This window comes from Ambystoma mexicanum, chromosome 5p (genome assembly GCF_040938575.1).
Source record: "Ambystoma mexicanum isolate Mex_15411 chromosome 5p, UKY_AmexF1_1, whole genome shotgun sequence".
In the NCBI taxonomy this organism is placed as follows: Eukaryota; Metazoa; Chordata; class Amphibia; order Caudata; family Ambystomatidae; genus Ambystoma; species Ambystoma mexicanum.
Window position 1 is genome coordinate 1012496585 of NC_090930.1, and position 72089 is coordinate 1012568673.

Here is a 72089-nt window from a genome sequence, read left to right on the forward strand (position 1 = left end):
GTTTTCTGTAGCTTGCATTGTGACCAAAGGGCACATCAGGATCCGAATAAGCAAACACAGAGCTTCGCCTAGCACAGCGCCCACAAACCTTTGCACCTGGTGCACCATGTGGTTTTGCACCCCCTTACCTATTGTGCATGCCACTTTCAAGCAGTGCAGTATGCTTGTCCTGCAGCTGCCGGCATAGTCTCTTCCTAAAGCTTCCAGCATAGACATCTTAAGCGAAGATCAAAGCAGAGTGCTTATGCTAAAGTGGCAAGGGCTCTCCAATAGAGAAATTCTTTCCGTAACTACAACCCAGAGGGTCCCGGGGAAATATCTCTTGCCCATTCCTGTGTGCAAATTTGTGGTGCACAGCACTGGCGTAGTGGGTCCCCCGCACACTCCGTGGTGCGGGGCTCTCTGCCACCACATGTCCTGGGGCGTGGGGGGCCCTCAGATTTTATTTAAAAAAACAATTTTTTTTTTAAAACAAACAAAAAACAAATCTTTTCTTTTTGAAATCATTCTGCCTACATAAAGAAATTATTACTGTTACAGCGTAACAGAAATGATTTCTTTATGAATGCAGAGTGACTACAAAAATAAACTATTTCTTTTTGAAGTCCGAGGGTGCCCCCCACTCCCTCCCAGGTCCAACGTGGATCTTTTCTCTCCACCACCTCTCTCTCCTTATGTGGTGTTCCCCAGGGCTCTATCCTCTCAGCCTGGCTCTTCAAAGTCTACTTGGCCCCTTTGGCCCACCTGATCTCTACCTTCTCCTCTAACTTTCAGTGTTATGCGGATGACACTCAGCTCTTTTTCAGGCTCCCCTCAGCCTCCTCTTCTCTCTCGATCATTCCTGACTGTCCATGCGCGCATCAGGAATGGTGCGCCTCCAACGATCCCTGCCTTAATACCAGTAAGACAGAGATGCTTCTCACTGGGACCCTTCCTCCTGCTTTCCCTCTCTTACTCTAGCCGCCCTCGTTGGGCCCTCTTCCTTCGCCTTCCTGTGAGGCAAAAAACCTTGAGGTCATCTTTGACTCCACTCTCTCCTTCTCTCCTCACACCATGGACCTTGCCAAGAAGGCCCATTACCAGCTGCGCCTACTCAGATGTATTCTTCCTTTTCTCACCTTCCCCCAGAAGTTCACTGTTTATTGTTTGCTTGTTAGGCACTAATACTCCAGAGCCCTGGTTCTCTCTAGGCTGCACTACTGCAACAGCCTCTTTCTCAATCTGCCTTCCTTTACTCTGTGCCCTCCGCAACTAATCCAGAATAGGACTGCAAGACTTATCCTTGGCCTCCAGCCGAGGGATCGTATCTCTCCAGTCCTGAAATCTCTCCACTGGCTCCTGGTGGCTGAAAGGATAAAGTTCAAGACACTCTGCACCGTCCACAAGGCTTGCTGCTGCCTCCCTCTGGAATGTCCTCCCTGCGCCTCTCAAACTTTAGCCGGACCACCTGAAGTTCTGGAAGCAGCTCAAGCCCTTCCTTCTATCCTCTGCTTTCTCTCTCTCCCTCCCCTGCCAACCTACCTGTCTGCTGGGAAAAGCTTTGTGAGAGCGCAAGGGAGAAGCTGCATATCACCAGCCTAATTCAACATACTGGTGTCTCTTTACAATCTCAAAATTAATAATAATGTGTTTATGTGCGCAAGTGCGCTGATATTGCATTAAATGGTTCCTGTTTTGATCACTCATGATGAAAATTACAAACCATTACACCCCATGGCTTAGGGTGATCAAACAGGAACCATTTAATGCAATATCAGCGCACTTGCGCACATAAACACATTATTATTAATTTTGAGATTGTAAAGAGACACCAGTATGTTGAATTAGGCTGGTGATATGCAGCTTCTCCCTTGCGCTCTCACAAAACTTTTCCCATACAGTATTTTGCTGAAACGGGATGTACTTACATGTATATTTAGCTATATGGAAATCATTCCAAGATGGCCGCGGTTGTATGTATGAGTTACCACGGCATTTCGGTGGTCACATGACCGGCTATTTTGTAAGCAAAAGGGAGGAGCCTAGTATCAACGCCGGTTTGGCGTCTGGTTTCTATAAAAAGAGAGTGTTTGCACGAATTTGGGAATAGAAAAGCCTGAGGAAGCTTGGTAAGCAAGCAGAACGTGTGGCGGTTTCCACCCTAGTGGGTTGAGTGTCCTTACAACATGTTTTGTCAATGAGGGAGGCATGGGAATGATGCTAAACCCTTTTTAGCCATTTGGCAATGTTGGTTGCACAAGAACTTTTTGTATTGAAATAAATATATTTTTGGAATAAGCGGCTTGGTTTTGTGTGCAGGGTTAACTTTTACATGTTTGGGGTACTACAACCTACCTTGATACACGTGTATTGTGCATATATATATATATATATATATATATATATATATATATATATATACACATGACATTCTATATATATATATATATATATATATATATATATATATATATATATATATATATATATATATGTATAGAATGTCATGTGCATGAACGATTGAGTGCATGATGTATGGGTGGCTGCCTGGGTGTGCCTGTGTGAGGCTATGGGGAAAGAGTGCACACTTCAATGTATTGGTGGCTGGGCGTGCGTGTTTGAGTGTATGGTGAAAGGGTGCACACTTAAATATATGGCTGGCTGCCTTGGTCTGCCTGTATGGTGAAAGGGGTTGCACTTAAATGTATTGGTGGCTGCCTGGGTGTATCTGTATGGTGAAAGGGCACTTAAATGTATGTGTGTACGTGTGTGTATGGTGAATGGTGTGTGTGCACAAACAAAACCTAAATTGCACGGGGGCTAACTCTTCAAAGGTTGGGAGAGATGCTAACTTCACAGGTGGTGGGGGAGGGGAAAACTTATTTGTGTAGGGCCTCTAACTTCTTTACGCATTCTAATGAGACTATTCTAGGGCAGCTTCAATGTTACAAGCTGGAAACTCTCCCCTTTAAATCTGAAAGCACCCACGTATGGACTGTTGTGTGAGAATGAGCGGTCTGCTGTCCCCTCTCAACACTTCCAATTTTGCATGCAAATACCAAACCCACATCACAATTTTGCCTAATCAATTATGCAGTTGAATGAAGGTACTAATAGTGAAATACTCTATGTTAGTAATTGTTGGGCCTTTGTTAATGGCAGAACCCAGGCGCTGTTTAACATATGTGTCCTGTTCTGTCCACAGCCAGGTCAAGTCAACATAGCCCAAAATTTCAGGGAGGGGAGGATAAAGCCCAGTCAGCTCAATGGTGTTGTGCTAGTGGTTGTTTTTAATGCCTTGATTGCTTATTGGTCATCTTCATTACTCCTATCCATATTTTTCCTCATCCCAGTACTTGAGTATGGGTCACTTTGCCTCATACACAAGTACTGGGTGTATTTCTGAGCCGAGGAGCTGATTTTGGGGTTTGGGGCAGGGGGTGGGAGCGAGAGGGGATGTGTGGTGATGGGGTGGGACATGGGAGTGTGCAATCAATCATAATGGTCATGTATGTCCAGGCTAAGCAGGCATGTTATGTGGTATTAGTGGCTAGAGAGGCGTTTTGGTGCAGCCAGTCTTGTCATGTCTTAGTTTGGCTGCACTTTTCTTTAACTGAGCATCCCTGATAAAGCAGTCCTGCTAAGTGTAATTGCCTGGCAAGACTGGCATTTGAGTGCTGCCAGTCTAGCAGTTTCATATGATATGATATGATATGGCATTTATAAGGCACGAACTTACTGTGGCATTGTATATTTTTCTGGCATCTGTGTTAGAACAACCATGAGAAGCGTTATTGCTTCGACTGGCATTTTGGTGCCACCAGTCCAGGTATGTGTAAATGTGGCCTGGTATGCTTTAATTAAATATGTTATAGACTGGTCTACATTGTGCAGCCAGTTGGACATGTGTTCATTGTGGCATGGCATTTTTAACAGCAACACATTAAATAAATTAAAGCATTAATGTTCATGTGCACTGTTGGTGAGTTGCATGTATTGGATTTTTGGATTGATGTTACCCTACAAAACAATTGCAAACGCTTTGGCGTTTTATCCAATTTTTCTCAGAAATTGTGCTGTATATAATGCATCAAAACACATATACATCTTTCTCCTAGTGCGGTGTGCGGCTGTACCCCTGTAGCAGCGCGTTCATGCGTGTTGCGCAAGCGTGGTAATCGAAGGCGGCCCAGAGTGTGGTGAAACCCGTGATTTGTTGCCGAGCAGGGGGGGCCTCAGGATGACTCGCACGGGGGCCTCCAAATGTTGTGCTTCAGCTTTTGGGCATAGCCTTCCAGTTGACAGACACACACCTAGGTGCTGATCGCGATAGCCCAGACTATGATTATACCAAACATGAGCATGCGCAGTCATAACCCATCATTTGCACGGGTTCACCCATTGCAAATCAGGGAACGCACCCCATAAAGAATTATCAAGCTTAGTTCTGTGATTCTCAACACGGGGCGACCATTCATGCCAATGATCACTAACATGAGATCACCCCGTTTCACAGCAATACTACAAAAATGGCAGGGCGGGTTTCCGAGAGTTTAAGAATAGCAAGGTCGTTTGACGTCACAGCCTCCATGTGTTATCGAATATGTTGGCTCCTTCCTTGAGCACGAGCAAGGTTGAGTAAAGCATCTGGCCCGCCTCTCTTTTCTTTTAAGTTATATGGAAAAAAACAATGACACCAGACTAAAACCACATTCAGGATCTTGGAATGAATGCTACTTGATTGGCAAGGTGTTCGGCATAAACCCGCGCCATCGAGTGTCGCAGTGGATAATAGATGATGCGAAATATTTGGAAGACACCCTCCAGTCCATAAACGATTCCACCTGCACGGTGCAGCCCGCCAGTCTCAGGAGTACTGGCGAACTTCAGATGGCTGACAGGTTTTTAAATGATGTGCTCCTCTGGGCCACAATGCATAATTATACTGTACATCCAGGGAAGCGCGCGCGGGTCCTCTATGGCAAAACTGTGGTAAATGATACGACTTCCTCAAAAACTCATTAATATGTCATTAAGCAAGCAGACATTTACTAATTAAACAATTAGCCCTTTGTTCTTTGGCTCTCTTCTACCCTAGAGACATACCCATTTATTATGCGCATCCCGAAAACAATATTCCTTCCATTTTGCACTCCCAATTATGGCGAATCAGCACCTTTGCGTTTATGGAGATTCGTGATTCTGGACACTGTCAACAGAACAAACTATAGGAACAATATATGACCAAGTTGGCAACAAATTACAGTTTCGCAGTTTAGAGGATCCCTCGGATATCGATTTTCACATATTTGCTGAATTATTTTCAGATCTCAAACTCACATCATGGAACTAACGTTAAGCAACTTCTTGATTAGAGCCAACATGAACTGTGGCTTAAGCATTATTCGGGAAAGTGCATTTTACAGACCCGTTTCTACTAGAAATGCCACAATCATTTGTTTTCTTGTGTAGAGCTTACTTCTAAGTGCTGTACGGTCAGATTACCCAATAGCCAACTTGTTGATCTCTGAAGGTCTTAGTTGACCCTGCCAAGAGGGTAAAATGTGCAGGGTTCAGGCTGACCACATGTCAAGAGGCAAGTGCGTAACCCTTGAGCTATCATCACTTGAGTACCGTGATTGTCTTTCGAAATATAGGGTTTGTTTAAAAAAAAAACGTGTATTTTGAGGATACACAGAATATGTTAAAATTGATACATTTTGTGTCAGTAAAACTAAGTATTGTGGGTGGAAGAGTAGGATTTGCCGCAATTGTGATTAATCAAAATAGTAGCTAAAAAACTTAAATAAATGAAGTACTTTATTTTATTTGATGCTCTGATCATTTGATAGTTCTTACAAATTGAATCGCAACATCTGATACTAGAGTCTGTCATGGGGAGGCTAGGAACGTTCGAGTCAAATAACCAAATACTGACATCAAAGCGGCAAATTAAAATCCATTTGTCGATTGTCCTTTCGAAGGTAGAAAGAGTGAGCATCTCATGGATCCATTCCTCGATGTCAACGCTATTAGCTAATTTCCAAGCACTTAGAATTAGCTTCTTCGTCATCATGGAGCCTTTGGACACATGGGCGTAGGACATGCGAGTGACAGAGGGGACAATCCCCCCCCACAATTGTAAGTGGGGTGATGTATGTCATTTATCCCCCCCAGAATATGTTTGGTGTGTCATACAGGGATCTGTTTTTGAAGTGGGGGGGAGGAGCTGCTTACTATGTAAGCAGCCCTCTCCCCCCCCGACCCCCAAAGCATGGGGGCAATACCCTGGGGGCAGATGGGTGATCATCTGCCCCCAGGGAAGGGGGAAAACAAACAATATAATTTTTTTAAACATAGTTTTGGGTGGGTGCGGGTGGGGCTACTAGCCACCAGGGATTTTTGCAAGGGGGTGGCCCTCCCCTCCACCCTAAGTGGGTGGGGGCACCTTATGTAGCCCTCCCTAGGGGTAGATTTCTGCCCCTAGGAAGGGGTACATGAGATGCCCCCTATCCATTTGGGGTGAGGGGAGAGGCCACTGTAAATATTGGCCGAACCACCCCCCCCCCAAGATTGGGGCAGTACGTTTTGATCCCCCTCCCTGGGGGCAGATGGCCACACACATGTGCCCATTTGCCCCTAGAGAAGGGGAAAAGCTAAAAAATAAAAATTATTATAACTTGTTTAGGGTCGGTGTGGGCGGCCACCATGGATGTTATTAGTGGAAAGGGGGTGGCCCTCTCCCCCCACACCAAATGGATGGGGGGCATCTCATGTAGCCCTCCATGGGGGCAGATTGCTAGATTGGGGTTATAAGTGGGTTAGCCTTTTCCCTTTGCGCCCAGGTAGGTGCACCCACACATATGAGGTACAGTTTTCGTCGGGACGCCTGTGGGAACGCGAGAAGGTAGGACATCTGTTGTTGGCGGCATGTTTCGGTGGGTGGGCCGAGGGAAATGTCTCTGAAATTTGGTGGAAAAAAACACATTTTCAGACATTTCACTCTGGACACCCACCGAAAATCCCCGGCAAAGTCTGAAACGTTACGACCACCTACATTTGGGGAAAAAAGGGGCCAAATTTGGCCGAGATATTTTATGTAACAAAAAAGTTACAGGGGATTGAATGGTGACATACCGAAATCACCAAAAAAGGCCTTGGCAGAAATACCCATGGCAGTTAAGGGGTTAAGACGTAAAGCCCCAGAAGAGATATGATTTGTAAGGTAGCTCAGTGAGTTAATGCTCCAAATACATATTGTGCACAAGAATATGTAACACCTGTGTTCAGCACCTGCCTTAATCTTCCGGTGGGATAATATGCGGAGTGAATGCATTCAGCTTTCGATACAACACAGCATTTTCCAGGTCAATTGGTTCAGAAAAAGTGGTGGAAAACATTATTACTGTTTTTTTTTCTAACTGGCCGGATTTTCGTGCATTTTCTGGGTGGAGTTCGGGAGCCGAGTGCACACACCAGGACCCCCTGTATTTCCTGCTCCACCAGACAAATGCAGCCTTACTGCCAGCATGGATTCTCATGCTGGAAATAAGGAAAGGGATTCCTCTGGGATCTCCTTGGAAATTAAACCTGGTAAAAGCGGGCGGAGTCCAGAGAAGGCCATTGTCAATTTCGCCAGCAATCGCTAATTGTGTTAGGTATTTACACTCTTCCAGAGTGGAAAAGCAATGTGATTTCACCTACCTTTTACGCTAAAATCTTCAATTTTGTGGCAGAAAAGTAAAAACTTGCGCCAATGGAAATGGTCCACTCCATGTAGTTTACTTTGCGCCTTGATGCTTGTGGGTTTTGCGTGATGCTACACATGTAATACATAAATAAATATGTTTAACCTGACCCCAGATAAATGGCAATTCGTGATCAGAATGAGTGAGCATGGCATGTTGCTGGTAAGAGGGTGTCCTGTGGTTCTTGAGTGTGTTGGCAAATGCCCTTAATTGCCATCTCACATTAAACAGGTGCTTAAACCCATCAGTGTGGATTGCGCAGTAATAATTCGACAGAGGTATTTTAAATGGCCAATTTATCTCTTTGGGTGATATTGTCAAAGTGGGAGAATGTTGCCCAGAATGTGCCACTTTCTCTGCAGAGTGAATTGTGCCCACCCCGAGGAAGAAGTGTGAAAAACCCACAAGGGCACCATGCCCTACTCTTTCTGTGTGTGCCTTCCCCACAGGGCGACAGATGCCAACTCAGACATGGGTAAGTCTCAGGTGGCAAGCCTTGTACCCTAGTTGATGCAACAAAGAATTCCAGACTTTCGAGGCTGATAACATTAGTAGCATTGAGTTACATGCCACCTGACAGGTATGTGTGATAAAGTTGCAAAGCAGTGCTGTTAGTGGGCTAAAGCAGGAGGCAATGTCTGCCCACCCTCAAAGGGTACGTATGACCAAAAGTAATGAGCCCCTCCCCACATCATGGCTGTAAGGGTCAGGCTCCAAACCAGGGCAAGAATGCCCTCCAATCATCCATGCCCACTAGTAGGGTACCCCTCATGCTCCAGGAACCCTGTTGAGCAACCTCTGTGCTTTCCAGGTGATACTAACATTATTTAAAGCCAGAAGTCTAAAGGGTAATCGCTTAATTGCAGCTGGAAATGAGCTCCTGGCGTGATCAAAATGTCTTAACCAAGTATGACATCATCCCCTTCAATTATAAGCAATATGTGTGTTCTCGCGTTTCTTCGTCCACTGAATTACTGTTAGAAACAAAGGCAAGAGTTGTGTCTCTTGTGTAGGCATCAGGAAGGCAGTTGCCAGCCTCTGGCATAATATGCCCATGTTCTTCCAATATTGGCTAGCTGTTGCCCTCTTATGGCCAGGTAAAACCATTATGGCAGTGACTGGCAAATGCCTTTCGCCGGCAGACAGTAAAGCGGAAATAAGAGGCCAATTCAAGACACGGAACAAATAGCAGTTAAGACAGACTGCAGCTGCCGTTGCTGTGTTAGGGAGAATATGTTGAGTGTTCAAGCAAGGAGGCATGTATTAAGCAAGCAAGCAGTGAGACAAGGGAGAGGCAAAGAAAGGCCATAGGGGCTCTTTGAATAGTGTAACAGGGCAGAGGACCCATGCTCTGCCATCCTAGTAACATATGAGAGAATCAAATAGATCAGGCTTTGCAGCAAATGTTAAAGGAACAGAGTGCAGCTCTGCATTCAGAATAACAAAGGCAAAGAAAGGCTAGGCTCTAAAGCCAGCATGAGATGGAATAAGAGGGACCAGACACATCGTGAGAGGCTGACCCGGCCCTCACAGTAGTGCTAGAGGGGCAGCCCACATAGCGGGCTGCCCCTCTGGCCACCCCCCTTGGTCTACATATACCCCACTTACTAGGCATCCCCCGGGTCCGACACATCCGGCCGGGACCTAGGGAGTGCTTATAAGGGGGTGGGCTTGTAATCGCTCATCCTCCTTGTTTACTGTACCCCTCGTCCCCCAGAGGCCCCACACAATAAAAGTAGCAACTTGCAGTTGGTAGAAAAGGCTGCAACTCCTTTATTTGGCAGGAATCCACTAACAGGTGATCAACCTCTTAACGAGCTGGCGTCCTAGCTGTGGCCCACTGGAAGTAATTGTTATTTCCTCTCTCTTACCATGAGCTCATAGTCAGATGACAAATCCAGAAATGAAACATGTAAAGACATGTTCTTTGCAGCTGCATCCTTTAATTTTATTCTGTTTTCTTTTCTTCTTTTCTCTTGTTTTATACAGTGATGATATTTGTAATTTAATACGTACTGCTATTTTAATTTTAATGTTGTGAAAAGTCGAGTTCTTTGACTAAAACACAAGCAAAGTTCCCAAGGTATCCCCTGTCCCCCCAGATTTTATGTGTCTCCTACGCCCCTGTTTGGACATCCAGGCCCTGCTTGCTTTCGGTAAATCACGCAGCAATATATAGACACTTTGGGCGCTTGGGCGAATCTCTCGGTATAACCATGGGTACTCTACAACGCATAGTACAAAGGTTTGCCTGATTTAGTAGATTAATGTCAGCCGAGTTGGGATACTTGCCTTCTGTATTTAATTTTTACGATTGCAGGATTTTAGGATATTTTTTTGTTAATTACATTTTTGCTTGATGTAGTTCTTAGATTAATTACTTACACATTTCATATTGACTGTACATACATTCAATTATGTGATCACAATGTGTTATGTATCACCTTGTCTGTATCAAAGGTGTACTTAGGGTCTAAACTTTAATAAAACAATGCAAGGCTTATGGGTAAAATGCTGCATTTTGTACCCTTCCGTTGGTAGACTGCCTTGCCCTAGATTTCTTTATGTAATGGCATTTCTAAAATTCTGCTGCACATTTTCAAATTCAAAATTGTTTAATTTTTGTTGTGAGCACAGCATCTTTATAAATTGGATGATCTGATTTTTGGCTGGCCACAGTGGATACAATTCAGCCTGTTGTTTGTACCTGCCGGGACTGAACGTAATACAATGTTATCCTAGAATCTGATACATCCAGGCTCACCTGGCAGAGCTTGCTATTGATTCTTGAATCCAAAATTATGTAAGAAAATGTGCCATAACTTGGGAGCTATTAAACATTTCCTTTGGATGCCAGAGGTGACGACACATAATCCTATATGAGAAAAATAGGCCTTGCAGGAATCTTTAAGAAATGTCCTCCAGTTTGATATGTCATTTTCACGGTTCCATGTCATTTCATCGTGGGATTAACCATCGCTGGGTTTTTCTCTGTGGAAACTCCATCGGAAAAACTCATCAAATGTTTTATTTTTTTATTTTTGGGGGGTTCCCCCCCCGAACCTCATCCCCTTTAATGTTTTTCTATACCCGAATACCCACACCCCATATATATATATATATTTGTAGCCCCCAAAAATTCTATGAGTTTTTTTTATAGAATTTCGTGGAGAAAAGCCCAGCGAGGGTTAATCCCGCGATGAAAGGACGTCGTACCAGTTTCACATTGTCAACTGCTGTGATCATACAGGGAAATTTCACTCAGTAGAATTAGATGCCATTTCCACGCATGTTCAACTGCTTTCTTTCTTTGTCACTCCTGTGTACAGAACTCCCATTTGCTTGCTAATCTCACACAGTAACATACACAGACAAGAATACGTTTCCAAATTCCCCAAAGTATTTATTTTTGAAATCATAGGAAAAGTAGGCAGGCTCATATGGGCTTGGATAAAGAATAATTCTAAGACCCTCACTTTCTTGACAGCTGATGCAGTAAAAAAAAAACACAGAAAGTCTATTTCCGCTATCTGTGTGGACTAGCAATAGTGTGTGGGGGTTCACTGTGTGTGTGGGGCAGGGGCGTTGCTAGGGGGGGGCTAAGGGGGCTATAGCCCCTGATCTTTTGGTTGTAGCCCCGGATAGAATCTCAGGAGCTACAGCCAAAAGACTAGCTAGCCCCCAGTCCCAACAGTTCCGACATCAGTTTAGCCCCGGGTCTTTTACAGACCTAGCAACTCCCCTGGTGTGGGGGATACACCACTTCCAGAATTGCAGAACAGACAAGCACCACGATTCGGCTGTTAGTGACAGTGTCAAGATTGTGCAGTGACCTTGCTGAGATTCTGCACCACCCCAGATTTTGGGTGTCCCTCAGGGAAAATCATTGGTGAGGCCATGTTTGGATTAAAACATGGTTTCACGCAGAGGTGCAGTGTGTGTGACCATGATCTTTCTGCGAGTGGGCGAAATGGAAAGAAAGGCACTTACCTTTCTTTTCTCTCAAACATGCCACCCTACTGGAAAGCATACAAAAACAGCAGGTTTGTCCACAAGCAAGGCCACTCAAGGGAGCTCTGATTTGGGCAATCACTGACCCGCATCTGTGTGGTGCGGATCAGCCGGAGACCCGGAAGCAGTTACAATATTTCCCAGGGATTTTATACAGTGAGCAAAATGAGGCTCTTATAGTACCAAAGATGGGATACAGAATGAATCTTTTTTAAAGTGGTGAGCCAAATGTGTGTTATTAAACATGTTTTTTTTTTATTCTGCTGTGTATGCTGTTCTTCTTAAATATTAGAAGTACTTTATTGTATAACATAGTCTTCGCAGTGGTTCAATTCATATTAATTCTAAGGTCATATATAACAGTGTTGACGTAATAAGGAAAGTGGGTTACAGTATAAATATGCTCAGCTTAAAATTAACATTATATAATGTAAGGGGATCTTGTTTAAGGTGCAAACACCATTTAATTGTTTACGTTAATTACTTAACAAAGCCCTTGTAAATTGCCTGCAAAAATGCAAAACCACTATAGCTATACTATGTAGTTAGGCAGATGCTCACGATTTAAGAGCACCCAGATCTTTAAAACTTGGAATGATGCGTTTAAAAACATGTTAGGCCGACCCTGCTGGTAATCTCACTGCCTTCTGTGTTAAGGGGGCCTCACTTCGCTCGGGCCCTTAATGTGGGCCTCACTCTGTTACAGGCTGTGGCGGCCTGCTGCCTCAGTGTATATTGCCTGAGTAAAATAAAAAAACAAATACAAAAGAAGCATACACAGGGCAAATGAAAGACAAATGAGAGATGTTCTCCTCAGAATGGACACAGAAGTAGCACGTATTGGGGTTCCTTACTCTGCACCCTTTTGTCAGCCCTGTGACAGGAAGGAGCCCTAAGCTGTCACGTGGGGGCATAAGTAGCGGGTGCACACTTGGGTCAAATATCATTCAGAGTCACTTGCTCTTTTATGATCGGGGCAGTCCAGGGAACGCCTGCTACCCGGGCCTCCACAATCCTCTCATCCCCAGGCAATTTCCAGTTAGCTGCTTTGGCTTCAAGCTCTGTGCTTTTAGTTAGGTGCTGAGGTTTCATCCAGACCTCAGCCAAGCAGGTTCTTTTGTTCATTCTTAAAAGACAATCTTTAGCATTTCCATGCAGACTTATTTCAAGTAAAAATACATAAAACAAAAACCAGATTAGTTCACCACATTTATTTGCAAGTAAATTAAAATTCCCACAAAAAGTTGAATATTGCATCCTGCGCATATTGCACTAGCATAAATATATTAAAATTGAAACCTATTGATCGTAAGCCATTGATTTCAATGTGTGTCTGTTTGCTTATTATAGTATTTCATAAACCAGTACTTAAATGACGTGTATTCTCATGTAACCTATGGGTCTGCGGCTAAGAATTACATTTCAGTATTGCGTACTGAGGTGCCACTCACCTCCAAAGCTTGGGTATTAAAAGCCACCACTTCACGAAGTGTTTTTTGTTTTTTGTAACGTTTTTATTTGAAACAGCAAGTATACAAGGTATATACTAAATGCAACAAATGTTTTAAGATATAGAACGCATACATAGAGTGTGCATTACAGAATAGACATCTGGTGAATGTAAGCCAAGTATAAATATGCTGCTACAACCAATAAGGCAAGTGTAGCCAAGGGGACTCCAACCTCTAAAAATATCGACTACTTATTCATAAGTCTACGACACACTGAATAACCATTGCAGTCCAACCTACGTTAAATTAGTATATGTCATAGACTCCTTGAACTGCCTCCTCTTAGCCTGTTACACTTCTAGATAGTGCACTAAAGATCACTGTGTGGCACTCTGCCCCTTATCCTCTATCAAATCTAGATTGTGTGCTCAAAGATTACTGTGTTGTATTCTGCCTTTTAAGCCTGTGTCGCATCTAGATTGTGCGGTCAAAGATTACTGGGTTGTATTCTGCCTCTTAAGCCTGTGTCACATCTAGATTGTATGCTCAAAGATAACTGGGTTGTATTGTGCCGCTTAAGCCTGTGTTGAATCTAGATTGTGCGCTCAAAGATTACTGTGTTCTATTCTGCCTCTTAAGACTGTATTGCACCTTGATAGTTCGCTAAAAGATCACTGTATTGTATTCTGCCCCATAGCCTCTATCAAATCTAGATTGTGTGCTCAAAAATTACTCTGTTGTATTCTCCTTCTTAAATCTGTGTCGCATCTAGATTGTGTGCTCAGATTACTGTATTGTATTCTGCCCATTTGGCCTTTCTCAAACCTAGATTGTGTGCTCAAAGACTACTGTGTTGTCTATCCCACATCTTGATAGTTTACCCAAGAGATTAATGTGACTGGTTGCGCCAGGCTCACTGATTTAAGATTATTGTGCCTAAATTAGGGGAGAGGCACATAGTTACCACTGACTGGTAATCCTGACTGGTTGCACCTGGTTGCACCTGGTTGCACTGACTGGTAATCCTGACTGGTTGCACCTGGCCCACTGATTTAACATTGTTGTGCCTAACTTAGGGGAGAGGGACATAGTTACCACCGTGTCATAGTCTTCCTATTGCACCGTGGCCAGTACTGTGTTGTACTCTGCCAGTAGAAACTGCTCTTGCTAGCATCTCTTACATCTTGTTAGTCCAGATCGCTTAGAAAATGCTACCTTCTAGCATATCTTGCATTTAGTTAGTGTGCCCAAGAAATTACTGTGCTATATTCCGCCTGTCTAAAACACTTTTAATTGTTCAAACTAGCCTATCCCTCATTTGATCTTTAGATCCAGGGCCCACTTACTACCACTAGCTCTCCACTACCAGCTTCGTATCGCCAGATGAAGATTCCATCTCGCAAGATTCCTCCTCTCGCATCCGTCCCGCTCCTGTTTTCCCCCACTCCCGCCCTCCCCTCCTCACTCATGCCCCTCCACACCTGGCCCGCATTCTAGCACCCACCTTCTCAAACCCCCCCAATTCACCCCTTGAACTCAACCGGGCACTTCTCAACAACCTAATCCCACTCGCCCACTCTACTGCCACCACCCTGCTTCCAACTCCAAATTCAGAGGTGCACTCTGGTGCGCCAACCACCTCCCTCCACAGAAACCTAATCCCATCCACACAATCCCCCAGCCCCCAATCCTCCCTCTGACCGCTATTGAGAACTCCCTAATATCCTACGCCACGGCACCTCGTCCCCTTTCAAACTCCCAAGCCAGAGGAGCCCACGGGCGCTCCAAACAGCCCAAACCATCTTCTTCCTCCACTCCTCCCGTGCACCCCCTTCAAACATCCCTCCCTCACTTTCATTCACCCTCACCCACAAATCCCTCCCCTAACTGACCTCAGATATGCCCACCCTATCACCACCACCCCTCCTCCCCATCCCATTACCCTAACCCCCTCTTGACCCCTGCCAACAAACACCCCCCTTTATATCCCTTCCTGTCTCTAAAAACTGCACGGCTTGTCCTCGCAAGAACGGTAGCTTCATCTCCATTACCATCCAACCCCCCTACCCTCTCTCACACCCCCTCAGCACCAAAAACCTTAAAAAGCAGAAAGCGTGTCTGGCCCCCTCCACGAATGCTCCACGAATGCCTATTCCTCACCACTTCTTCCTCAACCCTACCTCCCAATCTCTCCCTCCCCATCCGCACCACAATCCCCCTCCCCTCACCCTGCTTCCACCCCCACTCTCTTGACTTCTCAGCCTCCACACCGGACCGCCCGATCCCTTCAAGACCCACTCCAATCTCTTTCCCCCTCAAACCCTCTGAACAACTGCCCACTCACCTGCCCCTCCCCAACTCTACCCACTCCCCCATGATATCCTCCTCTGCCTGCCTACTCTTTCCATCCTCCACCGATGTAGCCCCATCCACCGCCACACAGAATCCACTGACAGCCACCCGCATCTCTACCCCCCTTCTCTCCCAGTCTCGACCCTGAATGCCCTACCCGCACCCCTCCTCCAAATCCCCATGCACCTCCTGCTCTCAAATGCATCCTTTTCAATGCCCGCTCGGTAGCAAACAACAGATACAGATCTTCGACCTCCTCTCCTCTGACAAACCTGACCTAGTCTTTATCACTGAAACCTGACTCTCCGACGACTTTGCCCCTGTTGCACATGAAGCATCCCCCCCCCCCAGCTACTCGCTTATCCCACTCAACAGACCTTCCAGAGGAGGCGGCGTGGCAGTCCTCTTCAAATCCCACTTCTCTGTCTCACTGTTTGAATCACAGACATGAATTCCATCATGCAAATTCCTTCTAGTTAAACTCTCGCTACCTCAGACATTCTCTCACAGCTTCCTACTCATCTACAGACCTCATGGTTATGACAGACATTTCTCAAACAACCTCTGTGATTCTGTAGCCAACATTCAAGTAAATCACCCTCTCTGACTCTCCTAGGAGACTTCAATATCTGGCTGGACATTCCCACCAACCCCATGACCCATCCTCTCACTCGTCCAACTCACTTTAGAGGGCACACCCTAGATGCAAACTTCAGCTCCCACGACCTGATTCTTCTACCCCCTCCCTTTACCCCTCATCTGGTGCGATCACTTTGTCATCTCTTTCTCCATCTTCACCCCCGTCACTCCCCCTAAACCCCCTCTGGCGTTCCCCCGAGACCCCAAATGCTGGAACAAAGTAAAGTTCCTTCCTGACCTTGCCGAAGCACTACTTCTTAGATCCTCTACAATGCCCCCACCAGATAGATCCCTAACCATAGACTCCTTCGACTCTTGCTTCAATGAATCACTGATTCCTCTCACCCCCTCATGCCCCGCTTCCTCACGCAATGGACCAGTTCCCAAATGGTTCACACAACCGAATGGAGGAATGCCAAGAAACAAAATAAACTTCTGGAACGCAAATGGCGAACATCAAAACATATCTCAGGAGATGCGCTTTCACCTTAAACCATCGTCACTACAAAGCCAAAATCCGGATTGCCAATAAAGCCCATTATAACAACGAATTTTCAACTGTGGAAACAGCAGCAAAGAACTCCATAAAATAATTTCTGAATTCGGCAAGCCCACTTGCACCTCTAACCAATCTACCCCAACACAATCGCTCTGTGACTTACTATCGCTACACTTCTACACTACCGCTCTTGACAGGATGTACGCCCTTAACACCAAACTATCCCCCCAGTCCCACCCAATGACCAAGCAACCCTACAACGCCCGCCCTCCTCCGCCCCGATGCACGATGCACCCACCTTCAAATCGTTCAGAGATGAGTTTCTTAACCTACTATCTGCTAGAAAACCATCTGCCCTCCCTGCAGCTGTCCTAAAAGAAATATTCTCATCCACCTGCGCAGGAGAACATTCGAGAACCATACTGAATGATTCTCTCAGCTCTGGCATCTCCCCTGATGCCTTCAAAATTGCGTAGGTCAAGCCTCTTCTTAAAAAGCTATTCCTCAACCCCCTCAACTACAGACCCATCTCGAACACCAGATTCCTTGCAAAACTCATCGACTGAACAGTGTACTCCCAGCTAAATGCCTTTGTTAAAACCAACAACCTCCTCGACCCCGCACAATCAGGCTTCAGACCACGGCATGGAACTGAAACCATGCTGACTTCAATCTGGGATGATCTTAAGGTCACTGCGGAATCTGAAGGATGCACTGAACTAATCCTCCTCGACCTCTCTGCAGCCTTTGTCACGATTAACCACTCAATCCTCCTTGACCGTCTCCACTCCCTTGGGATCCACGGCACCGCTCTCAAGTGGATAGCCTCTTCCTCAGCAACAGGAAATAAATAACCCTCCTCTCCCCTTTTGTCTCAGCTGCTCGCTCGGTTATTACTGGAGTACCACAAGGCGCATGTCTATCTGCCCTCCTATTCAACCTCTATATGTCCACCCTTCCTGGAATCATCCGCCCACACAACATCTTGTGCAACAACTACGCTGACGATAACCAAATTATCCTTAAAATCCACAATTCAGACACCAACCCCCAGCCCAACCTTGATGCTTGTCTCCTAGATATCGATGACAATAAATCACCTCCATTTAAACTGCACAAAAACCAAAATCATGGTGTGTGGCAACTCTGCACTTCTACCTCATCCTCTCCATTGGCCCCCTTCCCTGAGCCAACCCCCCACCCCCTCTGACACAGTAAAAAACCTAGGCTGCACTATGGACTCCGGCTTAACCCTCTCCCAACAGATCAACAATGTATCTAAATGCTGCCACTACCATCTCAAACTTCTCAGATGTATGTTCCCCTACCTCTCCTTCCCGAACAGACTTTCCGCTGTTATGTCAATGGACTATGCCAACTCCCTATACCTAGGAATCCCAGCATACCACCTTAACAAACTCCAAAGAGCCCAAATCACTGCTGCAAAGCTGCTCCTCGCCCTGGGTCCAAGAGACCACACCTCTCCTGCTCTCCGAACCCTCCACTGGCTCCCAGTAGGGTGAAGAGCCACCTTCAAGACCCTTTGCATCCCTTACCATGAGGTGTACAAGACCGGCCCACTATACCTGCAACAAAAGCTAAAATCGTACCTCTCTCCACGCACCCTAAGATCAAGCACTGCCGTCCTTTTAATGATCCCCACCACTAACTGTCAGGATCGGAGGGTCCGCTTTCTCAGTCCCGGCCCGACTCTGTGGAACTCGCTTCCCCCACATATTCGACACACCCAAGACTATATGACATTCCGCAAAGTACTAAAAACGTGGCTGTTTCCATGACACCAACCTCATCCTTAAGAAGCGAATGGACTCCCAAGTAACTGAAAGACTAAATATTATGTGATCCAACCATGTCTTCAATGAACAGAAACATTGATTCAGCCATAGACAACCCTATCCCGAATAAAGAAAAATGTATCTCCTTGGATCAGCACTTGTCCCAAGTTGTGTCCCTCAGCCCATTCGGCCCCTGTAGTTGCTCTGTACCCCCCCCAGAATCCCTGTGCTATCACCCAGGACCCCCATGAGATCGCTGTGTACCCTCTGGTCCAGTACCACCACTATATGCCCCATCCACTCAAGCCCACAGTCTATCACTACATGCCCCCATACCTCGTGGTCCCTGTGCCTCACTGTCCTCCACGCCTTTAGCCCGTGTTATCACTGCACAACACACCCTGGCTCCAGTGATATTGCTATGTACCCTTGTGCTGGCGCCATGCACCTCTAGTCCCTGTGATGTCTCGATACACCTCCAGTCCTTTGTCTTGTACTATTCCTGTGTACCCTGCCCACTTACTACCCATATATTCATTGTAGCTATTGTTGTATTGTTGGGTATCTTGACCCACATTTGAATTATTATGCTACAACATTTGGTGCTGTGGGCTTAGAAAATCCAAGATGGCGGAAACGCCCACATTTGCGCCAGAATCCAGGAGAACCGTGCAGTTTTGCGCACACAAAAATGGTCCCCTGACCTGCCACCCACTAGTGCAAAGAAAGATGGTTCTGTTCAAAATCCGTTTTATTAATGTCAAAAATTGCTAAGATCATGGGCCCGGAACCACCAAACAAAAATCCAACTCTGGTTGAGTGTTTTACTTTACTCTACTGCAGATCCACATCAATGCCATGTCAAGCAAGGATCATATACTATCAAGTAAAATCCTTTCTTTTTGAAATGTATTAATTCAAGACAGCTGTCAAAAACAGGTGCAGTACCGGCATTGGACACTGACCGGCACTGGCGCTCTATAAATCCTGGCAGGAGAGCTGTCTTGCAGAACTGTGCAGTGAACAGAAGGGGGTCTTATATAATTAAAAGTTCAAAAGACTTGCTTTTCCTGAGAACCATTAACACCTCAGAGACACACACAACAGCCCAGGATATCACGTGGCCCTGTTGATTGAGAGGGAGGAGTTTCCCCTGCAGCCTTCAGGACACAACACAATAAACCCTTTCAATTGAATGGGGTATGCTGATTTTGGGTGTGGACTGTAAACAGTCTTCTGGAGAAAGGAGAGGCCTGTGATCTCTGACTCACCAAGCTTCTGGGGGCGGGCCAGACTGGATTGTGGATTCATATTGCAGCAAATATATGTTTAAGTTAAATGCTTCTGAAATATTGTATTAAGCTTACAAAAATGTACAATTTGGAGATCCTTAATCTGAGAAATGTACCCACAATTTGAGACCAGACTCAACTCTGTACCATGTTCTGAGGCAAAACCCCATGAATTATGGAGATTGCAGACACAGGGCTTATGCTAGAAAAATGAAAATTTACTGGAATATGTGTAGAGAGGCGGTGTACATCTGTGTAATTTTTGGTAAAAATCCAATATTGGTAAACCAACCAAAAAACGGAAAATGCTGGCATTTTTGAACCCTAGCACTTAGGAAGATCAGGGTTAGGCAAGAATATACCTTGAGCAATCTGCAATTTAGGTAATATTAACAAGTGGGGTATATTGCAAATGTGGGTTTTATGAAAAAGAAGATATGTTGCACGGACACAAAGGGGCGTTTCTTTAATAGATTGTAAAATGATGACTCACTCTGACACACTATCCCTTCTCAAATCAGGTCACAGAGAATCCTTGACCTATCAAATCATGAGAGGGTTGTGCATGCAGAATGAGCCGACCCACCCACTTTCAAAAGACATAAAAAGAGAAACTGAAAGCCAGACAGGGACATTCACTTCCCACTTCAAGCTGATTTCTTGCGGAGCACTTTGCCAGAAGACACCTCAGCAACGAGAAATAAATAACCCTCCTCTCCCCTTTTGTCTCAGCTGCTCGCTCGGTTATTACTGGAGTACCACAAGGCGCATGTCTATGTGCCCTCCTATTCAACCTCTATTTGTCCACCCTTCCTGGAATCATCCGCCCACACAACATCTCGTGCAACAACTACGCTGACGATAACCAAATTATCCTTAAAATCCACAATTCAGACACCAACCCCCAGCCCAACCTTGATGCTTGTCTCCTAGATATCGACCGATGGATGACAATAAATCACCTCCATTTAAACCGCACAAAAACCAATATCATGGTGTGTGGCAACTCTGCACTTCTACCTCATCCTCTCCCTTGGCCCCCTTCCCTGAGCCAGCCCCCCGCCCCCTCTGACACAGTAAAAAACCTAGGCTGCACTATGGACTCCGGCTTAACCCTCTCCCGACAGATCAACAATGTATCTAAATGCTGCCACTACCATCTCAAACTTCTCAGATGTATGTTCCCCTACCTCTCCTTCCCGAACAGACTTTCCGCTGTTATGTCAATGGACTATGCCAACTCCCTATACCTAGGAATCCCAGCATACCACCTTAACAAACTCCAAAGAGCCCAAATCACTGCTGCAAAGCTGCTCCTCACCCTGGGTCCAAGAGACCACACCTCTCCTGCTCTCCGAACCCTCCACTGGCTCCCAGTAGGGTGAAGAGCCACCTTCTAGACCCTGTGCATCCCTCACCATGTAGTGTACAAGACCGGCCCACTATACCCGCAACAAAAGCTAAAACCTTACCTCTCTCCGCGCACCCTAAGATCAAGCACTGCCGTCCTTTTAATGATCCCCACCACTAACTGTCAGGATCGGAGGGTCCGCTTTCTCAGTCCCGGCCCGACTCTATGGAACTCGCTTCCCCCACATATTCGACACACCCAAGACTATATGACATTCTGCAAAGTACTAAAAACGTGGCTGTTTCCATGACACCAACCTCATCCTTAAGAAGCGAATGGACTCCCAAGTAACTGAAAGACTAAATATTATGTGATCCAACCATGTCTTCAATGAACAGAAACATTGATTCAGCCATAGACAACCCTATCCCCGAATAAAGAAAAATGGATCTCCTTGGATCAGCACTTGTCCCAAGTTGTGTCCCTCAGCCCATTCGGCCCCTGTAGTTGCTCTGTACCCCCCCAGAATCCCTGTGCTATCACCCAGGACCCCCGTGAGATCGCTGTGTACCCTCTGGTCCAGTACCACCACTATATGCCCCATCCACTCAAGCCCACCGTCTATAATTACATGCCCCCATACCTCGTGGTCCCTGTGCCTCACTGTCCTCCACGCCTTCAGCCCGTGTTATCACTGCACAACACACCCTGGCTCCAGTGATATTGCTATGCACCCTTGTGCTGTCATAAGTGCTGGCGCCATGCACCTCTAGTCCCTGTGATGTCTCGATACACCTCCAGTCCTTTGTCTTGTACTATTCCTGTGTACCCTGCCCACTTACTACCCATATATTCATTGTAGCTATTGTTGTATTGTTGGGTATCTTAACCCACATTTGAATTATTATGCTACAACATTTGGTGCTGTGGGCTTAGAAAATCCAAGATGGCGGAAAAGCCCACATTTGTGCCAGAATCCAGGAGAACCGCGCAGTTTTGCGCACACAAAAATGGTCCCCTGACCTGCCACCCACCAGTGCAAAGAAAGATGGTTCTGTTCAAAATCCATTTTATTAATGTCAAAAATTGCTAAGATCATGGGCCCGGAACCACCAAACAAAAATCCAACTCTGGTTGAGTGTTTTACTTTACTCTACTGCAGATCCACATCAATGCCATGTCAAGCAAGGATCATATACTATCAAGTAAAATCCTTTCTTTTTGAAATGTATTAATTCAAGACAGCTGTCAAAAATAGGTGCAGTACCGGCATTGGACACTGACCGGCGCTGGCGCTCTATAAATCCTGGCAGGAGAGCTGTCTTGCAGAACTGTGCAGTGAACAGAAGGGGGTTTTATGTAATTAAAAGTTCAAAAGACTTGCTTTTCCTGAGAACCATTAACACCTCAGAGACACACACAACAGCCCAGGATATCACATGGCCCTGTTGATTGAGAGGGAGGAGTTTCCCCTGCAGCCTTCAGGACACAACACAATAAACCCTTTCAATTGAATGGGGTATGCTGATTTTGGGTGTGGACTGTAAACAGTCTTCTGGAGAAAGGAGAGGCCTATGATCTCTGACTCACCAAGCTTCTGGGGACGGGCCAGACTGGATTGTGGATTCATATTGCAGCAAATATATGTTCAAGTTAAATGCTTCTGAAATATTGTATTAAGCTTACAAAAATGTACAATTTGGAGATCCTTAATCTGAGAAATGTGCCCACAATTTGAGACCAGACTCAACTCTGTACCATGTTCTGAGGCAAAACCCCATGAATTATGGAGATTGCAGACACAGGGTTTATGCTAGAAAAATGAAAATTTACTGGAATATGTGTAGAGAGGCGGTGTACATCTGTGTAATTTTTGGTAAAAATCCAATATTGGTAAACCAACCAAAAAACGGAAAATGCTGGCATTTTTGAACCCTAGCTCTTTGGAAGATCAGGGTTAGGCAAGAATATACCTTGAGCAATCTGCAATTTAGGTAATATTAACAAGTGGGGTATATTGCAAATGTGGGTTTTATGAAAAAGAAGATATGTTGCACGGACACAAAGGGGCGTTTCTTTAATAGATTGTAAAATGATGACTCACTCTGACTCACTCTGACACACTATCCCTTCTCAAATCAGGTCACAGAGAATCCTTGACCTATCAAATCATGAGAGGGTTGGGCATGCAGAATGAGCCGACCCACCCACTTTCAAAAGACATAAAAAGAGAAACTGGAAGCCAGACAGGGACATTCACTTCCCACTTCAAGCTGATTTCTTGCGGAGCACTTTGCCAGAAGACACCAGATCCAGCACTTAGACTTCAAATCCAGACAGAGACCAGCACTTAGAACTCAGACTCCAGAACTTAAAGCAAAGGCCTAACCCACAAGCTGAGTTCTCTTCAGTAGGCCTCAAAATCCTTTGCAAACTATTCAACCACCGGGCTGCGCGGTTTGCTGCTTGCTAAGAATCCTGTGTATCCAGAACCGTCAGATCCAATTCAAGAGACCCCGATCACTGTCCAGTGCCGAGACCAGAACCAGAGATCCAGATCCACAGACCAGACCCAGACCAGATCGCTGTGAGCAAAACCGGTGCCTGACCGTCCCGTGGCGAGGGAAGTCCAGTCCAAAACTGATCAGACCCTGACGGCCTATTTCAAATTTATAGTGTGAGTACTCAGCTAGAACTGTGCCAGAACCAATCTCTTAGTTTAAAATAATCTGATTCAAAACATTTGAACCTGTCCAGAACTGCATCATAGGAATTGTGTGTTCATTCTGTCATTTCAAAGCTGTAAAAGTGTCATTTTGTCATTCTGAAGTTTACTTTCATTTCAAAAAACGATCTCCACAAAATCGTCCGTATCTCTTAGACCGCGCATGCTAGAAAGGAGATTTAACTTTCATTCTAAAGCTAAGATTCTAGGCTTTCCTAGAATCTTACTTTCTATTCATTATAGTTTTTCCGTAATCGCGCTCGACGCACTCGGAAAAAGTGCCGCGATTTGCCATTTGGTCCAATTAGCTCCTGTCAAAATAGCCGCTTTTGCTTGAACTGCTAAAATTTGTTTTCAACCTGCCAATCCCTCATTGAGCATTGCCAGTGTGACTTGAACTAATCTTAAATACCTATCACCTACCCTGAACCTCCTACAGGGAATTAAAATCATTTGTAGCATATTTTTCCCTTCTTTGCATACCACATTTAAAGTATTTTGCCTGTGTTTTAAAATCATCCCTGTTCTCTAAACTTGCTAGGGGGGAACTGAAATTCGTATTGTATTGTGATTGTATTCCTGAAAACCGTGTGCTTCACTTCCATCGCCTTATATTACATAGGGGGGGAGTGAATTGCCACCAGGGGAAAAGTGAACATATTATCTCTTGTGAAACCCTATCAGTTTATTTCTGTACTGCATTTTATTCATCATTGCATTTCCTGGAAACCCTAAAAGCATTCTCAGTTACCTTTTCCTTCCTATATCAACTCCTAAGTAATTAAATAAGTGTACAATTGTAATATTATCCATTGTTGATCACTGTCATATTCTTAAGTGTGATATCAAATATAAATGTATTATAAAAGTGTGATATATATATATATATATTGTTTAATTTTCCAATAAATCTTTTAAATTGCAAAACAAACCAACTTCTTGGCTCAGTGAGGTCAGGGGGATTCAAAGAGAGGGGCGTTATATAAGGGTTCATCATCCAGAGTATAACTTGTCATAAATATATATATAAATAAGGGCTTCCCTTGGGCATCCCAGACGAGGCACTGACTTAGTGGGATTGCTGAATTGAAGTCACTTAACAGTATACCCAACCCCTCTATGCCCATCTAGTCCCTCGGACAACTCATCTATGCCCTGTGATGTTGCTTTGTGCCCTGTGGGTCGCTCTATACCCCTATCCCTGCTCCCATGATGCATGTATCCCTCTCTATTGTGCTTCCCCCTAGTCCCTGTGATGTCACTGTATGCCCCACTGCGCACGTGTGTCGCTGTGTTCCCTACCACTTTCCACACGTCATTAAGTATCCCTCTATCACCTCTGTCCTATCAGTGTATCCCCAGCCCTCTGTCCCTGTGTGCCCCTCTGTGACCATTTGTTGCTGTGTACCCCTGCCCCCCTGTCCCTGTAATACCGCTATATATCCTTCTGCATAGCCCCCTCTAGTCACCATGATCCTGCTGTGTACCCACTGCGCCTGTGTGTCCCTGTGTACCCTACCCTCCTGTCCCTGTAATTCCCTATATATCCCTCTGTGTCCCCCCCTGTGTAATCGCTATGTACGTCTGCCCTCAGGCCCAGCCCGTATCCCGCTGGCCCCTGTGACTCTATGCCCAGCCTGCTAGTCCCTGCAATGTCCCTATAGTGCCCTACCACTCCAGCCCCGTACTATAGCTTCATACCCCCCGGTCCAGTGATGTCATTGTCTACCCATCCCCTCACCTCCCTTCGAAGTCACTGTGTAACCACTACCACTAAGTCCTCATGTTCCAATGCTGCCCAGACCATCCCTTTGCTGCACCTATCCGTCGGTACAATATGACACAACCATGTAAACAGTCCTTGCCTCCCTGTGGTGACGCAATAAACCCACCCTCCTGGTCCCCATGATATCTCTGTACACCCATGCCCTCTCGTATCCCACGTAGTGACTGCCTGCTCAGCACCTCCAGTCCCCTAAGTCTCTTATACCCAGCCCTCTGGTCCTGTAAGGTCTCTCTGTAACCCTGGGCCCTGCATGCTTACTGTTACTCCCTACCACAGCTCCCCTCGATGTGTACCCAGCCCTCCCTGTCCCCATGAACAGTCCCTAGCATGTCCTCACTGTCCGTACCTCACCACTTGCTTCAAAGAGAATTATGCATAGGCGCTTTATGCATGAACCATCATATCATATCACTACGCTTACTCTCTACTCCACCTACCAGAGCTTTGAGGTCATACCAATGATATATAGAGCGCTATATAAATGCCAAATAACATAACATAACATAACACTATTGTATTTTGGAATTTAGAAACATTTGAATAAGGGGGTAAGTATCACACAAACAGAAAGGCATACAAGATAGTACAATAAACAGGAGACAGGACATGTACAGGGGGGAATGCAGAATCATACATGAAATAGTTATGCTAAAATCATATTTATGGATATTGATGTTAGATAGAAAACTGCCATTTCAACTGATGTTTAAGTAGTGGGCCAGGAGAGGAAGCATTACAACCTTCCATCTTGTGGATAGTACAAATAGAATTCCACCATATTTTGTAATGGTTACAGTCTAAATGTTTCCAATTGGCATTGACAGTTTGTATCTCAATCAACATAGAAAATCAAACACATAACAGGTATTCTTAATGATAGTATCTTGTATAAATGAGCTACCAAAAATAAGAAATTCAAAACAATAATCTTGTTGAAAGTTAAAAAATACATTTGATAGTATTCCAGCTTCAACATCTGTCATTGAGTGTTATTTTACATTTGAAGAGTGATACTGGGGTGATAAATGCTCGATGATGAAAAAAGAAGAAAGTTTTAAGCAAGCTGGCTGAAGAGGTGACCTTGGAGATATATTTCCATTGTGGGGGCCAGCATAGTTGGTTACAGGTAGCATACAGTCTTGCTGCCAATGAATGTGGAGGCATTCCGCTATTTGAGGGGTGGTTGTGTCGACCAGGGTTTTGTAAAACATGGAGGCGGTAATGTCAGAGTTGAGCAGATGTAGTAGTCTTGGCACGTTTGGAACATTGGAATTATACATGAAAACCTCATTGTTTTTTAAAATTGCATAGCTAATGTTCAAATATTGCTGCAAAAACAGATAGGAATATGAAATTTAGTGGCAATTTCATTAAAAGTGATTGGAACACAACATAAAAAATGGATTAAAAATATAATACCCCTGGAGAGCCATAGATTTTGCATTAATTAAAGGATTAAACCAAATAAATGGAGAGGTGGACAAGGAGGGTTTTGAAATAGAAGGGAACACAGTTAATCTAAGGAAATAGGCAGATTGTCCGAATACAAGAGCATTTTGTGAATTTATTTTCTCCCTTGATGAGGGAAAAATCAGCAAGGGTTATGGGGGAAACCATAGCTCTTTCTACGAGTACCTAGTTAGATGCATTACTTGATTCTTCGTGGATAAACCATAGCTGCTTTGCCTGAGAAAAAAAGACATGTGGTATTTTTTTAAATCAGGGAATCCTACTCCATCATGTGCACAAGATTTTTTTCATTTGCAGAGAGATATTCTATGTCTTTTTTTTCAGCATAGCAATTTAGTTAGGCAGGAATCTATGGATTTAAAGAAGGAGGGGAAGAGGAGTTGGTAACATATCAAGTAGATAGAGAATAATGGGGGAAATCATCATTTTAATAGATTCCAGCCGACCCCACCAGGAAAGGTAAAGGGGAGACCAAGAGGTTGTTAGTTCAGTAATTCTTGTTAGTAGGGCCTCAAAATTCTGCTTTCGGATGTCTTTACTGGATGCATATAGATGGATACCCAAGTATTTAAAGCCTTTGGGACACCATTTCTTGTCTACGGTTTTGGTGTGATTTTTTGTACAATGCACATTGAGGGATAGAACCTCAGACTTGTCGATATTTAACTTATAACCAGACGCTAGTGAGAACTTTGAGATAATATCTAATAGGTGTTGAGCACTAGTCTCCGGATCCTTCAAGAACAAGAGTACATCATCTGCATATGCCGCAGTTTTGACACATAAATGTCCACATTGAATTCCTAGAATAGTATCATTCTGTCTTAGTGCTTCTAAGAAGGCTTCCAGTGCTAAAATGAAAAGAATTTGGGAAAGGGGCAGCCCTGATGTGTATCTCTAAACAAGGGGAATTAGGGGGACATGTGTCCATTGACAAAGAAAGCAATCTTAGAATTAGAGTAGAGAACTCTAATCAGGGAGAGAAACAGGGTGCCTAAGCCATGCCACTTAAGAGCTTCGAACATGTAGTACCATTCTATCCTATCAAAAGCTTTTTCTGCATCTAGAGTTACAGCTGTGTGGGGATCTTTGGAGTTCATATCTAGGACATCAAGAACAAGTCTTATATTGGAAGAGGATAGCCTGCCTTTAACATATCCAACCTGGGCATGTTTAAGTTAGCTGGGTAAGAAGGGAAGAAATCTATTAGCTAAATTCTTGGCAACAATTTTACAATCTGTGTTGATAAGAGAAATTGGACGATCATTTTGGGGATGTTCAGTATTTTTGTGAGGCTTTGGGAAAACAATTAACATGGCTTCCAGGAAGGATCCCTATGCTTTACTTTCCCTGATGAAATGGGTATAGAGGTCATTGAGTTTAGGTACTAATAGATTGCAAAAATTGGCAAAAAAGTCCTTAGGGATCCATCTGGGCCAGGGGCTTTGCTCTTTTTAAGGTCTGTATTGGCTTAGTGTATTTCAGTAGAAGATATAGGCACATTCAGTGACTGGAGATCCTCTTGGGGATATGTAGTGTGGGAGTGTGGGAAATGTGATGAAGAAAGTCTTGAATATGAGCGTTATTTGGAGGGGCCTCAGAGGTATAAAGATTAGAATAAAATTGAGAGATGAATTGTATGATTTTGTTGTCTGAAAATTTCCTGTTACCTCTGTGCTCTTCTATAACTACTACCTTAGCTTTTTCTTTTTTAAGTTTAAGATATGATGCAAGGGATTTACCAGTCTTATTAGAGAATTGATAGATCTTTGCTTTATATTTCAGCAGGTTGGTGCATGAGTACTGCGTGACAATTCTATTGTATTGCAATCGTAGCCTTAAAATATCCCTAATGATGGAAGGGGATTTGGTGAGTGCATATTGCGTTTCAAGGGGCTTGAGTTGCTTGAGTATGGTGTTAGATTCTTTCTTTAGTTTTTTATTTTTATTAGCGACAAAGGATATGATTTGGCTTCTAAGAACAGCTTTATAACAGTCCCAATTATAGATGTGTCCTGACTTTTATTCTACAAGAAAAATTGTTATGTTGCTGTGTAATGAAGGGTGTAAATGATTCATCGCTCAAAAGGGTAGCATTACATTTCCATTTATTGGAGTTGTGGGTGTTTTGTAGGGCTGCAAGTTGGATGTTTCCTGGGGAATGATCCAAAATTGTTATAGATTCTATTTGGGCAGCAAGAAGGAAATTGACCATAGATTTGGAAATTAATATATAGTCTAATCGTGAGAAAGATTTCTGAGGATTGGAGAAGAAAGTAAATACGGAATTGGTAGGATGAGTGATACGCCATGCATCACTAAGACCTAACCCTGATACGAAATTAGTAAATTGTGTATGGGAGGTGGTGTTTTTGAAGCATACACTGGATTTCCTATCAAGGAAAGGGTCCATAATCTGATTACAATCTCTGGAGACAATTACATTATGAGGGTTGCTTTGAATAATGCGGTTTCTAAGTTGTCACCAGAAAGAAGGGTCTGCAGATGTGGGGCCATCGATGTTCAAAACTGTATACTCAATGGATTCCACTAATATCCTGAGCAGTACCCATCTACCTATATCACCAGATTCCTTTACAATCACTTTGCATTTAATTGCCTTGTTAATGAGTGTGATAACACCATTCTTTTTTCCATTTGCTGCACTTGAAAAGACCTGACCAACCCAGTGACGACTACGTTTAGCTGCTTCTTCATTTGAGAGATGTGACTCTTGTATGCAAGCAATTGATGGCTTTGTTCTGCTGAGGTGTGATAGTACTTTTTATCTCTTGACAGGATTATGCAATCCTTTGACGTTCCAAAAGGTTATGTTAAGTGGCATAAATTAAGATAAGGTTAACATAAAATACAAAGAGCATATGAAGTGAATAACATTTGCTAACATAGTAAGTGTTGTAACAGCATATTTGAGAGAGCATTTGAGCAATACGCCCATAGGACAAATATATAGAGCTCTGCATAATGGACGGAAACATAAAAGGGGTGAAACGTAACGGAAAAGGGGAGCTGAACAGAGAAAACATGGATTTTTGCAACAACAAAACATGACCGAGAGTTATAGACAGGAATTTGGCTAACAGATAACAGCCACGCCAATCCATGTTGGATATACGATAAAATGGGGTGGAGAGCCAATTGAAACAAGGCGCGCCCATCCAAGCTCCGGTGGAAGATGATCAAAGAAGATTCAATGCGTTGACTGATTAGATGTTGTGATTCTTTTCAAGTAGGTGGTCTTGAAGTGTCCATATCGTCCCTTTGTGAGATTGAATATAGTGTCTTATATCCTTTGGGTACTGGAAAGTAGAGGTATGCCCATTCAGGGTGACTTTGAGAATAGCTGGATGAATAATGCCATATCTCATATTTAACTGTCTCAGGACAGGTCTAAAGGTGAGAAGTTATTTTCTTCTAGCCGCGGTAACATTGGAGACGTGTGAAATAAATATTTTCTTGCCTTCACAAGACAGCTGCTTCATTTGTTTCACTTTATCCATTATAAGAGTAATATAAGTGTAATCCAAAAGGGCTAGGATGAGAGTTCTAGATAAGCCTGTAGATTTTCGGACTGACTGGGTTGGTCCAACACATGGGCTCTTTGGATATTGAGATGCATTGACACAGGCAAGTCAAGGAGCTGAGGTAAGAAGGCATATAAGAATGAAATAGGATCATCATTTTCTATTCCTTCCGGAAGGCCAACAATGAGTACATTATTTCTCCTGTTTCTGTTCTAGAGATTCTCAGTCTGTATTTGTTGAGATTTAACAGTTGTTTCCAGTGTTACTACTCGATTAGTGATATCCTCAGCATCACTAACACGCCTTTCCACTTCATTCATCAGAGATTCAAATATAGATCACTTATTGACAAGCAGCTGCACTTTAGCATTAGTATCCTCCATAAGTGGTTTCAAAGCTCTTATCTCTGACAGAATAATTTGCATGACAGGGTATAAAATGTCTTCTTTTGGTTTGGGGGAGTCACTTTTCTGCCTTTTGAGGATAGTAGGTAAAGGCGAAGTTATTTATTTGGTCTGTCTCTTCTTGGATGACATAATGAACAAACTGGGCGTTTATACAGGCATGATATTATGGCTCTATTTAGTTAAAAGCTGCGAGAAGGTGTCCTTCAGCTGCAAGCACACCCGAATAATAGTACTGGAAATAAAGCAATTCTGCTAATTCTGCTTGAAATAGTGATTGGAATAATTTGGTGAGAAGTATGAAGCACTAATCTGATGGAAATGCTTTTTAAAAGCACATAAATTAAACTATGTAAAACATTATTTCTTTTAAAAAAAGCAGTCTGTGAGCAGGCACACCCTCTAACAGAAAATAGTTTGAACAATTAAATCCTTAAAGGGAAGATAAATGTATTCATATATTGTTATAAGTGAGCAAACATTAGCAACCAGGGTTTGTTTATAAAATTGGCCCGTATTGTGAGAGAATTCAGTTACGAGCGTGAAGCGCACCTCCCATGCAGCAGAATCCAGGCAGCTGTCAGGAGATGCCGACTGTCTAAGACAAAGGATCACTCAGCTGCCGGCACGGCCCACACACAGCTCCAGCCGAGTCAACGAGGCTAAACGTAGCCCTCAGGCAACGTACCATGGAACACCAGTAAGTCACAGAGTAAGTAGAGGAGAAGCCGCCAAAAGTTATTTAAGGGTCGTAAGGGTATATAATGACAAATTTAGGCCACCGGAGCAGAGCACCGAAGACTAGGCAGCCATTTGAGTTGTCACCAAGCCACGCCCCACTGGCAGTGTTTTAAAATATTTAGAAACAAACTGTCCAGAGCTTTCTTTTGTGGTGGTGTTATCTATACCTGGATACTTATTTAGATGTTTGTGTGACCTCTTGACTTCAAGTGTGACCAAGAGAACGTTTTTTTTTTTATTTTGAACTGTTTTTTATTGACAATCTTGCAATACAATGGTAAATTTCTAACATATCACCTAGAGCTTGCATGCATTTTTATCACTGTACACTGCATCAGTAGTCATTTGACGTTAATACTTTGGGGCTCATTTTCCTCATAGTGGTTCCTAAAAAAACATGCAGAAACAGTATGAGTAACACTTTTAATGAACAGGCATGGATTGAATCTGCCGGATACATCACCCCCATCCACTCCATCTGTGAGAAACATGGTTTTCCAAAAGCATCTGGTTTCTACGCTAGTGTTAAAGCATTGTATTCCTAGAGAATCCTCATCATTTTAGCCAATACTAAAAGCAAGCAGATTCCACAGGAATCCATAGTAAATTCTGTGTGCATAAATGGCAGGCCATATTTACACTGTTTGCACTTCAATGTGCAATAAGAAGATGTATGTTTGCATCTTTTTTGCACTTTGTAGTACAAATGAAAATGTAATGGAGGTGATCTAAGTGTAAACTTAACAGGTTACCTCTGTGCAATTCAACCATTTGAATAAAATGACCTTATGTGTCTCCCAATTTCCCATTTTATCCAGCTGATTCCCTAATTGGCATATCCAAGCATGTGACAACATTCACGCAAAAAATTGTCTGAAAGGTTCAAGCATTCCCTTCCCAATCCTTTATTTGTTTTTTATTTAAGGAACCTGATTCGTAATGCCAAGGGTTTCCACATGTTTCTACTAGGGATGTGAGCTTAATCTCAAGGTCACTGCTCTTAATCTTGATTTCTACCAGCAGTTGAAACATTCATTAAATAGCAGGTTCTTGCTCTCACTTAACGATAGTTGCTGAGTAGCTTATGCCAGGAGGCACATATCTCCAGAGTTCTGCAGCAAAGAGGGATACTGAATTTGAATGAGCATTATAAATCGCTCTTCACCATAATTCTTTTCAAATTTGAGCAAAATCAGTTCCACTGTGGGTTAAATTTAACTTGATCCTCAAAGTTTTTCCGACGAAATGGTGTTTTTCAAAGGCATATACCAAGATTGGCAAAGACGTGTACTCTTCCCAAATAGTCAGCCCTAAAATAATATTATCCTTATATGACTTGTTATCTTCATATCATCAATTTTGTCATGCTGATTTATAATGGACATATTTTAACTCTAATCTTTGATTGGTGCACTGTGAACAGCGCAAAATGCAGTTATTCCAAAATATTAAATGAAAGGAATTCCATGAATACCCACTTGTGTCAAAAATGAATTGTTTACTAGAGTTTTGTTTCAGTTCAAAACGAAAGAACAAATAGTAAACATTAACCACTGGTGCACATGCAAATATTTCACCTATACAGGTTTTGTCTAGGCTGAGTCATAAACATTGTAAGTAATTTGTTTTAGGTAATCAAGGTGACATATTGTCCATTTATATGTACTTTCATCCACAAAATGGTGTTTTTGAAATATCATTTAATTGTGTTGAATCAATTTCCTGCAAAAGTGTTGCATGCGACTCAATGTCTATCTGTCATGATGCCTACCCCCGGGCATCCAGACCAAGTCCAGCAACCCCGGAAGCAGGCATCATGTTACCCAGAGAAAGCCCAGCAACCCTTGTTAGGTGCTATATGGGTACAGTCCTGGCGTCTATGGCGCCAGGCTCATATGGGGAACAGTCCTGGCGCCGCAGGCGCCAGGCTCATATGTTAAGACTTACCTGATGCAGACCATGCTGCAAGAGATCCAAGCCCATGTGAGGCTTGGAAGGGACTACTTTACCTAGGGACTATTTTGTTACTCGGGTGTGGTTGTGGAGGAATACTTACCTGGGATTACTTTGGAGGCTATTTAAACCACGCCCGAAGGGCAGCACACGCTTCACGTTATTCTGCATCCTGCAGCGTAACGCTCACCGTGCCTGCAGTCAGCATCCAGCCTCGTGCCACGCCTGCCTCGAGTCCAGAGCGCCTAGAAAGAAGGGAAAGAAGAAGAAAGGTTAGAACAAGAACATTATTGGGTTTCTTACCTGATTCCGGATTCGTCGCACCTTTGAACGAGAAAAAGACTTTATTTTAAACACGGTGCTTTGCCAGCAGCAGCGCCGCGCCATATTCACGGTTCCTCGCAGCATCTCTACGATCCGGCGCGGTCTCCATCATTAAGTTGCCGCATTCCAGCACCTAAGGGGGACAAGAAAACAACAAGGTGAGCCGAGGGGAAACAAATAAGGACAATCTCTTGCCACCATATACTTACCTGATTTTACCACCGGAGGTATTATTCACCAGCACGCCAAATCTTCTTAGGCCACACCTGTAAGAAAAGAGATAGCAGCGAGTTAAACTTTGGCATCATTTAATGGACAGTGTGGGATAGCACAGACTCTTACCTGGACGCTTTCAGCTGCCACAGAATTATTTTCTTTTGGGTCTAAGCTGCAGGATAAACAAAGGAATTGGACAAGAGTGATTATTCAGATATTTTTGAACTCTTTAGAACTATATACTTACGGCCCTTCGCCAGGAGTTTTGGAGCCAAGATTTGTCTAGAACTCTTCCAATATCCTCAAGCCAGTGAAGTAACTGGCCATCAACGCGCCACTGCGTTCCTCGCAGGATGGAGAGCTCATCATTCAAAACTATAAGGTGAGCTTTGTGAACGAGAATATCAGAGGTGATAAATGGGGACACAGTGAGGGGCTATTACTCAACTCCACTGGTGGCTAATTCCCTTTCTCCGGCTTTAGGAGACTACTTCTGCTGGTCAAGCAGACGAAGCTAGGTGGGCCAGTCCAGTCATCTCTGCACTACGCATCACGTTGGTGGAGACCGTGGCTGTCCAGTTCCGCCCAACACCCCTGTGGGAACCAGGTGAGCGTAACAGAACACGAAGCCTCTCTACAAATCCTCACCCGGGTGTCATGGAGACCTCAGAAACTGACCAATTGGCCCTATTATTAGGGGAACTTAGGGCTGAAGTACATGCCGCTCGTCAAGAAACTAATACCCTCAGGAGAGAACTGATTGTTTCTAAGGAACGCACTGATGATCTTGCTAGACAATTATTGCAAAACCAAGCTGGGCAAACACCATTACCTGGACTCGGGGGGAATTCAACTCCTGTTTCACCGAGCAATCCTGTGCAAGTGGTTCTACCAGGGAGCATTCCTTTAGCCCCGCCGGAACGTTTTGCTGGGGACCCGAAAAAGTTTGCCGTGTTTATGAACCAATGCCGCTTGCACTTTTTATGCAGACCTGGAGCCTTTCCAAACGACCAAGCCAAAGTAGCCTTTGTATTATCATATCTCAGCGGCAGTGCAGCGGATTGGTCAATTCCACTAGTTAATCAGGATGACCCTATTCTTCGGGGTTTTCAGGGTTTTCAAATGAGCATGGAAAGACTATTTGCTCGGCACTCCCAAGGACAGGCCCTGGATAACGAACTTTTGTCCCTACGACAGGGTAACCAGGACCTTTTAACCTACATCGCAACCTTCAATAGGTTGGTGGTGGAAACTGGATGGCCCGAGGTAAAACGGATTACGTTATTTCATCGAGGTCTTCGAGGAGAACTCAAAGATGTTTTGGCTCAAGTTGTGAACCCACCTCAAGACTGTGCTGAATATATAGACTTAGTGGTCCAGTTAGATCAAAGTCTTCAGAACAGAAAGGCCGACCGAACCAAGTTCGAGAACCGGGTGTTGGTTAAACCCAACGCTACCCCCAAAGGAGCAGATGCCTCAGAACCCATGCAAATCGGAGGGGTTAAAGGACCCTTGACTCAGAAGGAAAGAGAAAGAAGACGGCAAATGCAATTGTGTCTATATTGTGGAACTTCAGGACATTTTCTACGGAATTGCCCTGTAAAACCACCCAAGAAAGTGGTAGGAGCTGCTGATAAAAGCCATATGGAGTCTGACTCGGGAAACGACCATGCCCGACAAGCGTAGAGGTCCGCTTGCCGAGCTTGAAGAAGGATACTCAGACCTCGCACTTTATCATACCAATGGTGCTTATAGATCCAAGGCAACCATCACTTATGCACGCAGTAAGGGCATACATTGATAGCGGGGCCATGGGAAACAATGTGGACCACGAATTGTCTTCTAGCATGAATCTACCTCTCTGCAGAATGACCACTTCAGATGTCATCACCACAGTCGATGGAACTGAAATTGCCTCTGGGCCTGTAACTCATTCCACCGCAGAAGAGATGACACTATTGGGTCAGGATGGGCATCGAGAGACTATTGTGTTTGATTTAATCAAAGCCCCGCAGTTCCAAACAATACACGGGATACCTTGGTTGGAAACACATAGGGCCTCATTACGACTCAGGCGGTAAGGGTTTTACGGCGGCGTTAACAGCGCCGACCCTTACCGCCTGAGTACGAGGTCCCTTAGCGCCATGGCGGACTTAACACCTGCTTTTAGCAGGTGTTAAAATCCATGGCGCTAAGGGACCATGGAGTTAATTACGCCACCGTAATTTACGGTGGCGTAATTAACGCCTTCCCCACTCCCATTATGCCCTATGGGGCAGAAATGGGAATGGGGAAGGGTAAATGGGGATTGGGGACTTACCGCCCCGCCAAGGTCGGAATGGGGCGGTAAGTCCGCCAACCACCATGGCGTAAACATAGTTTACGCCATGGTGGTAAAGTCACGGCCCAGGCGGTAACTTACCGCCTGGGTCGTAATGAGGCCCATAATCCTTATATTGATTGGCGAGAGAAGAGGATAACCTTCCCGGATTGTGCACATAGTTGTTACCCGAAAAAACCCTTGAACGAAGGCCTGGCCGCAGTCGCTACTCCAGTCATGCAGTTACCTCAGGAATATCAAGAATTCCAGGATGTTTTTCAAAAAGAACAGGCAAACACCTTACCACCTCACAGATCATACGATTGTCAAATCGATCTCATTCCCGGTGCACAACCTCCATGTAGTAGGATCTACACCCTTACTGAACCTGAAAACCTTCACCTACGACAATACTTGGACCAATACCTTGCCAATAGCTTCATTCGTCCATCCAAGTCCCCTGCATCTTCAGCTTTGTTCTTCGTGCCAACAAAAGGAAGGTGACCTCAGAACGTGCATAGACTACCGCGCATTGAATCAGATCACGGTTAAGAACCTATACCCATTGCCTCTGATACCCGAATTACTAGACCAAGTAAAGGAGGCTTGCATCTACACTAAATTAGATCTCTGAGGGGCATATCATCTGGTACGTGTGAAGAAAGGCAACGAATGGAAGACTGCTTTTCGCACTAAGTATGGGTTATTCGAATACCAGGTGATGCCCTTCGGGTTGTGCAATGCACCAGCAGCCTTCCAGTATTTTATGAACGATGTCCTTCGTGAACTCATTGACGTCTGTGTTGTCGTATACATAGACGATATTCTAGTGTACTCCTCTTCAGAATCAGACCATATGAAGCACGTTCGTGAAGTCCTAGAGAAACTACGCCAGCACAAGTTATATGCAAAATTGGAAAAATGCGTTTTTCATGCTACAGAAGTTGAATTCCTTGTATGTATCCTTACTCCAAAAGGAGTCCGAATGGACTCTCGAAAGGTGGACGCAATTCTCAAGTGGCCATCACCCAGTTCAGATAAAGGAGTACAACGCATGCTCGGATTTGCTAATTTCTACCGCAGATTCATTCCGGATTTCTCACATGTTGTACACCTTATCACAGCACTCTTGCGAAAAAACAAACGCTTCTTGTGGACTGAAGAAGCTGAAAACGCCTTCCAAGAGTTGAAAGCGAAATTCACGCCTGCACCTGTATTAAAGCACCCACGCCCTGAACTTCCATATATAGTTGAAACTGATGCATCCAGTTTAGCCATGGGAGCTGTCCTGTCCCAGAAGGATCCTAAAACTGGTCAACTTCACCCAGTAGCATTTTGGTACAGAAAGTTTTCGGCACCCGAGTTAAACTATGCGGTTACCGATAAAGAGTTATTAGCCATCAAATCCGCCTTCAAGGCTTGGCGGCACTATCTTCTCGGTGCCAGGCATACCATTACTGTAATCACTGATCACCGGAACTTGCAGTATTTAAAAACAGCAAAGGCCCAATCGTCACGCCAACTTCGATGGGCATTGTTCTTTTCCGAGTTCGATTTCGTGATCACTAATCGACCAGGCTGTAAAAATGGCAAGGCAGACGCCTTATCCCGAATAGGGATGGGAGAAGCATATGTGAACCCAGAACCGGTACTTATAATTTCAGAACAAAGAATTCTTGGCATAACTACTCTACAGACACTAGAGCATATTCAGGTAAAGATCCAACAACTCTTCGATCCAACAGCCCTACAGGACTGGGTAAAGAAAGGCCCAGACTACTCAGTCATCAATGATCTACCTTATTATCAAGGGCGACTATTTCTGCCACACAAGGAACTACAAGAACTAGAAATCTCCAATTATCATGACACCCTGATGGAAGGGCACCCAGGTATCGCAAAGACTGAAGCTAAAATTAAGAGACAATTTTGGTGGCCCACCTGGCGAAAAGACATAAAGTCATTTGTAATGTCTTGTGGTATTTGTGCCCAAAACAAAAGTCAGAAGAAAAAACCAGCTGAACTTTTACAACCTTTGGATATCCCGCCTACACCATGGCACACCTTATTGTTAGACTTTATTACAGACCTACCTCCATGTAATGGATTTAACACCATTCTTTTTTCCAAGATGGCCCACTTTATTCCTTTAAAGGGATTACCTTCTGCTTCAATCCTGGCCAAGGAGTTCCTTGAAAACATTGTTCGCATACACAGATTTCCTTCCATATTGGTCTCTGACCGAGGTAGTCAATTCATTTTTGGAAAAAATGTTGTCAATTGGCGCAAACCAACGTGAGGTTATCCACCAGTCACCACCCCCAGACCAATGGTCAGACGGAGAGGACCAACCAGACTCTTGAACAATACCTGCGTTGTATGTTACACCAGACTGAAGGTAATTGGAAGGACATTCTATGGATTGCCGAATACGCATACAATAGCTCTGTACATTCTGGAACTGGACAAAGCCCCTTTTATACCGTATACGGGCACTATCCTTGAACCTCAGAACTTGACTCACCTCAACACTTAGAAATGCCCGCAGTGAACCATCTGCACGCTACTATTACACAAGCCTTTAAGGAAGCGACTGAACATTTGAAGCAAGCGAAAGAAAAATACAAGAAAAATGCAGATCAGCATAGAAGTGATGCTCCACAATACCAGATTGGGGATCAAGTTTGGTTGGCCACAAAACACATACCTTTAAAGGGAACGTGGACCTTTAACCCTAGATATTTGGGACCTTACTGTATTAAGGCCATTATCAACCCGGTGGCCGTCAAATTGGAATTACCTGCTAGTATGCGGATTCACCCCGTCTTCCATGTGTCGCTTCTGAAGCCAGTACAACCTGGAACAAGACTAACCAAGCAACCTGACCCCATCCTTGTAGACGGGGAACCCAAATTTGAAATTAAAAGTATCCTGGACTCCAAATGGTTAAGTCAAAGCTTTTTTATTTAATCGACTGGAAAGGCTACGGACCACAAGAAAGGTCATGGGAACCTAGTGACCACGTTCATGCACCTCGGTTGGTGAGAAGATTCCACCGGAATTTCCCAGACAAATCAAGACCAAGGGGAAGAACGACTTTAGGAGGGGCCTTGGGGGGGAGTGCTGTCATGATGCCTACCCCCGGGCATCCAGACCAAGTCCAGCAACCCCGGAAGCAGGCATCATGTTACCCAGAGAAAGCCCAGCAACCCTTGTTAGGGGCTATATGGGTACAGTCCTGGTGTCTATGGCGCCAGGCTCATGCGGGGGAACCGTCCTGGTGCCATAGGCGCCATTCTCATATGTTAAAACATACCTGATGCAGACCATGCTGCAAGAGATCCAAGCCCATGTGAGGCTTGGAAGGGACTACTTTACCTAGGGACTATTTTGTTACTCGGGTGTGGTTGTGGAGGAATACTTACCTGGGACTACTTTGGGGGCTATTTAAACCACGCCCGAAGGGCAGCACACGCTTCACGTTATTCTGCATCCTGCAGCGTAACGCTCACCGTGCCTGCAGTCAGCATCCAGCCTCGTGCCACGCCTGCCTCGAGTCCAGAACGCCTAGAAAGAAGGGAAAGAAGAAGAAAGGTTAGAACAAGAACATTATTGGGTTTCTTACCTGATTCCGGATTCATCGCACCTTTGAACGAGAAAAAGACTTTATTTTAAACACGGCGCTTCGCCAGCAGCAGCGCCGCGCCATACTCACGGTTCCTCGCAGGATCTCTACGATCCGGCGCTGTCTCCATCATTAAGGTGCCGCATTCCAGCACCTAAGGGGGACAAGAAAACAACAAGGTGAGCCGAGGGGAAACAAATAAGGACAATCTCTTGCCACCATATACTTACCTGATTTTACCGCTGGAGGTATTATTCACCAGCACGCCAAATCTTCTTACGCCGCACCTGTAAGAAAAGAGACAGCAGCGAGTTAAACTTTGGCATCATTTAACGGACAGTGTGGGATAGCACAGACTCTTACCTGAACGCTTTCAGCTGCCACAGAACTATTTTCTTTTGGGTCTAAGCTCCAAGATAAACAAAGGAATTGGACAAGAGTGATTATTCAGACATTTGTGAACTCTTTAGAACTATATACTTACGGCACTTCGCCAGGAGTTTTGGAGCCAAGATTTGTCTAGAACACTTCCAATATCCTCAAGCCAGTGAAGTAACTGGCCATCAAGGCGCCCCTGCGTTCCTCGCAGGATGGAGAGCTCATCATTCAAAACTATAAGGTGAGCTTTGTGAATGGGAATATCAGAGGTGATAAATGGGGACGCAGTGACAGGCTATTACTCAACTCCACGGATGGCTAATTCCCTTTATCCACCTTTAGGAGACTACTTCTATGGGTCAAGCAGACGAAGCTAGGTGAGCCAGTCCAGTCGTCATCTCTGCACTACGCATCACGTTGGTGGAGACCGTGGCTGTCCAGTTCCGCCCGACACCCCTGTGGGAACCAGGTGAGCGTAACACTATACTTTCACTGGTATTGCGCTCAGAAGACGGCATTTCTTCTATTCAAAGACTTATTGAAATAGATTGGAGTGCCACCCATATGAGGAAAGGTCATAATGGAAAGCACACTTCATTAGCTACCCAGTTTCCGTTGAAGGTTTGGTTTTGAACTGATACAAAAGGCTATCTGTTCTTTTGTTTTGAACTGATAAAAAATTCTAGTAAAAATGTAATTTTGGACACAAGTGGATGTTCATGGAAAAAAAATTGCTTAAGCTGTGGTGCTGTGCTGTGCCATTCTTTCCGAAGACCATTTCTATGTTTATGATGTCACAAGCATCAAAAAAGAAAACTGATTTTAGGAGCTAGGGCGTGGTGCCAAAGTGCCCCACAAGGTAAGTGTCTCTTTTTTAATGAAAGACCCTTACCACCTGCATAGGAAACTACACGGGTGTTAACAGTGATATAATCCATGGCACTGGGCTTAGACTGCCGGTGATGGTACCACTCCCTGCATTTAGGGAGCCTTGTTAAATGTGGGCCTTTAATTTGGGTGGTGGTTAGCGGTAGGATTAGCCAATTGCTGTGGTGCTGAAGCTTAATGTGAAACTCATGTCCCTCCAGTTTAGATCGTTTAAAAAACGTTTTGGGTGATTCTGAAAATAACCTTTGTGGAGTTAAGGAGGGGATGGGAGGGGGATGGTGTGGTTGTCGGATAGATAGGTGGAAAGTAGGCCATTTTGGGGGAGCAAGTTTTATATTTTTTGTGTTTTTTGTTTTTTTTTCATTTACAGTCAGGTAAAACCAACCTTGAAAAAGGGAGTAAAAATCTCCCAAATAAACAAAATAAATACTGGCAATTTCACCCATAGTCGACCCAGGCATCCTCAATTTTCTCAAAAGTTGCTGCATTCAGTGCTATCAGCATGTAGCACTTCCGGCAGGTGAAAATGCCACCTACTGGAGACCTGTGTTTGTGTGGAGTGTCCAATGTTCGGGTGGCAGAGGAGACACTCTCATCATCGGCCCCAGATGAAGTAGATGGGAGATGTCTAGAGGATTACATAGTAGGTGATGATGATCCTGCTTCCTCTGTGTCCTGCGGCATTGCAGGTCTGGCGGTGGGTTGCATTGCATTGCAACAAAGGCAGATTACCTATTGCCAGAACCTGCTACTGAACAGTTCATCCACTTGCCACCAGTGTAAACAGATCAGGTGATTGACGAATGTTGTGTTGCCCATGCTTTGTGCAGGAACCATTGAGAATACTCCCCTTTGTACTTTGCCACAAAAAGTGCACTGTCCCTTCTCAACGCCTGACAGTGGAGTCTCTATAGGTACATTGAAGCACTTACTGCCAGCACAGGGAAAGTGTGAAGCACCTGCGTGGTCCCCATTGAACCAGGGCGGACTGGGTACCGGTATTGGAGGTAGTCATGGCACAAATAGCGCCATGATTACCTCCATACTCAGAATGAGGCCCAAAGCGTTCACTGTGTCCACCTGAATTTGTGTCCAAAGCAAAAAGAAAAGGTAAGGATTTCTATAGCATATATTTATTTATTACGATTTTTTTCAAGAGCTCACACAGCCCGTGGGCAACGAGACGCTGTTCCAGGAATATGTCTCTTAGTTGTGTATTTATAACACGCTTAATAGCCAGAGGTTTTTAAGTGCGAACCCAGAGATCGAACCTGTGTTGCTTCGTGTTGTCTTGTTTCCAAGGCAAGCATGTTGCCGCTGAGCTATCCACACATATAAGTGTGTGGAATCAGTGTGTCTATGAACCTATGAATGTTATATGTATTGTGAGGCAGGCATGGTATCACTAGTTAGACACAGACACAATGAATCAAGTTTCAACACATTTATTTAAGTTCTGAATGGGGTTGGAGACTACTTAGCTAGCCCTATCTCTATAATTGGAGTAGTCTCTACCTCAAAGTAGAATGAAGGAGTCAATGGGCCTCATTCCGAGTGCAGCGGTAAGGGGTTAACGGCACCGGTAAGGATGCCTGTGCCGTTAACCCCCTACTGCCGCATTCCGAGGTCCCTTAGCGGGTCCCACTAGGGCCAGCTGGTTTTAACAGGGACCAGGGCACTAACAACGGGCCCGCAATTATTAGCTCCTTCCCCATTCCCATTGAGCCCTATGGGGGCTCGAATGGTAATGGGGAATGGTTTTCGGAATGGGGACTTACCGGGTCCGCAAAGGTCGGAATGTCCTGGTAAGTCCCCATTCCAACACCACTGACCCAGACACGGATTTGGAGGCAGCCATGCTATTAGCACCATGGCTACCTCCAAACTCATAATGACCCCCAATGTCAGTTAGTCAAAATAAAGAAAAGTCTATGTGAGAAACCTATGCTTCCCCTAAAGCTTTTACATTAACTAAGTGTAAGGAAATGTATCAAAACAAAAAGAGTGTATCAAAAGAAAGTCAGAATGGCAATGGAGCTGGACGACATCTCCCTTCCTCCAAGTAAAATCACTGGGGTTTTTAAAAGTTCCTTTTGGGGGAATAGTTCACACAGTTTAAAGAGTTCACACAAGAATTTCAGACTTCCCTCGTCTGATTCAACTCAATTCAACATCTCACAGTTCTTTCAGGTTTCCCTCACCTGATTTACCATCAATTCAATAAAACACAGTTTCCTCAGGCTTCCCTTGCCTGCTTCACTTTCATCATAACATAACAAAGTTTTGGTACCACAAGGTTTCAAGGTGTCTCTTTTGCCATAGGCCTCTCAGGCTTTCCTCACCCAAGTCTGGACCTTCACTTTAGACAGCAATACAACAGTTTCCACAATAGGTCTCTCAGGCTTCCCTCACCCGAGTCTGTGCCTCAAATTATTTCCATTTGTATTCTAACTTTAGGCTTCCCTTCTCCAACCTTCTTGGTTGTCATTTCACATTTACATCGAAGACTTTCGAAACCGCATGGATTTACTCAGGCCTATGCATGACCACTTGCAATGCATCCTGGTTATCGTAGTTTCTGTTCATCATATTCACACGTGCCCTCTTAGCACGTTGCTTGCCTGCGTGCTTTCCTAGCACCTTGATTTTGTTAAATGTTCACTTTAATCCTCAACAAGCCCTTTTGGGATCACAGCTTATTCTGTGACAGCCTCCCGTTCCCACTTGCATTTCAAAAACAGTTCCCCAAAATTACTTTCAGCTCCCTTGGGCCGGGAGAGTCTTTTTACAGTTCACAGAGACTTTCGATAATGCATCTTTTCTTTTCCGCAGGACCACTCTGTAACTTTGTACTTCTGAACAACTGATTCTTTCTCACCACCTGTCTGTCATCAAATGTGTAACCTTGCGCGCAACATTTTTATCACTCACGTTTTCACAAACCGGGCTCTCCCGTCATTCAAGAATTCACCAGCTGTGATTGTTGCAACACACGTTTCACTGTTATCATGTCTGAGGTCAGGGTCTCTCCCTTTTCTCCCTCAGACTTTCCCGGATACTCTTGCTTCTTCGGGGAAACGAGCAACCATCAGACACATCAGAGAAAGGGTTGCGCCAGCTTCTTGGCTTTCCTTTGTGAACCTTTTCTGCTTCTTGGAGATGCAATTCCCTCACCTTAATCTCCCTTGCTTTCCCTTGCTCTCACTCACAATCTGTCAGCATCTCGCCTTTCTGTTCTCCTCAGCCAGTTGTAGTATCCCATAAAGGTAGAGGGAACGTGGGCTAAATAACCATTAGGAAATGGGGGATACCACGTCTCACCTTCAGGTGTCTCCTCCCCGCTCCCCGTGGACCCCCTATCCAGGTGATCCTCACTTGCTTGTCCACCCCCAAGGTTGGGATCCAATAGTGATGACCCTTCCCTGGCCACCTTTATAAGGTATCCCCGGGGACGAGTTGTGAAACACCCTCAGGTTTTTCACAATTTGTTTTTCCTTACATGAATATTCTGATGAAACATAATTTCAGAATCAAATGTCGAATCTCAGTGTTGCTCAAATTGTGTTTTTGAATCACAAAGTCAAGCAGCACATTGCATTTTCGTCTGTGTTTTTATTGACATTTGTCCTTGTTGCATGCACCATATTCATGACAGGGGGTGGAGGCAAACTAGGCGCAATGTTGCAATGTTATATGTATTGAGCGTAGTTAATTATGGATGGGATATGTTACGTTTTAGTGTTACCATTTGTCTAGAACTGATACATATTAGAGTTGCACGCATATTAAAAGATACAATGTTAAAACCGCAAATGTAACATGAACATGATTTACACGGGGTGCTCTGAAACACATGGAAACTGGGAGACGGAGAGTGTCTGAGTGCGCATGTGTAGGGGGGCCTGTCCTGCAATCCTGTAGTAAAGAAGGAATAACATTTATAAAACATATGCACAGGGAAATCTATGAAAGGATTTTTGATCACACAGAGAAATATATGAAAGAAGCTTAAAAGGGAGTTTATATAAATCTGCATGCAGTGGGGGTTTTGTGAGTTTATTCAGACTCTGCAGTTAGCAGCTGCACAATGAATTTCAGATAGCAGGGACATTCTGGTTTTCAGGGTCTGGGAGGTTGATGGACGAAAGTGTGAGTCATCTACTAAAAGGTCAATTTGTGAACAGGACGAAGGTTTTTGATTTAACAGTTCCTCATGAAACAGATGTAATCCTGCTCATTGCATTGAAGTCGCATAGAGGGGGGTTGACCATTTGCATAGATGGGGCCAGAGGCCAGGGGGTCCAGAGGTCAATGTTTTCACATGGTGAAACTAGAGGCTGTACGTGCTGGAGTAGTGGTTGCATAAATTGGTATGACTTAAGAGGACTTGCAATATAAGAAAGGTAGGGACAGAGGGATTGTCAACAGTCACCTCTTCTCTTAATGATTAGATCACATTTAAGAAAAATATAAAACGACTTTAATAGTGATGGTTTTAGAATTCTACATCGTCCATATATTAATACAATAAAAATTCATTTATAATTTCAATTTTAGACACTCTAAAATGCATGCATGATCAAGACATAAATAAAGACTAATTGAGACTCATCGATCTAAAAAAGATTAGGGGCATATGATGGTGTAGCCATTTGTTTTTAACCTTGATTGTAAATCCTATAGTTTTCGTAAGGTGTTAGATCTTACTAGATCTCTAGGTAAATTAATACAATCTAAGTAGACTCGTAGATTGCCAACTCAACATGTTTCAGTCCTCTGTAACGGGTGTTGGGACTTTCTTCAGGAGTAGTCTTTAACATCCAGATAGAGTAGTCAGACGAGTGATATAGAGTCTTCTTTAGGTGAAGAGTCTTTAATTCAAAAGCGAGGTAACTGTTGACAAAACCAAACAACCAGAATCAATATTATATAGTATTCTGGTAACACGGTTAGGGTGTTATGAAACGGAGTAAGATAGATAAATTACCTTTCCGTTTTCGTGTAGAGACTCCCTTAGATGGTAGAGAGGAATCCACGTTAGTTGGATCAATTCTCTTTTGGGCTATGGGTATTATTCCTTGAGTGCCTAAAAGGGATTAGATATGGGAGTCAGAAAAATCTGTTTTTCCTATCTAGGTCGGGATTTACAAAAACGTTTGCATGAATTAGATGTTAATTTAAGAATTAAGAAAAAGTCATTATTTAGTAGGTATGTATTGCCTAGCCTACCTACCTTCTCAAACGTAGGCAGGAAACTTCGTATGGATTTATATCGCTTGAGAGTAATCTCGTAGTTGGTAAAGGAGCTCATCTAGTTTTCACAGCTTTTTTTAAAAAATCTTTATATTTTTTATATCTGCTATTGTAGAAATATGAAAAAACATGCACTTTTGCAGAACATCTAAAGGTTCTCATAACAATGCACTCAATTGTCAGCACAAATAAAATACTAGTCGAACAATCGACTGGTAAATAACGCCGTCCCTGTGGAACGGTTCAACACCAAAAAACAAAAAAGAAGGACTAACAGAGAATTAGGCATATACACATTTATACACCTAAAATGGCAGCCGACTCGGGTTTACCTTCGACATCAATATACGTTCCGCGATCCACTAATAAGACCGCGTAGCAGATTTTTCTTTGCGTACTAGAAAAGGTATTCACGAGCTCCATCATCTTGAAACAAAGGTAAATAGTTTCTCCACATGAACAGGCTTCTGCATTACAATACTAAACACTACGGCAACATTAACGGCTCCTATCGATTTTTTAGGTGCCGTGCACAAGCTGTGAAAACTAGATGAGCTCCTTTACCAACTACGAGATTACTCTCAAGCGATATAAATCCATACGAAGTTTCCTGCCTACGTTTGAGAAGGTAGGTAGGCTAGGCAATACATACCTACTAAATAATGACTTTTTCTTAATTCTTAAATTAACATCTAATTCATGCAAACGTTTTTGTAAATCCCGACCTAGATAGGAAAAACAGATTTTTCTGACTCCCATATCTAATCCCTTTTAGGCACTCAAGGAATAATACCCATAGCCCAAAAGAGAATTGATCCAACTAACGTGGATTCCTCTCTACCATCTAAGGGAGTCTCTACACGAAAACGGAAAGGTAATTTATCTATCTTACTCCGTTTCATAACACCCTAACCGTGTTACCAGAATACTATATAATATTGATTCTGGTTGTTTGGTTTTGTCAACAGTTACCTCGCTTTTGAATTAAAGACTCTTCACCTGACTACTCTATCTGGATGTTAAAGACTACTCCTGAAGAAAGTCCCAACACCCATTACAGAGGACTGAAACATGTTGAGTTGGCAATCTACGAGTCTACTTAGATTGTATTAATTTACCTAGAGATCTAGTAAGATCTAACACCTTACGAAAACTATAGGATTTACAATCAAGGTTAAAAACAAATGGCTACACCATCATATGCCCCTAATCTTTTTTAGATCGATGAGTCTCAATTAGTCTTTATTTATGTCTTGATCATGCATGCATTTTAGAGTGTCTAAAATTGAAATTATAAATGAATTTTTATTGTATTAATATATGTACGATGTTGAATTCTAAAACCATCACTATTAAAGTCGTTTTATATTTTTCTTAAATGTGATCTAATCATTAAGAGAAGAGGTGACTGTTGACAATCCCTCTGTCCCTACCTTTCTTATATTGCAAGTCTTTCATTTTTCCCAAATTCAAGGTAGGACTCCACATACAGTGGATGTTTGGGATCTCCCTCCTGTTGTTCCTTCTTCTATAGTGGCTAATTTGTCACGGAGACTCACACAGTGTAGTGATCTGTTTTTCCTTTTCTTGAGCGGGATTTCAAAGCTAACCGGTCACATTTAACATACAGAATACACGTTTCTACTGCTTTGCTTAAAATGACAGAGGAAAGATTACTCGCCTACAGCGATGACTACGCCACGGCACTCATGAATGCCATTTCAATCATTAATAATAGTGATTTAGAAGAAAACAGCGACAAACTCAATGACTGGGATGAAATAATCCAACTACGGAAAAGATTGATTAGAACAGAATTACATGGTGCCATCATGTTAGAATATCTTAAGAACAAGGCCCTACCACAAGGGTTAACTGTACCTAATGAACCACGACTATTCCTAGACAACCCTAAATTCATACTACAATGGAGTTATATTGCGAACCGCTGCGGAAGAGACTGGCTTATACTCATAATAGACACAGCTAAAGAAACCACAAGTAAAATAGAGATCGATCTTAAAAAATTGGAACTAGATATTAAGAAACTGATCGCTCTAGACATACTAAAGAAAAGAATAGAAGAAATTGATAAAGAAATGAAAGAGTTCAAACAAATAAATACTCAAGAGAGGATACAAAGACTTAAAAAAGACCTTGCCAACTACTCACATGAGAAAGCATATCCGTATACTAAAGATGGATATAAAACACAGGCAACACCCACATATGGCCAGCCACGTCAAAACAGACGAGTAAGATTTAGAGCTACATCATACAGCTCGAGTAACTCCAGTAACGACCAAGATAACTCCAACCCAGGCCCTTCCAGAAATCCACCTAACAGAGGAAGAGGGAACCCCAATTACAGACAAAGAAGAGGGAACCTGAGTACTCAACCTTTTTTATACAAGGGCCCCAACAGGGGCAACTGGAACGGAGACCAGAGATACCTCCGAAGCGGCAACAACTTTTAGTTAACCTATCCACCTATGAACCAACTAATACTGAAAAACAACTCTTGGAAAAAGGTTTAGGATTTGTCTTTTCCAACAAACATGACCCATTCCAGTTCCGCATGGAATTTTTTAAATTCATGCGCAAGATTAGATTAAAAGAGTTTTTCGCTACAGAACCAGCCATACCAAAAGAACCCAACACTATGAATCATTCAGGCTTAAAGAATCCATCTACCTTCTGCCCACCTACTTACACCTATTCTCCAGAATCCATAATTTTTGAGAAGAAAGTGCTGGCAGAAGTTAAAAAGCTAGAACAGCAGAATATACCTATGTATCATAATCTAACGACACAAGAAAGATTAGCCATGGAATCGTTAGCAATGAATGATAAAATAATCATTAAAAGAGCCGATAAAGGCGGAGCCATCGTGATGCTAAACAAGATCGATTATATCGCAGAATGTCAAAAACAACTAACAAATGGAAACTATTACAAGAAACTAAGTACAGATCCTACTAAAGATTTACAACAAATGATCGAACTTAAAACCACCAAAGCCCTAGAAAGAAACTGGATCAGCAAACAGGAATGGGCATTTCTAAATAATCCAGAACCCATTGTACCAAAATTCTACTGTTTACCTAAAATACATAAGTCACTAACGAATCCACCAGGCAGACCAATAGTCTCTGGTATCAACTCCATCCTGGAACCCCTCTCTAAATTTGCGGATCACTATCTTAAAAGCTATGTAGTAAAAATGAAGTCTTATCTTAAAGACACTAAAGATGTGATAACTAATATGAAAATCTACCATACAATCCAGAGAATTCCTACTTGATAGGACTAGACATTGCCTCTTTATATACTAACATCCCACAACAAGCTACGCTTGAAACAATAAGCGAAATTTTACTTAACAGACTAGATAATGATCCCGTACCCAGCTCATTCATTTTATGGTGCATAGAACTTGCACTTACACAAAACTATTTCGAATTTCAAGAAACCTTTTTTCAACAGGTTGAGGGCACAGCAATGGGAGCCACTATGGCTCCAAGTCTAGCTAATCTTTTTGTTGAATTCTTTGAAAAACAATTCATCTATACGACGAACCCTTTTGAAAACAACATCCAATTCTGGGCAAGATACATAGATGATATACTTATGGTCTGGACAGGAACAGCAGAAAAAGCCGGAGAATTTCTTAATTGGCTTAACAACTGCAACCATCATCTGCAGTTCACCATCAATATTCAAAAATATTCGATTGATTTCCTAGACCTTACCATCTTTCACGAAGAAGGGCGTTTACTTGTTAAACCTTTCCATAAACCCACAGAGAAAAACTCTTTGTTACATTACGAAAGCCATCATGTTAAACACCTAAGAGACAATCTACCCTATTGTCAATTTCTACGTCTGAAAAGAAACAGCAGCCAAAGATCAGCATTTGAAAAAGAAGCTGAGAACCTAACAACCAAACTGAGACAAAGGGGATACCCGAAAAAATTAGTAAAGAAATCTGCAAAGAGAGCATTTAATAACAATCGTGATGCCCTGCTGGAAGATAAGTGTAAACAACCGATCCATGATCGCCTTGTATGTGTGAATACTTTTACCAACTTGAGTCTAAAAATTAACCAAATAGTAAAGAAACAATGGAAAATCTTTGAAAAGGGTGACTCACCCATACCAATACCAATGTTTGCATATAAAAAATCAGCCACTATAGGCAATAGAGTTAGCAGTAGTAAACTCAAGACGAATAGACCCCTAATGCCAAGCCTCACACAAATTTGGGGCCACAACCCAATAGTGGGCCACTATCCATGCGGTAAATGTATGATGTGTAAACAAACACAAAAAACCAAAGAAGTGGATATTGGACTACCAGAAATGTGGCAACAAAAAAAGTTTACAAACTGTAATTCGGAATATGTCCTATATATGATCACTTGCCCTTGCAACAAACACTATATAGGAAAAACAAATAGAAAAGCAAAGGTTAGAATGCAAGAACATAAAAGCTGCCTTAAAAACAAAACAATAAATGCCCCTCTAGTAAAACATTTTCTAGAAGCTAAACATGGATATGAAGATTTCAAATGGACCATACTGCTAATGATTAAAGGGAATGACCACCTCACTAAGAGCAGAATCCTTTTCAAAAAAGAACAAAAACTTATTTTCCTGACACAAAGTGACAAGAAAGGGCTAAATGAGTCCATTGAATGGCTAAAAATCTAAAAAAGTTTTTTTAAAAAATCTTTATATTTTTTATATCTGCTATTGTAGAAATATGAAAAAACATGCACTTTTGCAGAACATCTAAAGGTTCTCATAACAATGCACTCAATTGTCAGCACAAATAAAATACTAGTCGAACAATCGACTGGTAAATAACGCCGTCCCTGTGGAACGGTTCAACAGCAAAAAACAAAAAAGAAGGACTAACAGAGAATTAGGCATATACACATTTATACACCTAAAATGGCAGCCGACTCGGGTTTACCTTCGACATCAATATACGTTCCGCGATCCACTAATAAGACCGCGTAGCAGATTTTTCTTCGCGTACTAGAAAAGGTATTCACGAGCTCCATCATCTTGAAACAAAGGTAAATAGTTTCTCCACATGAACAGGCTTCTGCATTACAATACTAAACACTACGGCAACATTAACGGCTCCTATCGATTTTTTAGGTGCCGTGCACAAGCTGTGAAAACTAGATGAGCTCCTTTACCAACTACGAGATTACTCTCAAGCGATATAAATCCATACGAAGTTTCCTGCCTACGTTTGAGAAGGTAGGTAGGCTAGGCAATACATACCTACTAAATAATGACTTTTTCTTAATTCTTAAATTAACATCTAATTCATGCAAACGTTTTTGTAAATCCCGACCTAGATAGGAAAAACAGATTTTTCTGACTCCCATATCTAATCCCTTTTAGGCACTCAAGGAATAATACCCATAGCCCAAAAGAGAATTGATCCAACTAACGTGGATTCCTCTCTACCATCTAAGGGAGTCTCTACACGAAAACGGAAAGGTAATTTATCTATCTTACTCCGTTTCATAACACCCTAACCGTGTTACCAGAATACTATATAATATTGATTCTGGTTGTTTGGTTTTGTCAACAGTTACCTCGCTTTTGAATTAAAGACTCTTCACCTAAAGAAGACTCTATATCACTCGTCTGACTACTCTATCTGGATGTTAAAGACTACTCCTGAAGAAAGTCCCAACACCCGTTACAGAGGACTGAAACATGTTGAGTTGGCAATCTACGAGTCTACTTAGATTGTATTAATTTACCTAGAGATCTAGTAAGATCTAACACCTTACGAAAACTATAGGATTTACAATCAAGGTTAAAAACAAATGGCTACACCATCATATGCCCCTAATCTTTTTTAGATCGATGAGTCTCAATTAGTCTTTATTTATGTCTTGATCATGCATGCATTTTAGAGTGTCTAAAATTGAAATTATAAATGAATTTTTATTGTATTAATATATGTACGATGTTGAATTCTAAAACCATCACTATTAAAGTCGTTTTATATTTTTCTTAAATGTGATCTAATCATTAAGAGAAGAGGTGACTGTTGACAATCCCTCTGTCCCTACCTTTCTTATATTGCAAGTCTTTCATTTTTCCCAAATTCAAGGTAGGACTCCACATACAATGGATGTTTGGGATCTCCCTCCTGTTGTTCCTTCTTCTATAGTGGCTAATTTGTCACGGAGACTCACACAGTGTAGTGATCTGTTTTTCCTTTTCTTGAGCGGGATTTCAAAGCTAACCGGTCACATTTAACATACAGAATACACGTTTCTACTGCTTTGCTTAAAATGACAGAGGAAAGATTACTCGCCTACAGCGATGACTACGCCACGGCACTCATGAATGCCATTTCAATCATTAATAATAGTGATTTAGAAGAAAACAGCGACAAACTCAATGACTGGGATGAAATAATCCAACTACGGAAAAGATTGATTAGAACAAAATTACATGGTGCCATCATGTTAGAATATCTTAAGAACAAGGCCCTACCACAAGGGTTAACTGTACCTAATGAACCACGACTATTCCTAGACAACCCTAAATTCATACTACAATGGAGTTATATTGCGAACCGCTGCGGAAGAGACTGGCTTATACTCATAATAGACACAGCTAAAGAAACCACAAGTAAAATAGAGATCGATCTTAAAAAATTGGAACTAGATATTAAGAAACTGATCGCTCTAGACGTACTAAAGAAAAGAATAGAAGAAATTGATAAAGAAATGAAAGAGTTCAAACAAATAAATACTCAAGAGAGGATACAAAGACTTAAAAAAGACCTTGCCAACTACTCACATGAGAAAGCATATCCGTATACTAAAGATGGATATAAAACACAGGCAACACCCACATATGGCCAGCCACGTCAAAACAGACGAGTAAGATTTAGAGCTACATCATACAGCTCGAGTAACTCCAGTAACGACCAAGATAACTCCAACCCAGGCCCTTCCAGAAATCCACCTAACAGAGGAAGAGGGAACCCCAATTACAGACAAAGAAGAGGGAACCTGAGTACTCAACCTTTTTTATACAAGGGCCCCAACAGGGGCAACTGGAACGGAGACCAGAGATACCTCCGAAGCGGCAACAACTTTTAGTTAACCTATCCACCTATGAACCAACTAATACTGAAAAACAACTCTTGGAAAAAGGTTTAGGATTTGTCTTTTCCAACAAACATGACCCATTCCAGTTCCGCATGGAATTTTTTAAATTCATGCGCAAGATTAGATTAAAAGAGTTTTTCGCTACAGAACCAGCCATACCAAAAGAACCCAACACTATGAATCATTCAGGCTTAAAGAATCCATCTACCTTCTGCCCACCTACTTACACCTATTCTCCAGAATCCATAATTTTTGAGAAGAAAGTGCTGGCAGAAGTTAAAAAGCTAGAACAGCAGAATATACCTATGTATCATAATCTAACGACACAAGAAAGATTAGCCATGGAATCGTTAGCAATGAATGATAAAATAATCATTAAAAGAGCCGATAAAGGCGGAGCCATCGTGATGCTAAACAAGATCGATTATATCGCAGAATGTCAAAAACAACTAACAAATGGAAACTATTACAAGAAACTAAGTACAGATCCTACTAAAGATTTACAACAAATGATCGAACTTAAAACCACCAAAGCCCTAGAAAGAAACTGGATCAGCAAACAGGAATGGGCATTTCTAAATAATCCAGAACCCATTGTACCAAAATTCTACTGTTTACCTAAAATACATAAGTCACTAACGAATCCACCAGGCAGACCAATAGTCTCTGGTATCAACTCCATCCTGGAACCCCTCTCTAAATTTGCGGATCACTATCTTAAAAGCTATGTAGTAAAAATGAAGTCTTATCTTAAAGACACTAAAGATGTGATAACTAATATGAAAATCTACCATACAATCCAGAGAATTCCTACTTGATAGGACTAGACATTGTCTCTTTATATACTAACATCCCACAACAAGCTACGCTTGAAACAATAAGCGAAATTTTACTTAACAGACTAGATAATGATCCCGTACCCAGCTCATTCATTTTATGGTGCATAGAACTTGCACTTACACAAAACTATTTCGAATTTCAAGAAACCTTTTTTCAACAGGTTGAGGGCACAGCAATGGGAGCCACTATGGCTCCAAGTCTAGCTAATCTTTTTGTTGAATTCTTTGAAAAACAATTCATCTATACGACTAACCCTTTTGAAAACAACATCCAATTCTGGGCAAGATACATAGATGATATACTTATGGTCTGGACAGGAACAGCAGAAAAAGCCGGAGAATTTCTTAATTGGCTTAACAACTGCAACCATCATCTGCAGTTCACCATCAATATTCAAAAATATTCGATTGATTTCCTAGACCTTACCATCTTTCATGAAGAAGGGCGTTTACTTGTTAAACCTTTCCATAAACCCACAGAGAAAAACTCTTTGTTACATTACGAAAGCCATCATGTTAAACACCTAAGAGACAATCTACCCTATGGTCAATTTCTACGTCTGAAAAGAAACAGCAGCCAAAGATCAGCATTTGAAAAAGAAGCTGAGAACCTAACAACCAAACTGAGACAAAGGGGATACCCGAAAAAATTAGTAAAGAAATCTGCAAAGAGAGCATTTAATAACAATCGTGATGCCCTGCTGGAAGATAAGTGTAAACAACCGATCCATGATCGCCTTGTATGTGTGAATACTTTTACCAACTTGAGTCTAAAAATTAACCAAATAGTAAAGAAACAATGGAAAATCTTTGAAAAGGGTGACTCACCCATACCAATACCAATGTTTGCATATAAAAAATCAGCCACTATAGGCAATAGAGTTAGCAGTAGTAAACTCAAGACGAATAGACCCCTAATGCCAAGCCTCACACAAATTTGGGGCCACAACCCAATAGTGGGCCACTATCCATGCGGTAAATGTATGATGTGTAAACAAACACAAAAAACCAAAGAAGTGGATATTGGACTACCAGAAATGTGGCAACAAAAAAAGTTTACAAACTGTAATTCGGAATATGTCCTATATATGATCACTTGCCCTTGCAACAAACACTATATAGGAAAAACAAATAGAAAAGCAAAGGTTAGAATGCAAGAACATAAAAGCTGCCTTAAAAACAAAACAATAAATGCCCCTCTAGTAAAACATTTTCTAGAAGCTAAACATGGATATGAAGATTTCAAATGGACCATACTGCTAATGATTAAAGCGAATGACCACCTCACTAAGAGCAGAATCCTTTTCAAAAAAGAACAAAAACTTATTTTCCTGACACAAAGTGACAAGAAAGGGCTAAATGAGTCCATTGAATGGCTAAAAATCTAAAAAAGTTTTTTTAAAAAATCTTTATATTTTTTATATCTGCTATTGTAGAAATATGAAAAAACATGCACTTTTGCAGAACATCTAAAGGTTCTCATAACAATGCACTCAATTGTCAGCACAAATAAAATACTAGTCGAACAATCGACTGGTAAATAACGCCGTCCCTGTGGAACGGTTCAACACCAAAAAACAAAAAAGAAGGACTAACAGAGAATTAGGCATATACACATTTATACACCTAAAATGGCAGCCGACTCGGGTTTACCTTCGACATCAATATACGTTCCGCGATCCACTAATAAGACCGCGTAGCAGATTTTTCTTCGCGTACTAGAAAAGGTATTCACGAGCTCCATCATCTTGAAACAAAGGTAAATAGTTTCTCCACATGAACAGGCTTCTGCATTACAATACTAAACACTACGGCAACATTAACGGCTCCTATCGATTTTTTAGGTGCCGTGCACAAGCTGTGAAAACTAGATGAGCTCCTTTACCAACTACGAGATTACTCTCAAGCGATATAAATCCATACGAAGTTTCCTGCCTACGTTTGAGAAGGTAGGTAGGCTAGGCAATACATACCTACTAAATAATGACTTTTTCTTAATTCTTAAATTAACATCTAATTCATGCAAACGTTTTTGTAAATCCCGACCTAGATAGGAAAAACAGATTTTTCTGACTCCCATATCTAATCCCTTTTAGGCACTCAAGGAATAATACCCATAGCCCAAAAGAGAATTGATCCAACTAACGTGGATTCCTCTCTACCATCTAAGGGAGTCTCTACACGAAAACGGAAAGGTAATTTATCTATCTTACTCCGTTTCATAACACCCTAACCGTGTTACCAGAATACTATATAATATTGATTCTGGTTGTTTGGTTTTGTCAACAGTTACCTCGCTTTTGAATTAAAGACTCTTCACCTAAAGAAGACTCTATATCACTCGTCTGACTACTCTATCTGGATGTTAAAGACTACTCCTGAAGAAAGTCCCAACACCCGTTACAGAGGACTGAAACATGTTGAGTTGGCAATCTACGAGTCTACTTAGATTGTATTAATTTACCTAGAGATCTAGTAAGATCTAACACCTTACGAAAACTATAGGATTTACAATCAAGGTTAAAAACAAATGGCTACACCATCATATGCCCCTAATCTTTTTTAGATCGATGAGTCTCAATTAGTCTTTATTTATGTCTTGATCATGCATGCCTTTTAGAGTGTCTAAAATTGAAATTATAAATGAATTTTTATTGTATTAATATATGTACGATGTTGAATTCTAAAACCATCACTATTAAAGTCGTTTTATATTTTTCTTAAATGTGATCTAATCATTAAGAGAAGAGGTGACTGTTGACAATCCCTCTGTCCCTACCTTTCTTATATTGCAAGTCTTTCATTTTTCCCAAATTCAAGGTAGGACTCCACATACAGTGGATGTTTGGGATCTCCCTCCTGTTGTTCCTTCTTCTACAGTGGCTAATTTGTCACGGAGACTCACACAGTGTAGTGATCTGTTTTTCCTTTTCTTGAGCGGGATTTCAAAGCTAACCGGTCACATTTAACATATGAATACACGTTTCTACTGCTTTGCTTAAAATGACAGAGGAAAGATTACTCGCCTACAGCGATGACTACGCCACGGCACTCATGAATGCCATTTCAATCATTAATAATAGTGATTTAGAAGAAAACAGCGACAAACTCAATGACTGGGATGAAATAATCCAACTACGGAAAAGATTGATTAGAACAGAATTACATGGTGCCATCATGTTAGAATATCTTAAGAACAAGGCCCTACCACAAGGGTTAACTGTACCTAATGAACCACGACTATTCCTAGACAACCCTAAATTCATACTACAATGGAGTTATATTGCGAACCGCTGCGGAAGAGACTGGCTTATACTCATAATAGACACAGCTAAAGAAACCACAAGTAAAATAGAGATCGATCTTAAAAAATTGGAACTAGATATTAAGAAACTGATTGCTCTAGACGTACTAAAGAAAAGAATAGAAGAAATTGATAAAGAAATGAAAGAGTTCAAACAAATAAATACTCAAGAGAGGATACAAAGACTTAAAAAAGACCTTGCCAACTACTCACATGAGAAAGCATATCCGTATACTAAAGATGGATATAAAACACAGGCAACACCCACATATGGCCAGCCATGTCAAAACAGACGAGTAAGATTTAGAGCTACATCATACAGCTCGAGTAACTCCAGTAACGACCAAGATAACTCCAACCCAGGCCCTTCCAGAAATCCACCTAACAGAGGAAGAGGGAACCCCAATTACAGACAAAGAAGAGGGAACCTGAGTACTCAACCTTTTTTATACAAGGGCCCCAACAGGGGCAACTGGAACGGAGACCAGAGATACCTCCGAAGCGGCAACAACTTTTAGTTAACCTATCCACCTATGAACCAACTAATACTGAAAAACAACTCTTGGAAAAAGGTTTAGGATTTGTCTTTTCCAACAAACATGACCCATTCCAGTTCTGCATGGAATTTTTTAAATTCATGCGCAAGATTAGATTAAAAGAGTTTTTCGCTACAGAACCAGCCATACCAAAAGAACCCAACACTATGAATCATTCAGGCTTAAAGAATCCATCTACCTTCTGCCCACCTACTTACACCTATTCTCCAGAATCCATAATTTTTGAGAAGAAAGTGCTGGCAGAAGTTAAAAAGCTAGAACAGCAGAATATACCTATGTATCATAATCTAACGACACAAGAAAGATTAGCCATGGAATCGTTAGCAATGAATGATAAAATAATCATTAAAAGAGCCGATAAAGGCGGAGCCATCGTGATGCTAAACAAGATCGATTATATCGCAGAATGTCAAAAACAACTAACAAATGGAAACTATTACAAGAAACTAAGTACAGATCCTACTAAAGATTTACAACAAATGATCGAACTTAAAACCACCAAAGCCCTAGAAAGAAACTGGATCAGCAAACAGGAATGGGCATTTCTAAATAATCCAGAACCCATTGTACCAAAATTCTACTGTTTACCTAAAATACATAAGTCACTAACGAATCCACCAGGCAGACCAATAGTCTCTGGTATCAACTCCATCCTGGAACCCCTCTCTAAATTTGCGGATCACTATCTTAAAAGCTATGTAGTAAAAATGAAGTCTTATCTTAAAGACACTAAAGATGTGATAACTAAATATGAAAATCTACCATACAATCCAGAGAATTCCTACTTGATAGGACTAGACATTGTCTCTTTATATACTAACATCCCACAACAAGCTACGCTTGAAACAATAAGCGAAATTTTACTTAACAGACTAGATAATGATCCCGTACCCAGCTCATTCATTTTATGGTGCATAGAACTTGCACTTACACAAAACTATTTCGAATTTCAAGAAACCTTTTTTCAACAGGTTGAGGGCACAGCAATGGGAGCCACTATGGCTCCAAGTCTAGCTAATCTTTTTGTTGAATTCTTTGAAAAACAATTCATCTATACGACGAACCCTTTTGAAAACAACATCCAATCCTGGGCAAGATACATAGATGATATACTTATGGTCTGGACAGGAACAGCAGAAAAAGCCGGAGAATTTCTTAATTGGCTTAACAACTGCAACCATCATCTGCAGTTCACCATCAATATTCAAAAATATTCGATTGATTTCCTAGACCTTACCATCTTTCACGAAGAAGGGCGTTTACTTGTTAAACCTTTCCATAAACCCACAGAGAAAAACTCTTTGTTACATTACGAAAGCCATCATGTTAAACACCTAAGAGACAATCTACCCTATGGTCAATTTCTACGTCTGAAAAGAAACAGCAGCCAAAGATCAGCATTTGAAAAAGAAGCTGAGAACCTAACAACCAAACTGAGACAAAGGGGATACCCGAAAAAATTAGTAAAGAAATCTGCAAAGAGAGCATTTAATAACAATCGTGATGCCCTGCTGGAAGATAAGTGTAAACAACCGATCCATGATCGCCTTGTATGTGTGAATACTTTTACCAACTTGAGTCTAAAAATTAACCAAATAGTAAAGAAACAATGGAAAATCTTTGAAAAGGGTGACTCACCCATACCAATACCAATGTTTGCATATAAAAAATCAGCCACTATAGGCAATAGAGTTAGCAGTAGTAAACTCAAGACGAATAGACCCCTAATGCCAAGCCTCACACAAATTTGGGGCCACAACCCAATAGTGGGCCACTATCCATGCGGTAAATGTATGATGTGTAAACAAACACAAAAAACCAAAGAAGTGGATATTGGACTACCAGAAATGTGGCAACAAAAAAAGTTTACAAACTGTAATTCGGAATATGTCCTATATATGATCACTTGCCCTTGCAACAAACACTATATAGGAAAAACAAATAGAAAAGCAAAGGTTAGAATGCAAGAACATAAAAGCTGCCTTAAAAACAAAACAATAAATGCCCCTCTAGTAAAACATTTTCTAGAAGCTAAACATGGATATGAAGATTTCAAATGGACCATACTGCTAATGATTAAAGGGAATGACCACCTCACTAAGAGCAGAATCCTTTTAAAAAAAGAACAAAAACTTATTTTCCTGACACAAAGTGACAAGAAAGGGCTAAATGAGTCCATTGAATGGCTAAAAATCTAAAAAAGTTTTTTTAAAAAATCTTTATATTTTTTATATCTGCTATTGTAGAAATATGAAAAAACATGCACTTTTGCAGAACATCTAAAGGTTCTCATAACAATGCACTCAATTGTCAGCACAAATAAAATACTAGTCGAACAATCGACTGGTAAATAACGCCGTCCCTGTGGAACGGTTCAACACCAAAAAACAAAAAAGAAGGACTAACAGAGAATTAGGCATATACACATTTATACACCTAAAATGGCAGCCGACTCGGGTTTACCTTCGACATCAATATACGTTCCGCGATCCACTAATAAGACCGCGTAGCAGATTTTTCTTCGCGTACTAGAAAAGGTATTCACGAGCTCCATCATCTTGAAACAAAGGTAAATAGTTTCTCCACATGAACAGGCTTCTGCATTACAATACTAAACACTACGGCAACATTAACGGCTCCTATCGATTTTTTAGGTGCCGTGCACAAGCTGTGAAAACTAGATGAGCTCCTTTACCAACTACGAGATTACTCTCAAGCGATATAAATCCATACGAAGTTTCCTGCCTACGTTTGAGAAGGTAGGTAAGCTAGGCAATACATACCTACTAAATAATGACTTTTTCTTAATTCTTAAATTAACATCTAATTCATGCAAACGTTTTTGTAAATCCCGACCTAGATAGGAAAAACAGATTTTTCTGACTCCCATATCTAATCCCTTTTAGGCACTCAAGGAATAATACCCATAGCCCAAAAGAGAATTGATCCAACTAACGTGGATTCCTCTCTACCATCTAAGGGAGTCTCTACACGAAAACGGAAAGGTAATTTATCTATCTTACTCCGTTTCATAACACCCTAACCGTGTTACCAGAATACTATATAATATTGATTCTGGTTGTTTGGTTTTGTCAACAGTTACCTCGCTTTTGAATTAAAGACTCTTCACCTAAAGAAGACTCTATATCACTCGTCTGACTACTCTATCTGGATGTTAAAGACTACTCCTGAAGAAAGTCCCAACACCCGTTACAGAGGACTGAAACATGTTGAGTTGGCAATCTACGAGTCTACTTAGATTGTATTAATTTACCTAGAGATCTAGTAAGATCTAACACCTTACGAAAACTATAGGATTTACAATCAAGGTTAAAAACAAATGGCTACACCATCATATGCCCCTAATCTTTTTTAGATTGATGAGTCTCAATTAGTCTTTATTTATGTCTTGATCATGCATGCATTTTAGAGTGTCTAAAATTGAAATTGTAAATGAATTTTTATTGTATTAATATATGTACGATGTTGAATTCTAAAACCATCACTATTAAAGTCGTTTTATATTTTTCTTAAATGTGATCTAATCATTAAGAGAAGAGGTGACTGTTGACAATCCCTCTGTCCCTACCTTTCTTATATTGCAAGTCTTTCATTTTTCCCAAATTCAAGGTAGGACTCCACATACAGTGGATGTTTGGGATCTCCCTCCTGTTGTTCCTTCATGACTTAAGAGGAGCCAGGAGTCTGGGGCGCATGAGATTGCAATCTGTAGTTCAAAGAAAAACCTGTTTATTCAGGCCTTTCTCATATTGCTAAAATGTTCAAGTAGACCCTCTGCAAACACACTTAAGGTTAAAGGCTCTAGACCAGTTGTTACTCAGTAATTAACTATTTTGTATGTGAATGTTTCTTTGTAGCATGAAGTCATGACCTATCACGGACCAATCCCCAGTAAAGGTGGACTTCGAACACAAGCTGAAGATGGTCGTAAAGATTGTCAGTGACCAATGAGAATTAATGTGGAAAAAGGCTAGAAATACGCCTGTTGCTCTATGCCACCGGCTTTAAATTACTACAAAGCAAAGGTAGTTCCCTCAGTGACTTACGGAGCTGAGGCCATGCCAGCAATACCAAAGAAAACATGGCCAAAGCTTGAGGGTGTTTTTTTAAGACAAATTTTGGGCCTTCCCAACTCAACACCAACAGCAATTATACAAAGAGAACTGGGACTCCTATCACTCCAAGATGTGGTGTAGTGGAACAATTTAGCACTGTTCAGAAAAACGACCTCATCAGACTGTCCAAAAATCTTCAACATCATCAACAAAGAACTGATGGGGGGGGGGGGCACAGGCAAATTACTAACTAATTTGGCATGAAAAAACAGATTGAAAATCAATTGCTTGGAAGAAGATCTGAGATTCAACCCTACAAGAGTTAAAAGGAAACTAGGCGAGTATGACTGGATCCTCACCCTCCCAGTTGCTTCATCCTACCACTTAACGGCTAATCTCCCAATGGTCCACAGAAAACTAAATCTACCTTCGAGCGGCTTGATGAAGTTTCCTAGCAGACCATATCAGGATACATTTCTGAGCATGCTATTAAATCTTCTTCCTACTAATGAGATTATCGCAATGAGAGGAAAATCAGAACAAAATAAATGCTGATATTTTAAAGAATTGGACAAGGTTGAAACTCTGAAACATCTGTTATTGTACTGCCAAGGCTTATGCGAGGAGAGAAAAACCTTTCTGGGTCAGAATATGTCAAAGTATCAAATATACAATACAGAAGAGTGGTGGACAGCATTTATGAGTGGTGATAGGACAATTCTAGTGATAGCCGTGGTCTCTTTTTGGAATAAAGTCTTTCTACGTGAAGGAACAGAAGATCCACGAACAATGGGGACAAGAATTAATAAGGATGCAGTATCTGTGACAGAGAAAATGGATTGACATTTTTTTTAAAAACAAAGAAAGAAAGGAAAGCCTGCAAATCCCAAAGGGATAAGACTTTACACATCTTTGTCTTCCTTCTGTGTAAGTGGAATACCTAATTTGCCCAAGGAAATGTTCTTAAGATTCTTTTGTAAAAATGGTAAATCAATGAAATAAAATAAAAATAAAATAAAAATGGGCTGGAAAGCAAGTAATAGATCAAAGGTAGCAGTTTGGTGGCACGACCTTCTGAAATGGGCGGACGCAGAAACGGTGGTGTGGAGTGAAGCAGCCAACAGACGGCGAGATGAGGAAGCTGAGACATCGAAGGCCTGGAGGCACCTAACAACTACTCTGTCTGAGTCTGCTCTGTCCAACCTAGAAGACGAAGATTGCACGGGTGGGGCGGGGAGGAAGACACCCCCGATTAGGGTGGGGGAAAGTGGTGAAGAGGAGTAAACTCGAGATGTGGGAGGATAATGGGACAGCGGTGGACATGACATGATACTGTATATAACACTTGAATGTTAATGCTGATGTTCACTGTCTGTTTTTTTTTCTTTTTTTTCCTTTTGTTCTTTTTGGTTGTTTGGTTTGGTTGATAAAACTCAATAAAATTGTTTTAAAAAAAATGAAAAATATGGAACTTCTTCGTAAATGTTTTGTCCATTCATGTTTGAGGGGTGGGTGGTAATAACATATTTGGGAGTGTTTAACTGTTGCCAAAAATGTATAAAAATGTATTCATTGGATTTCCAAGATGGCCGCCGGCGGTGGAGGTCGCGTATAAATCACGCACCCGCCGGGCCTACAACAAAAAAGCACATTATCAGCACAAATCCGAGTGTTCAGGTGTCGGACTCACCCCTGCAGCACCCAAGTAATCGAGGTCACGGTAGCGAGTGGAGATTGTCCCGGCTGCACCCTGTCAGACCGCCGAGAGAGGCGACCGCCCCTCCCCCACCAAGGGAGACCCACGCGGCCCAGCAGAGGAGACAGCGCTGAGAGCAGCCTTCAGAAATTGAGCGCCCAGAGATCCGCCCCCCCGCCGACATAGGGGGAAAGTAAAGCCAGCCGCTCCGGAGCATAGAGGAGCACGCGAGTCACCCGGAGGTGCTGCATAGAGAGCAGCGCGGCAGCAGGAGCAACGGAGCACCGGCCGGGCGCAGCGCAAGCGCCCTTCCCCCGAGAGAGGCCGGCGTGTTGTACCGCGCCGACCGTTAGACCCTACAGACAACGAAAGCAGGAAGACCAGTAGCAATAAGGAGCACAGGGCCCCGGCACAGGCATACAAGAGGAGGTGGAGGCACCACTAGCTCATCCGCGGATACGACAGGACAGGAGACACGGAGGTGAGAGCACCTGACGAAGCGTCCCCCCCGTCTCCCCGGAATCCAAGGCCAGGGACAGGGAAGCATAACAGCGCGCCCCAACGGGAGTGGGCATAAGACATTTTAATAATCCTGCGCTCCCCAATACATAGGGGGGGCACGGGAAAGGCCAAAATACGCCCCTCAATAGATTCAGTCCCACGCACATCACAGGGGCGCGGCACCCCGGTTCCCGCAACACAACAAGAAAGGACAATACCAGTTATACGCAGGCCACCACTTAAGGCGTCCCACCACTACCCCCCGAGAGACATCATCCAGGCACGGCATAAGAACCCCACCAGCAAGGAAGAGGTCATGAGCGAAGGGGAAAGGGGGTGCCACTCAGCCCACACCGCAGCCCCACAAGCAGGACACAAACCTACTCCAAATGTGGTCTTTGGAACCATCGGCGGCCCCGAAAGACAGGGCAGGTGAAGAACCCTCGCCGGACATAAGCCCCCCAAGCCAGAGCACCCTCCTGCCATCAAAGGACGATATAAGGGCCTGGTTCGTGGAGCTCCAGGACAAATTCATGTCCACAGTCCAGGACCAATTTGCCACGTTGAGGAATGAGATGAAGCAGGTGGTACAAGAGCTGAAAGTAGATGTGGCCAAGCTGGAGGAAAGAACTGACACTGTGGAGAGAATCGTACAAAATATAGAGGAGGAAGTGAAACAGAACAGCGAAACACAGGAACACCTGGTCAGACTCACACATAATCTCGAAATACAATGCAAGGACCTGGAGAACCGCTCCCGCAGATCCAACATCCGCATTAAGTTTGTGCCCGAATCGTTGACGGACAAAGATCTCAAGAGCGCGATACAAGAGGTGTTTAGGGATATAATTGAGGCGCAAGAAACAGAGAACATTGGGATCGACAGAGTCCATAGGGTGGGCCCGAAAAGAACAGGCGCCCCTGGGGAAAGACCGAGGGACGTACTAGCGGCACTCACATCCTACCCACAAAAGGAACTGATACTAAGGAAAGCAAGACAGTTGGACCACATTAGGATGAACGGAGTGGACATACAATTGTAGCAGGATCTGGCCTCAGCGACACACTTAAAAAGGAGCGAGATGGCCCCACTGGTAAGGGAGTTGCTGGCGAAAGAAATCAGATACAAATGGACATTCCCATTTGGTCTACTATTCGAGTGGGATGGTAAGCAGAGTAGAGTGACCACCTGTGAGGAAGGCCTCCATATAATGGACATGCAAATGGAAGAGACGGACGCGAGAAATGCCAGGTCGAAAGGGGACCCACACAAAAGGCCAAGAGGATGGGAAGTAGTACGACAAAAGAAGAAACCAAATGGATGGGGGAAAGCTGGGAAGCTATTAGGGGACCAATAGAGAAATGTAACCAGGTCTGTCGGCCCATCCACCTGAAGGAATGGGCGGAAGAAGAATAATCAAAACCTCGGAATACCATGTAATACGAGGCCCGGCGGGGGACCGGGAGGAACACCGCTTAGGTCAGAGGATGACGCGGGGTTTAGGACTCCCAGAACAGTTAATCTCGAGTTATGAGAGGGCAGGGAGCGATAGGCGCAACGCCCTAGCTACCATAGGTGCCCAGGCCCTCCTCGGGATAGAAGTTGAATTTCTGTTAACAGTTGGGGCGGAGGTGGGCAGTTGGGGGGGAAAACAAGGGGGTGGACTCCGGAAGAGGGAAGGGAACACAACTTGCGGTAATGAAGGCTGAAACAATAGATTAGATGAGATGGGAATGCTTAGAATCTACTCACAAAATGTAAGGGGGCTAAATTCGCCGGTGAAAAGGAAAAAAATGGAGGCTCTGGTAAGAAGGGAAAGGCGGACATTCTGCTCCTCCAGGAGACGCATATTAAGGCCCAGGACAAAATGAAAGTACACCTCAGAGGGTACACGATATGGGCGCAGGTGAATGCAGGGGAAAAAAGAGCAGGGGTGTTGATAGCAGCAAAAGGGGGTCTGGTGGCAAACCTCATAGACACTCGAGTTGACAGGGAAGGGAGGTTTGCATTTGCCAATATAGCAATAGAGGGGTACAGGCTCACCCTAGCAGCAATTTACTCGCCGAACTCGGGGCAGGACGGATTCCTCAGAGACACCCTGGGGAAACTAGAGGAATTCGCAAAGGGTGAGATAATATTGGGTGGAGACTTGAACTTGGCCTGGCAACCCAGTCTGGATAGGAGTGCGGGGGGAACGCAGGCGTACGGGTCCCCATCCAAACAACTCAGACAAAGGATGGAGCAGATGGCACTATGTGATGCCTGGAGAGAACTTAAGGGGCAAGATAGCGGATTCACATACTACTCGCACGTGCATAACATGATGTCAAGGATTGACTATTTCTGGGTGTCGGGGGGATTGGTGGGGAGGATCCTGGATATCGAAAAGGGATCGCTAGCTCTATCGGATCATGCCCAGCTGTGGCTCGATATACAGACCCCTGGAAGGGGGGGAGGCCTCTGGAAATGGAGATTACCGCCCGACATTCTAATGGATCAGGTGCTGGGGGAGGAACTAAGGGACAAAATCAAAGACTTCTTTGATCTAAATGACAATGGTGAAGTCCCACTGGGGTCAGTATGGGAAGCATTCAAGGCAGTAACTCAGGGTCATATAATAGTGCTAAAAGCCGCCAAAGACAAACAGCATCAGGAATGGGAAAGATCGCTCGAGAAGAAATTAACAGAAATACAAGGGGCGCTAACGATCCACCCCACAAAAAGCCTCAAGAAAGCAATGAAACATGTGCAGGGACAACTAGAGATGCTCCGCAACAAAAGAGCAGAGAAATCCCTCCTCTACCTAAAACAACGGTACTACATTAGGGCCAACAAGGCGGACAAATATCTAGCAAGACAACTCAGGGAAATACAGAAATCGATGACGATACTGAACATCAAAGACGCACAGGGACAGCCGCACACGAACACTAGGGAAATAGGGGATGCCTTTAAAGCTTTCTACCAAGAACTATATGCAACAGAGCATCCGGAGGAAGAGAAACAAAACAAGTTCGTACAATCTATTCCCACACCGACTATAGCAGAAGAGGACAAACAGGCCTTGGAATCTAGGATCACAGAAGAAGAGGTCTTCAAGGCAATAAAGGGTGTTCCAATCTCAAAGGCACCCGGTTTTATAAAAAATATGCAGATGTATTAGTTCCGGTCCTGACAAGGCTACTCAATACATTTAAGGACAGTGGGAACATAACCCCATCCATGAACGAAGCGAAAGTCCTCGTGTTCCATAAAACGGGTAAAGACCCCACACTCCCAGGCTCATACCGCCCGATAGCCCTAATAAATTTGGACGCAAAAATATATACTAGGGTACTGGCAGCCAGGCTATCACCCCTCCTCCCGTCCCTGATAAACACAGATCAATCAGGCTTCACCCCAGGCAGGCAAAAACATGACAACTTAAGAAGAGTAACCCATCTGATAGAAAAAATAGGCATTACCCACACACCAGCTATACTACTTTCATTATACGCCGAAAAGGCATTTGACCGTGTAGAATGGTCCATCCTTTTCAAAACACTGAACCGCATGGGATTTGGGGAACATTTTATAAACATGGCAAAAGCCAATTACAACTCCCCATCAATTAGAATAGCAATAAATGGAGAAGTCACGGATAGGGTGGAGATCTCAAGGGGTACGAAACAGGGATGCCCCCTCTCACCCCTGCTATACGCTATATTTTTGGAGCCCCTTCTAATTAAAATAAGGGAATCGGAGGGGGTAAGAGGGATAGAGATGGCGGGCAGGCAACATAAGGTTATAGCATACGCCGAAGACATGCTCCTAGCCCTGGAAGACCCTGGGAATTCTCTACCGAGAATCATAGAAACACTGGAGGAATTCGGGGGGATCTCGGGCCTGAAGATAAATAGGAAAAAATCAGAAATTATGCTCCTAGCGGGAAACAAGGAGTCATTAGAAACAGTGGCAGGCCTGCTAAGTTTAAAAACAGTAGAGGAGGGCATCAAATACCTAGGGGTGACACTCACGCACAGCGTGGACAAGATCTATAAGTGCAATTACACATACCTCTTGAATAGAGTTAAAAAGGATCTCGAAAGATGGTACCCGCTTAGAATCTCATGGTGGGGAAGGATTCAATCAGTAAAAATGAACATTCTCCCCAGGGTGCTCTACTATTTCCATGCCCTCCCTGTATCAGTCCCTGACTCCTTCTTCAAAGCTCTCTCCAAAGCCATATCGCAATTTGTGTGGAACAGGAAACCCCCGAGGGTCGCCAGAGCCATTCTTACAGCACCAATAAAGGAAGGCAGAATGTCCCTACCCCACTTCAGGAAATATTATCAAGCAGCCCAACTCTGGGTCCTGAAGGAATGGCTGGGGGAGGGCCAACAGACGATCTGGGTAAAACAAGACAGGGCAGTCGCCAGGACCCCCCTGGAGGACCTACTGTGGAAACATAAACAACACAGACACCAGAATCTTCGAGTAAGTGAGGTCATGAGAACCACCCTCAACGCCTGGGATGAGCAAAACAGAAAGGGAATCATGACTACCCCAATGGCCCCCTTCACGCCTATTTGCAGGAACCCCCAGTTCCCACCAGGTCTGGAATCTGATGGCTTTGAGAAATGGGAAGCAGCAGGATGCAGGAAAATCGGGGAAATGGTCCAAGACAAAGAAATACAAACTTTTGCGGAATGTAAAAATATGTGGAAACTAACGGAAGCGGATAGATACAAATATGAGCAGATAAAAAATTGGCTGAATACACCAGAGGTCTTCCAGGCGGCCACAGGAGACCTCACACCATTTGAGACGTATATAATAACCAACCCGGGTGACAAAAAATTGGTGTCGACATTATATAATTTCATGAACACACAAGAAGAAGAAATCAAATGGATATACATGAGGAGATGGGAGACCACTCTGGGGGAAGACATTTCCAGGCAGCAATGGGAGGAACTGTGTGCAGGCATCCCCAAACTCACTAGGGCCGTTCAAACCAGAGAAATGTGGCTGAAAATAATCACACGATGGCACTACACCCCAGAGAGGCTCAAATCGATGTATCCCGATACGTTGGATCGCTGTTGGAGGGGGTGTCCGGACGCAGGAACGTGGAGGCATATCTGGTGGGACTGTCAAGGAGTGAAGGGCTTCTGGAAAGAAGTGCAAAGGGAAATGTCAAGAATATTCCCAGAGGTGGACCAAATGGGAGTGAGGGTGTGGTTGTGCGGATTTAAAGACCCACAGGCCAAAAGACTCCACATAGCACAATGCAGGAGCTTTATGGGCCTAGTCATCGCGGCATGGGCAACGATAGCTCAAAGCTGGAAGAAACGAGACCCGCCATTGGTATTCACCTGGCTGCAAAATGTGTGGTCCCAGATGACCATGGAAAAAATCACAAATCATCTTCAGGGCCAAAACAACTCTTTCATGAAGCAATGGGGATCAGTGCTGGAATGCTTGAAATCAGACTATATGGAACAATGGAGCTCAGACAACATCAAAATATCTGACATTTACAGCACATAAAGGTTCCCGAAGAGAAAACCAACGAGGACCCAAACTCTTCCAGGGTGGGGTGGGCAGGGAGCGGGGGAAGTTAGGGAGAGTAAGGGTGTTGATGTTCATTACGTGTAAAACAATAAAAACATGTTTAAAAAAAAATGTATTCATTAATGTAGTACATTGAGACTTGAGTTGGTTTGGTTCCACTTGGACTATCCAACTGCTCCCTGGATTTTTGTACAATAAAGCTTGCTTTAAGTACAGAACGTGCACCAGTTCCTCAGGTGGTGGACTCCAGTTTGGGCTGAGGTAATTAGGGGTCTGCCCCTACAAATTTGGTGGTCTCGAAAGGAACACCAAGCTTTCCGAGAAGTTGGGGGTCTTCTGCCCGTACCACTTGGCTGTGGAACCACACAGCGGGGACCAGTCTTCCGTGCACAGTGAAAAAAGAGAGTTCAGTGGACGCCATATTAGTTAAAGGTCTTTCTGCTCCCCTGAGGCTAGGTGCTGTGGTACAGCTGTTTAGGGAAACCTGACGGAGCACCACATCAGAACGCTTTGGGTCACGTGAGTGTACTTTTGGATGAAAGCAAGGAGGGAAAGAGGGTTGTTTCTTTTTGGTTTAAAGGGTATTGTAAGGGTTGAGCTGGAAAACAGGGTTTTGGAATTAGTCAAGGTTGCAGGGATTGGAAAAGTAGATGTTTTTGATGGAGTGAATTAACTACTCTGTGTCTTAAGTCGCTTGTATACATTTCATTACATAGTTTATTATTTGAGAGGTGTGAGGTGGTATTCTACCCTGCACGCCCAATGTGAGGCTTGTCCTGATACCCTTTAGTTTGCTAGTCTGGTTGGCTGTAGTCCTCGCTTAAGGGTGTGGTGGTATTTTATGGTAAGCCCAACCATAGATACCTTTCTGAAGTAAGCTCTTGACATTCCCTTATATTAGCTGTGTGGGCGGAACTCTCACCTCAGTCTTCTTGGTTAGTCGAAGTAGTGAAGGGGAAACTTCCTGTTGTCAGGAAAAGACTGACTTGTCGTAGAAAAGGTTGTACTGGTCAAAACAGAGAGAGAAGCGAGAGCAGCAGTGCTGTAGTGGAAAGCATTGCTCCCCTCCTATGCTTGAGAGGTGGGGCTATCTCAGAGATATTGGCCAGTGGAGTGTTTTTTGATAAGATGCTGCCTTCTGTGTATGAGTGAGAGGTAGAATGGAAGTAAATAGTGAAATGAGGTCATTGCAGTATAGACATGTACGGTGAATGAGTGAGAATTAAGACTAAGGAATTGGGTAAGGGAAAAGGGAGTTCTTCGGTTCACATTTCTTGTGCCGCGGGTTTGACTCGGTATCACATTTTTGTGAAAATATCTTTCGATAACTTGGGTTGGAGTATAGCGACTCTGTTGAATCATTTATGCCATGTGTTCATAGCTATAAGGCAAAAAGTTTCAAGTATCATAGAGAATAGTTTCGGGAGAGTAAGGCTAAAATGATCAACTCTTGGCCTGTTTAGGGAACCTATGTACGGTGAATGAGTGTGAATTAAGACTAAGGAATTGGGTAAGGGTAAAAGGGAGTTCTTCGGTTCACATTTTTTGTGCCGCGGGTTTGACTCGGTATCAGATTTTTGTGAAAATATCTTTCGATAACTTGGGTTGGAGTATGGCGACTCTGTTGAATCATTTATGCCATGTGTTCATAGCTAT